We start from the raw sequence: 62,021 nt of genomic DNA on the forward strand, positions 1-62,021 counted from the left end.
ATCTGATGACCCTGTAACCTCCCCCGCGCTCAGAACAGTGCTTTGCACATAGTAAGCGCTTAATAAACGCCATCGTTACTATTAGGAGTAAGACCCGGGTCCTCTCCCGGGGCCACAGGCTCTGTCCGGCGGATCCCGGCTCTGTTCTTCGGCCACCGACCGCCCACTGTTGGGTAGGGACTGTCTCTATATGTTGCCAATTTGTACTTCCCAAGCGCTTAGTACAGTGCTCTGCACACAGTAAGCGCCCAATAAATACGATTGATGATGATGATGATGAGAGGAAGATGGACCGCGGACACGGTCGGGAGATTCCGAAATGAAGTGTCACTTTATGTAGGTCACAGGACCGGGGCCCACGTGGCAACTGCCACCACGGCCCGGGCATCATCGGGGTGCAGGGAGGGAGGGCGAAGAGATATGTATATATGTTTGTACATATTTACTGCTCTATTTATTTATTTTACTAGGACATATCTATTCTATTTATTTTATTTTGTTAGTATGTTTGGTTTTGTTCTCCGTCAACCCCTTTTAGACTGTGAGCCCACTGTTGGGTAGGGACTGTCTCTATATGTTGCCAATTTGTACTTCCCAAGCGCTTATTAGTACAGTGCTCTGCACATAGTAAGTGCTCAATAAATACGATCGATGATGATGATGATGATGATGATGAAGAGATCCGAACCATTCTCTTGGGCCGTCAGACAATGGAGGCCGCTGCCGTCCGGCTGCCTCTCCTCAGGGGCCCCGCTCGCTGTCGGGGCTGAGGAGAAGGGGCGCCGTGGGGGGACGGAGGGAGGGGAAACTGAGGCGGAAGGCGGCAACGACGGCCCGTGGTCATCAGCACGGTAGAGGGCCGCTCCGCTCCGCGCCCGCTGGACTCCTTTCCGAGCCGGAGTTTTCCGAAGGCCTTCCCGCCCCGTGTCCGGCGTCCGGCGGGGCTCCTCCTGCCCGTCGGGTCCCATCCCGGCCTCCCTTCACCCCCCACCACCCATCTAACGATCCAAGTGGGTTTAATTGATAACAGTAATAACTGTGGTATTCGTTAAGCACTTACTATGTGCCAGACACTGTACTGAGCGCTGGGTTAGGTTCGGGGACTGGCACTGTTGATTGTTGTACTTTCCCAAACGCTCAGTACAGGAGGTAAAATCAAAGCTCAATAAATACGGTTGAATGAATGAAGATAATCAGATCTTCCCAGGTCCCTGTCCCCCTACGGGGCTCACAGTCTTCATCCCCATTTTACAGTTGGGGTGATTGAGGTACAGAGAAGTCCTTTTATCATCATCAATCGTATTTATTGAGCGCTTACTATGTGCAGAGCACTGTACTAAGCACTTGGGAAGTACAAATTAGACTGTGAGTCCTTTTAGACTGTGAGCCCACTGTCGGGTAGGGACCGTCTCTATATGTTGCCAATTTGTACTTCCCAAGCACTTAGTACAGTGCTCTGCACCCAGTAAGCGCTCAATAAATACGATTGATGATCTAGGGAAGCAGCGTGGCTCAGTGGAAAGAGCCCGGGCTTTGGAATCAGAGGTCGTGGGTTCAAATCCCGGCTGCTCCGCCACTTGTCAGCTGGGTGGCCTTGGGCGATAATAATAATAATGGCATTTGTTAAGCGCTTACTATGTGCAAAGCACTGTTCGAAGCGCTGGGGGGATACAAGGTGATGAGGTGGTCCCACGTGGGGCTCACAGTCTTCATCCCCATTTTACAGATGAGGTAACTGAGGCCCAGAGAAGTGAAGTGACTTGCCCAAAGTCACACAGCTGACAATTGGCGGAGCCGGGACTTGAACCCATGACCTCTGACTCCAAAGCCCGGGCTCGTTCCATTGAGCCACGCTGCTTCTCATATAGAGACAGTCCCTACCCAACAGTGGGCTCACAGTCTAGAAGGGGGAGACAGAGAACAAAACCAAACATACTAACAAAATATAATAAATACAATAGATATGTACAAGTAAAATAAATAGAGTAATAAATATGTACCAAGCATATATCCATATATACAGGTGCTGTGGGGAAGGGAAGAAGGTAAGATGGGGGGGATGGAGAGGGGGACGAGGGGAATTGGGAAGGATTCATTCATTCAATCGTATTTATTGAGTGCTTCCTGTGTGCAGAGCACTGTACTGAGCGCTTGGGAAGTCCAAGTCGGCAACATCTAGAGACGGTCCCTACCCCACAGCGGGCTCATGGTCTAGAAGGGGGAGACAGAGAACAAAACCAAACATACTAACAAAATAAAGTAAGTAGAATAGATATGTACAAGTAAAATAGAGTAATAAATCTGTACAAACATATATCCATATGTACAGGTGCTGTGGGGAAGGGAAGGAGGTAAGATGGGGGGATGGAGAGGGGGACGAGGGGAATTGGGAAGGATTCATTCATTCAATTGTATTTACTGAGCGCTTACTGTGTGCAGAGCACTGTACTAAGCGCTTGGGAAGTCCAAGTCGGCAACATCTGGAGACGGTCCCTACCCCACAGAGGGCTCACGGTCTAGAAGGGGGAGACGGAGACCAAAACCACACGTACTAACAAAATAAAGTAAGTAGAATAGATACGTACAAGTAAAAGAGAGTAATGAATCCGTACAAACGTCTATCCCTATATCCAGGTGCTGTGGGGAAGGGAAGGAGGTGAGATGGGGGGGGGGACGGAGAGGGGGACGAGGGGGAGCGCTCCACAGAGACGCACACACACACACACACGTACGTGTGCCTCCACAAGAATCATCGTAATAACGGCATTTATTGAGCGCTCACAACGTGCCGAGCACCGTTCGAAGCGCCGGGCGCCGTTCCCAGCGCCCGCGCCCGCCCCGCCCCGCGGGAAAGGACGGGACTTCGTGGAGACCTCGGGTGACGAAGTGGAGATGCCCGAGCCGGGCCTCCGTCTCCCCCAGCGCTGCCCGCCGATGCCCTCCGTCCATCCGCCCGTGGCGGCGGCTGCTCCCCGACCGGCCGACGGGCCGAGCCCGGTCCGGGGCCCTCGGGGCCGGTGACCCCGACAGAAGGGGAAGGGTGGTGGCCGGCCGGGGCGCGGGGCTCTCCTTCGGGGCCGGAGCTGGGGGGGCGTCCCGGGGCCAGCCCGTCCGTGGGCGCTGCGCGGCGGGCCCCGCCTCACCGGAGGTCCTCGACGGCGACCGCCCGGTCCGCCACCAGCACGTGGCTGCAGCTCTGCGCGCCGCCGACGAGGGAAGGAGGGAGACGGAAGGCTGAGGCCCGCGGGACGCCACGCGCCCCGGTTCCTCCCGACCCCAGGCCGGTCTCCGCACGGCGGCGGGGACAGCGGCGGGGACAGCGGCGGGGGACCTTCGGCCCTCGCTGGGCCTCCGTTCGGCCGTCAGGACGGGCGGCCCTGCCCGGGCGGGAGAGGGCCGTGGGACCGTCTCCACCTGTTACCGACTTTTGGACTTCCCGAGCGCTCAGTCCAGTGCTCTGCACACAGTAAACGCTCAATAGATACAACTGAATGAATGAACGGTATTTTCCGAGCGCTTAGTCCGGTGCTCTGCACACGGTACGCGCTCAATCCCTACGATTGAATGAATGAATGAATGAATGGCATTTTCCAAGCGCCTAGTAGAGTGCTCTGCTCACAGTAAGCGCTCAATCCATACGATTGAATGAATGAATGAATTGTACTTTCCGAGCGCTTAGTCCAGTGCTCTGCACACAGTAAGCGCTCAATTCATAGGATTGAATGAATGAATGAACTGTACTTTCCGAGCGCTCAGTCCAGTGCTCTGCTCATGGTGCACGCTCAGTCCGTACGATTGAATGAATGAATGAATTGTACTCTCCGAGCGCTTAGTCCAGTGCTCTGCACACGGTCAGCGCTCAAGCCGTACGATTGAATGAATGAACGAATGGTATTTTCCGAGCGCTTAGTCCAGTGCTCTGCACACGGTCAGCGCTCAAGCCGTACGATTGAATGAATGAATGAATGGTATTTTCCGAGCGCTTAGTCCAGTGCTCTGCACACGGTCAGCGCTCAATCCGTACGACTGAATGAATGAATGAACTGTATTTTCGGAGCGCTTAGTCCAGTGCTCTGCACACGGTCAGCGCTCAAGCCGTACGATTGAATGAATGAATGAATGGTATTTTCCAAGCACTTAGTCCAGTGCTCTGCTCACGGTACGCACTCAATCCATTCGATTGAATGAATGAATGAACTGTACTTTCCGAGCGCTTAGTCCAGTGCTCTGCACACGGTCAGCGCTGAAGAAGCCGTACGATTGAATGAATGAATGAATTGTACTTTCCGAGCGCTTAGTCCAGTGCTCTGCACACGGTCAGCGCTCGAGCCGTACGATTGAATGAATGAATGAATTGTACTTTCCGAGCGCTTAGTCCAGTGCTCTGCACACGGTCAGCGCTCAAGCCATACAACTGAATGAATGAATTGTACTCTCCGAGCGCTTAGTCCAGTGCTCTGCACACGGTCAGCGCTCAAGCCGTACGACTGAATGAATGAATGAACTGTATTTTCGGAGCGCTTAGTCCAGTGCTCTGCACACGGTCAGCGCTCAATCCGTACGATTGAATGAATGAATGAATTGCATTTTCCGAGCGCTCAGTCCAGTGCTCTGCATACGGTCAGTGCTCAATCCGTACGACTGAATGAATGAATGAATGAATTGTATTTTCAGAGCGCTTAGTCCAGTGCTCTGCACACGGTCAGCGCTCAAGCCGTACGATTGAATGAATGAATGAACTGTACTTTCCGAGCGCTTAGTCCAGTGCTCTCCTCATGGTACGTGCTCAATCCATTCGATTGAATGAATGAATGAATTGTACTTTCCGAGCCCTTAGTCCAGTGCTCTGCACACGGTCAGCGCTCGAGCCGTACGATTGAATGAATGAATGAATTGTACTTTCCGAGTGCGTAGTCCAGTGCTCTGCACACGGTCAGCGCTCAAGCCGTACGACTGAATGAATGAATGAATTGTACTTTCCGAGCGCTTAGTCCAGTGCTCTGCACACGGTCAGCGCTCAAGCCGTACGACTGAATGAATGAATGAATTGTACTTTCCGAGCGCTTAGTCCAGTGCTCTGCACACGGTCAGCGCTCGAGCCGTACGATTGAATGAATGAATGAATTGTACTTTCCGAGCGCGTAGTCCAGTGCTCTGCACACGGTCAGCGCTCAAGCCGTACGACTGAATGAATGAATGAATTGTACTTTCCGAGCGCTTAGTCCAGTGCTCTGCACACGGTCAGCGCTCAAGCCATACAACTGAATGAATGAATTGTACTCTCCGAGCGCTTAGTCCAGTGCTCTGCACACGGTCAGCGCTCAAGCCGTACGATTGAATGAATGAATGAATTGTACTTTCCGAGCGCTTAGTCCAGTGCTCTGCACACGGTCAGCGTTCAATCCGTACGATTGAGTGAATGAATGAATTGTATTTTCCGAGCGCTTAGTCCAGTGCTCTGCACACGGTCAGCGCTCAAGCCGTACGATTGAATGAATGAATGAGTGGTATTTTGCGAGCGCTTAGTCCAGTGCTCTGCACACGGTCAGCACTCAAGCCGTACGATTGAATGAATGAATGAATTGTACTTTCCGAGCGCTTACTCCAGTGCTCTGCTCACGGTACGCGCCCAATCCATTCGATTGAATGAATGAATGAATTGTACTTTCCGAGCGCTTAGTCCAGTGCTCTGCACACGGTCAGCGGTCAAGCCGTACGATTGAATGAATGAATGAATTGTACTTTCCAAGCGCTTAGTCCAGTGCTCTGCTCACGGTACGTGCTCAATCCATTCGATTGAATGAATGAATGAATGGTATTTTCCGAGCGCTTAGTCCAGTGCTCTGCACACGGTCAGCGCTCAAGCCGTACGATTGAATGAATGAATGAATTGTACTTTCCGAGCGCTTAGTCCAGTGCTCTGCTCACGGTACGCGCTCAATCCATTCGATTGAATGAATGAATGAATTGTACTTTCCAAGCGCTTAGTCCAGTGCTCTGCACATGGTCAGCGCTCAATCCGTACGATTGAATGAATGAATGAATTGTATTTTCCAAGCGCTTAGTCCAGTGCTCTGCACACGGTCAGCGCTCAAGCCGTACGATTGAATGAATGAATGAATTGTACTCTCCAAGCGCTTAGTCCAGTGCTCTGCACACGGTCAGCGCTCAATCCGTACGATTGAATGAATGAATGAATTGTACTCTCCAAGCGCTTAGTCCAGTGCTCTGCACACGGTCAGCGCTCAAGCCATACGACTGAATGAATGAATTGTACTCTCCGAGCGCTTAGTCCAGTGCTCTGCACACGGTCAGCGCTCAAGCCGTACGATTGAATGAATGAACGAATGGTATTTTCCGAGCGCTTAGTCCAGTGCTCTGCTCACGGTACGCGCTCAATCCATTCGATTGAATGAATGAATGAATTGTACTTTTCGAGCGCTTAGTCCAGTGCTCTGCACATGGTCAGCTCTCAATCAGTATGACTGAATGAATGAATAGTATTTTCCAAGCACTTAGTCCAGTGCTCCGCCCACGGTAAGCGTTCAATAAATATGACTGAATGAATGAACTGTACTTTCCGAGCGCTCAGTCCCGTGCTCTGCACACGGTAAGCGCTCAATCCATCCGACTGAATGACTTGCATTTTCCAAGCACTTAGTCCAGTGCTCCACACCCGGTAAGCGTTCAATAAATACGACTGAATGGAAGAACTGTACTTTCCTAGTGCTCGGTCCAGTGCTCCGCACGCGGTAAGCGCTCAATCCACCCGAGCGAATGAATGACTTGTATTTTCCAAGCGCCCGGTCCAAGCACATGGTAAGCGCTCGATAAATACCACTGAATGAGTGAACGGTGAGCGCTCGGTAAATACGACCGAATGAATGAACGGTAAGCGTTCGATAAATACGATTGAATGAATGAATGAATGGTAAGCGCTCGATAAATACGATTGAGTGAATGAACGGTACTTTCCAAGCGCTCAGTCCAGTGCTCCGCACACGGTAAGCGCTCGATAAATACGACTGAACGAAGGAATGAATGAAAGCCAATGGCCCCGGGGGGGACGCCCGAGCCCCCTTCTCCGTGGTGGGGCTCCGTTCCTCCAACTGACCCTCCCCGGGTCGGACGGGGGGCCGAGAGGGGCGCGGGACTCACGCAGAAGAGCGGCGGGTCTTTGCCGTGGGGATGGAAGCCTTTCTCTCGGCAGGAAGAGATCTCGTCCAGCCCGTGGTCCGTCAGCTGAAAGAAGCCGGTTCTGAAACCAAAGGCAGGCGGTCGGTCCTACTTATTGGGCGCTCGCTGGGTGCGAAGCGCTTGGGGGAGGACGGCACGACACTAAACAGACACGTCCCCTGCCCGCGAGGTCCGGTGGCCACCCCCAGTGCCCTGATTATGCTGGTATCTGTTCAAAGCTTCCTGTGTACCTAGCACTGCTCTAAGCGCTGGGGTAGATACAAGGTTAGCCCCCGTGGGGCTCACAGTCTTAGCCCCCACTTTACAGATAATAATAATAATAATAATTGGCATTTGTTAAGCGCTTACTATGTGCAAAGCACCGTTCTAAGCGCTGGGGAGGATACAGGTGATCAGGTTGTCCCACGTGGGGCTCACAGCCTTCATCCCCATTTTCCAGATGAGGGAACTGAGGCCCAGAGAAGTGAAGGGACTTGCCCAAAGTCACCCAGCCAACAAGTGGCGGAGCCAGGGTTTGAACCCATGACCTCAGACTCCAAAGCCCGGGCTCTTTCCACTAAGCCACGCTGCTTCTCTCTCTTGCCCCAAGTCACACACCTGATAATCATAATAATAATCATGGTATTTGTTAAGCTCTTACTATGTGCAAAGCACCGTGCTAAGCGCTGGGGGGATGCAAGGTGATCAGGTTGTCCCACGGGGGGCTCACAGTCTTCACCCCCATTTTTCAGGTGAGGTCACTGAGGCCCAGAGAAGTGAAGCGGCTCGCCCCAAGTCACACAGCTGATGTGGCGGAGCCAGGATTCGAACCCACAATCTCTGACTCCCAAAACCCGGGCTCGCTCCACTTGGCCAGGCCGCTTCCCCTTAGCTCATTCGCGTCCCGGGCCTCGACCTCGCCAGTCGGGAAGACGAAGCCACGGGGCCGCTTGTCTGCCGTGTGGCCTTGGACAAGTCACTTCACTTCAATCAATCAATCAGTCGCATTTATTGAGCACTTACTGTGCGCAGAGCACTGTACTAAGCGCTTGGGAAGTACAAGTTGGCAACATATAGAGACAGTCCCTACCCAACAGTGGGCTCACAGTCTAAAAAGACTTCTCTGTACCTCAATCACCCCAACTGTAAAATGGGGATGAAGACTGTGAGCCCCGTGGGGGGACAGGGACCTGGGAAGATCTGATTATCTTCATTCATTCAACCGTATTTATTGAATTTTGATTTTACCTACTGTACTGAGCGCTTGGGAAAGTACAACAATCAACAGTGCCGGTCCCCGAACCTAACCCAGCGCCCAGTACAGTGTCTGGCACATAGTAAGTGCTTAACGAATACCACAGTTATTACTGTTATCATTAAACCCACTTGGATCGCTTGGATCGGAGAAGCAGCGTGGCTCAGTGGAAAGAGCCCGGGCTTTGGAGTCAGAGGTCATGGGTTCAAATCCCGACCCCCCCAGCTGTCAGCTGTGTGACTCTGGACAAGTCACTTCACTTCTCTGTGCCTCAGTGACCTCATTTGCAAAATGGGGATTAAGACTGTGAGCCGGCTGTGGCACAGCCCGATCACCTTGTAACCTCCCCAGCGCTTAGAACGGTGCTTTGCACATAGTAAGCGCTTAATAAATGCCATCATCGTTATTATTTTTATCATTATTATCGCTCCAAATCCCTTCCTTCCTCCCCAAGCCCCTGAGATGAGGGTCCGGAGCCTCTCTGAGCAGAAGGAGCTGGGAGGCAGGGCTGGGGAAATTCATTCATTCATTCAATCGTATTTACTGAGAGCTTACTGTGTGCAGAGCACTGGACTAAGCGCTTGGGAAGTCCAAGTTGGCAACATGTAGAGACGGTTCCTACCCAACAGCGGGCTCACAGTCTAGAAGTGTGGGAAATCTGGCCCAACAGAGGCCACGGAAGGTCCTGTGACGAGGCGGCGTCACACTCGGGGCCCTTCCCTGCCGCCCGGTTGTCAAAGCCGTTGCTTTCCGACCTCCGGAAGTGAACTCATCCCGAGGAGGATTTTTCGGGTGGATGGTTGAGGGGGGAAAAAGGAATGAAAAAGGGTCAAGAGAACGCACCCCACGTCCCATCTTATTTTACTTGTACATATCTATTCTATTTATTTTATTTTGTTAATATGTTTGGTTTTGTTCTCTGTCTCATCATCATCATCATCAATCGTATTTATTGAGCGCTTACTGTGTGCAGAGCACTGTACTAAGCGCTTGGGAAGTACAAGTCGGCAACATATAGAGACAGTCCCTACCCAACAGTGGGCTCACAGTCTAAAAGGGGGAGACAGAGAAGAAAACCAAACATACTAACAAAATAAAATAGAATAGATATGTACAAGTAAAATAGAGTAATAAATCTGTACAAACATATATACATATATACAGGTGCTGTGGGGAAGGGAAGGAGGTAAGATGGGGGGGATGGAGAGGGGGACGAGGGGGAGAGGAAGGAAGGGGCTCAGTGTGGGAAGGCCTCCTGGAGGAGGTGAGCTCTCAGTAGGGCCTTGAAGGGAGGAAGAGAGCTAGCTTGGCGGATGGGCAGAGTCTCTCCCTTCTAGACTGTGAGCCCACTGTTGGGTAGGGACTGTCTCTATATGTTGCCAACTTGTACTTCCCAAGCGCTTAGTCCAGTGCTCCGCACACAGTAAGCGCTCAATAAATACGATTGACTGATTGATTGATGGATCAATCCCTTTTTAATGATGGATCTCCCCCTTTTAGACTGTGAGCCCACTGTTGGGTAGGGGCTGTCTCTATATGTTGCCAATTTGTACTTCCCAAGTGCTTAGTACAGTGCTCTGCACATAGCACTCAATAAATACGATTGATGATGATGATGATGGATGCACGGCGGATGGGGCAGCCCAGTGGTGTTGAGGGTGGGGCCGCTGAGGCCGGTTTCCGACACTGCCTCTGAGGGTTTGGTTTTTTATTAACTGTATCTGTCGAGCGCTTACTCTGGGCCGGGCCCCGTACTGAGCGCTGGGGTGGAGACGCGCTAAGCGGGTTGGACCTAGTCCCGGGCCCCCGTGGGGCTCCCAGTCTTCATCCCCATTTTACAGAGGAGGTCACCGAGGCATAGAAGTCAAGCGGCCTGCCCGGTCACCAGGCGGACAAGTGGCGGAGCCAGGATTAGAACCCAGGTCCTTCTGTCTCCCAGGCCCGGGCTCTACCCACTAGGCCACACCGCTTCTCGTTGCCCAAGATAAGCCCCCCTGACGGGCAGGACAGGGCGAAAACCGGAACTCGCCAGTTCCGCATCTTGCGTGTGGACTTTCCAGTTTAGATTGTTTTCCTTACAGTCCTCTCCCTTGGCATTCTGTGCCTCCGAGGGGGCATGCTGGCATCAACTCTAGGAATTTTTTTTTATGGTGATATTTGTTGTTGCTGTTACGGTATTTGCTAAGCACTTGCTGGGTAACATCATCATCATCATCATCAATCGTATTTATTGAGCGCTTACTATGTGCAGAGCACTGTACTAAGCGCTTGGGAAGTACAAATTGGCAACATATAGAGACAGGCACTGTTCTAAGCGCTGGGGTAGCTGCAATTTAATCAGGTTGCTTTGACAAACCCACTTAGTTCAGCTAAACGTCTACAACATATTGCATGTGCAAAAGATTTACAGTTAAAACCATATAAAAAAGTACAAGCTACCTCAATTCGTTACCTGATTGCTTATGTCACTCCAACGATGGAGAAAATCAAACCCCAGATAAAAACTGTACAGTGTGCTTGGATAATATACATCTTTTTAAAAAAGATAAGGTTGGACACGGTCCCTGACCCCGCATAGGGCTCACAATCTCCGTCCCCGTTTTACAGGTGAGGGAACTGAGGCCCCATCTTTCATTCATTCAGTCATTCAGTCGTATTTATTGAGCGCTTACTGTGTGCGGAGCACTGTACTAAGCGCTTGGGAAGCACAAGTTGGCAAAACATAGAGATGGTCCCTACCCAACAGTGGGCTCACGGTCTAGGAGGGGGAGACAGAGAAGCAAACAAAACATATTAACAGAATAAAATAAATAGAATAAATATGTACAAGTAAAATAAATAAATAAACTTTCCTCATCTCCCACTCCCTTATTTTTTTAATGGCATTTATTAAGTGCTTACTATGTGCAAAGCACTGTTTTAAGCGCTGATTTGCTCCCTTTGCTCTTCCCCCTGTCCCAGCCCCAAAGCCCTCGTAAGTGCACAGCTGTAACTTTATTTATCCCTTTGCTCTTCCCCTCCCGCGGCACTTATGTTCAAATCCGTAATTTTATTTACTTGTACTGATGTCTGTCTCCCCCACGCCAGACCGTGAGCTCATTGTGGGCAGGGAATGTGACCGTTTTGTGGTAGTGTACTTTCCCAAGCGCTTAGTGCAGCGCTCTGCAAGCGGTAAGCGCTCAATAAATACGATCGAATGGATGAATGAACCAGTCTGAGATCGCACGGCGGACGAGCGGCGGAACCGGGATTCGAATCCAGGTCCTCTGACGCCCAATCCCCGGGCTCTTTCCACTAGGCCCCGCTGTTTTCCCGGAGCATGAACGTAAGTGGTTTTGGGGTCAACAAAGAGTTTGCTGGAGGTGGCTGCCAGGAGGCACCGGAGAGGGAAGCGCCGATGTCCATATCTGTCGTTGATTTATTTCCATTAATGTCTGTCTCCCCCTCTAGGCTGTCAGCTCGGTGTGGGCAGGGAATGTGACTGTCCCAAGAGCTTAGGACGGTGCTTTGTGCATGGTAAGTGCTCAATAAATCCACCCTACTCTGTCTATCATTTAGCAGGAGAGCCGGGAACAAGACTTCAGACTCCTGACTCCCAGCCGTCTCCTTCTAAGCACAAATAACAGCTTCGTCATTGTGCCCCGATCACATCTCTCTCGCCACGGATCCCTTTCCCACGCCCTCCCCTTAGCCTGGAACTCCGTGCTCCTCTACGGACACCAGACCACCACGCTCTTCGGCATCACCAGATCTACATCTCCGTCCCTGCTCTCTCTTCCCCTCCCTCCAGGCTCGTATCTCCTCCTGCCTTCAGGACATCTCCATCTGGATGTCTGCCCGCCATCTAAAACTCAATATGTCCAAGACTGAACTCCTTATCTTCCCTCCCAAACCCTGCCGTCTCCCTCATCATCATCATCATCAATCGTATTTATTGAGCGCTTACTATGTGCAGAGCACTGTACTAAGCGCTTGGGAAGTACAAATTGGCAACGTATAGAGACATTGCCCTACCCAACAGTGGGCTCACAGTCTAAAAGGGGGAGACAGAGAACAAAACCAAACATACTAACAAAATAAAATAAATAGAATAGATATGTACAAGTAAAATAAATAAATAAATAAATAGAGTAATAAATATGTACAAACATATATACATATATACAGGTGCTGTGGGGAAGGGAAGGAGGTAAGATGGGGGGATGGAGAGGGGGACGAGGGGGAGAGGAAGGAAGGGGCTCAGTGTGGGAAGGCCTCCTGGTGGAGGTGAGCTCTCAGTAGGGCCTTGAAGGGAGGAAGAGAGCTAGCTTGGCGGATGGGCAGAGGGAGGGCATTCCAGCCCCGGGGGATGACGTATCACCATACGGTGACTTTCCCATCTCTGTTGATGGCACTACCATCCTTCCCGTCTCACGAGCCCACAACCTTGGCGTCATCCTCGACTCCGCTCTCTCATTCACCCCGCACATCCGATCCGTCACCAAACCCTGCCGGTCTCACCTCCACAACATCGCCGAGATCTGCCCTTTCCTCTCCATCCAAACCGCTACCGTGCTGGTTCAATCTCTCATCCTACCCCGACTGGATGACAGCATTGGCCTCCTCTCTGATCTCCCATCTTCCTATCTCTCCCCGCTTCCATCTATACTTTACGTTGCTGCCTGGATCATCTTTGTGCAGAAACGCCCTGGGCATGTTACTCCCCTCCTCAAAAATCTCCAGTGGCTACCAATCAATCTGCGCAACAGGCAGTAACTCCTCACCCTCGGCTTCAAGGCTGCCCATCACCTCGCCCCATCCTCTCTCACGTCCTTTCTGTCCCTCTCCAGCCCAGCCCGCACCCTCCGCTCCTCGGCCGCCGCTCACCTCCTCACTGGGCCTCGTTCTCGCCCATCCCGCCGTCGACCCCTGGCCCACGTCCTTCCCCTAGCCTCGAATGCCTTCCCTCCACATATCCGCCAAGCTAGCTCTCTTCCTCCCTTCAAAAACCTACTGAAAGCTCACCTCCTCCAGAAGGCCTTCCCAGACTGAGCCCCCTTTTTCCTCTCCTCCTTCCCATCCCCCCCCCACCTCCTTCCCCTCCCCCCAGCACTTGTATATATTTGTACAGATTTAATACTCTATTGATTTTATTCATTCATTCATTCAATCGTATTTATTGAGTGCTTACTGTGTGCACAGCACTGGACTAAGCGCTTGGGAAATACAAGTTGGCAACATATAGATATAGTCCCTACCCAACAGCGGGCTCACAATCTGGAAGGGGGAGACAGACAACAAAACGAAACATGTGGACAGGTGTCAACAGAATAAACAGAAATAAAGCTAGATGCACATCATTAACAAAATTAATAGAATACTTAATATGTACAAGTAAAATAAATAGATTAATAAATCTGTACAAATATATATACAGGTGCTGTGGGAAGGGGAAGGAGGTAGGGCGGGGGGATGGGGAGGAGGAGAGGAATAAGGGGGGCTCAGTCTGGGAAGGCCTTCTGGAGGAGGTGAGCTCTCAGTAGGGCTTTGAAGGAAGGAAGCGAGCTGGTTTGGCGGATGTGTGGAGGGAGGGAATTCCAGGCCCGGGGAAGGACGTGGGCTGGGGGTCGATGGCGGGATGGGAGAGAATGAGGCCCGGTGAGGAGGTGAGTGGCGGCAGAGGAGCGGAGGGTGTGGGCTGCGCCGGAGAAGGACAGAAGGGACGTGAGGTAGGACGGGGCGAGGGGATGGATGGATGGACAGCCTGGAAGCCGAGAGTGAGGAGTTTTTGCTTGATGCGTAGGTTGACTGGTAGCCACCGGAGATTTTTGAGGAGGGGAGTAACATGCCCAGAGCGTTTCTGGACAAAGACAATCCGGGCAGCGCCGTGAAGTATGCATTGAAGTGGGGAGAGACAAGAGGATGGGAAATCTCCCCCTTCTAGACTGTGAGCCCGTTGTTGGGTAGGGACCGTCACTAGATGTCGCCGACTTGTACTTCCCAAGCGCTTAGAACAGTGCCCTGCACACAGTCAGCGCTCAATAAATACGATTGAATGAATGAATGAATCTCCTCCACGAGGCCTTCCCCGATGAAGCCCTCTTTCCCCCGGCTCGCTCTCCCTTCTGCGTCGTCGCCCTTTCGGTCAATTTAATCGTATTTATTGAGCGCTCACTGTGTGCAGAGCACTGTATTAAGCGTTTGGGAGAGTACAATACAACAGAATTAGCAGACACGTTCCCTGACCCTAACGAGCTTGCGGTCTAGAGGGGGTGACAGGCATTAGTAGGAATAAATAGGTAATTTATAATAAGTAATTTAAAGATAGGTACGTAAGTGATGTGGGTTTGCGGGTGGGGAGAATATCCAGTATCCAAAGGTCGCAGACTGAAGTGCTGCACCGGCGAGGGAAGCGCTGATGTCCAGATCTGTCATTGATTTATTTCTATTAATGTCTGTCTCCCCCTCTAGACTGTCAACTCGTTGTGGGCAGGGAATGTGTCTGCTCGTTGTTCTGTTGGACTCTCCCAAATGCTTAATAATAATTAAGTGCTCAATTAATAATAATAATGTTAACAGCTTACTACGTGTCAAGCACTGTTCTAGACCCTGGGGCAGATAAAAGTTAACCAGGTTGGACCCAATCCCCGTCCCACATGGGGCTCACGCTCTTGACACCCGTTTTCCAGATGAGGGAACTGAGGCCCAGAGAAGTGAACTGACTTGCCCAAGGTCCCACAGCAGACAAGGGGCAGCGTGGCTCGGTGGAAAGAGCCCGGGTTTGGGAGTCAGAGGTCATGGGTTCTAATCCCTCCTTCCTCTCCCCCTCCTCATCCCCCCCGCCTTACCTCCTTCCCCTCCCCACAGCACCTGTCTATATGTATATATGTTTGTACATATTTATTACTCTATTTATTTTACTTGTATATGTTTATTCTACTTATTTTATTTGGTTTATATGTTTTGTTTTGTTGTCTGTCTCCCCCTTCTAGACTGTGAGCCCGCTTTTGGGTAGGGACTGTCTCTATCTGTTGCCAACTTGTACTTCCCAAGCGCTTAGTCCAGTGCTCTGCACACGGTAAGCGCTCAATAAATACGACTGAAGGAATGAATGAATGAGTGAATAATCCCGGCTCTGCCGCCCGTCAGCCGTGTGACTCTGGGCAAGTCCCCTCACTTCTCCGTGCCTCAATCACCTCACCTGTAAAATGGGGATGAAGACCCCCGTGGGACAACCTGCTCACCTCGCTCGGCACACAGCGAGCGCTTAACAAACACCATCATTGTGAAGGGGCGGAGCCGGGATTGGAACCCAGGTCCCTCTGACGCCCAAGCCCGGGCGCGATCCACCGAGGGAGGCGGGAAGGCAGGAAGGACTCACTCGCCGAACTTGGGGGAGCAGACGATGGCGATGGATTCGGGCAGCATCATCTGGTAGGAGCAGTGAGTGTGCAGGTCGACGCTGGACAGGAAGGCCGTCTGCGTGGGGTGAGTCTGGGGAAGACGGGGGGCCCGTCAGACCCCGTGGGGAAACGGCACCCTGGGGGGCTCCCCGGCAACCACGGGGCCCTCCTGGGCCGCCCTCCCACTTCGATCCGACCCCTTAAAACCCTTGCCGTTCACCCCACCCTCAGCCCACGGCCCTTCGGAAATTTATTCTGTAATTTATTCTACTGAATAAAGAAGAATGAATGAATGAATGAATGAATACATATTTTTTACTCTATTTTATTTGTACATATCTATTCTATTTATTTTATTTTGTTAGTATGTTTGGTTTTGTTCTCTGTCTCCCCCTTTTAGACTGTGAGCCCACTGTTGGGTAGGGACTGTCTCTATTTGTTGCCAATTTGTACTTCCCAAGCGCTTAGTACAGTGCACACAGTAAGCGCTCAATAAATACGATTGATGATGATGATGATGATAAATGAATGAATAATGAATGAAGAAAGTCGAATGAATGAAGACTGGGGTCTTCTGAAAGGCTTCATGGTGCCGTCTTGGGGACTTCTAAGCGCTTAGTCCAGTGCTCTGCACACAGTAAGCGCTCAATACATACGACTGAATGAACGGATCAATGAATGTTGTTGTTGTTGTTAAGCACTTTCTAGGTGCCAAGCGCTGTACTAAAATAAATAAGCGCTGTAATTTAGTCTCCCCCTCTAGACTGCAAGCTCCCCGCGGGTAGGGAGCGCTTGATATTGGTGCGATGTATTGAATGGTTAGGACGGAGTTATGACACTGTAATACTGTGCTCTCCCAAGCGCTCGGTGGGGTTCTCTGTACACAGTAAGCACCCAGAAGCAGCGGGGCTCAGTGGGAAAGAGCCCGGGTTTTGGAGCCAGAAGTCATGGGTTCGAATCTCGGCTCCGCCACATAATAATAATAGTAATGATGATGGCATTTGTTAAGCGCTTACTATGTGCAAAGCACTGTTCTGAGCGCTGGGGGATACAATGTGATCAGGTTGTCCCGCGTGGGGCTCACAGTAATCATCCCCATTTTACAGATGAGGTAACTGAGGCTCCGAGAAGTTAAGTGACTTGCCCAACGTCACACAACAGACGTGGCGGAGCCGGGATTCAAACCCATGACCTCTCACTCCAAAGCCCAGGCTCTTTCCACTGAGCCACGCTGCTGCTTCTTCACATGTGTGCTGTGTGACCTTGGGCAAGTCACTTCTCTGGGCCTCAGTTCCCTCATCTGGAAAATGGGGATTACGACTGTGAGCCCCACGTGGGGTAACTTGATCACCTTGTATCTCCCCCCAGCGCTTAGAACAGTGCTTTGCACATAGTAAGCGCTTAACAAATGCCATCAGAAAAAAAAAAAGGCGCTCACTGATCAAACAGTCCTTAAAGGGTCTTCTGAAAGGCTTCATGGTGCCGTCTTGGGGACTTCTAAGCGCTTAGTCCAGTGTTCTGCACACAGTAAGCGCTCAATACATACGACTGAATGAACGAACCAATGAATGTTGTTGTTGTTAAGCACTTTCTAGGTGCCAAGCGCCGTACTAATCTCCGGGATGGATACAAACTAATTGGGTTGGACACGGTCCAAGTCCCCCAGTGGGCTAACCATCTTAACTCCCCTTTTACAGATGAGAAGCAGCGTGGCTCAGTGGAAAGAGCCCGGGCTTGGGAGTCAGAGGTCATGGGTTCAAATTCCCGCTCCGCCACTTGTCAGCTGTGTGACTCTGGGCAAGTCACTTCACTTCTCTGGGCCTCAGTTCCCTCATCTGGAAAATAGCGACGAAGACTGTGAGCCCGCCGTGGGACAACTTGATCACCTTGTATCCTGCCCAGCGCTTAGAACAGTGCTTTGCACATAGTAAGCGCTTAACAAATGCCATCATTATTATTCTTATGAGGTAACTGAGGCGCAGAGCAGTCAGTAGACAAGGGGCTGAGGCGGGATTAGAACCCATGACCTTCCAACGCCCAAGCCCGTCTTCTACCCACTATGCTGTGCTGCTTCTCGTCTCCTCTCGTCTCCCCCTTTTAGACTGTGAGCCCACTGTTGGGTAGGGACTGTATCTATATGTTGCCAACTTGTCCTTCCCAAGCGCTTAGTACAGTGCTCTGCACACAGTAAGCGCTCAATAAATACGATTGACTGACTGACTCAAAGGACCCCCTGAGTCTTCTAGACTGTGAGCCCGTTGCTGGGTAGGGACCGTCTCTAGATGTTGCCGACTTGGACTTCCCGAGCGCTTAGTCCAGCGCTCTGCACACAGTAGGCGCTCAATAAATACCACTGAATGAATGAATGAACTTTCTGCTGAAGGGCTCTTTGGGGAGGGAGAGGAGGGAAGGGCCCCGGGGGCGAAGCTTACGTGGATCCAGCCGAGGGTGACGAGCCCCTTCTGGTCCTGGAGGATGAAGAGCTCCTCCTCGTTCTCCGTGTTGCAGTAATCGGGCCCGGCGCTTTGCTTGGGGATGATGACGTGGGTCACCGTGAACTCGTTTCTCATCTGCGGGGAGAGGGGAAAGGGCGGCCCGCCAAAGCCAACCTCCTGGACCACCCCCTCTCGCATCCCCCGAGACGGCCCCTTATCCCCCCGGGACCTCTCCCCGGCTCCAGGGGCTAGAACCCAGGTCTGGGGTCAGGAGGTCATGGGTTCTAATCCCAACTCCTATAATACGCTATAATAATAATTATAATATAAATTATATATAGAAAATATAATATAATATAATACAGAATATATGATACATAATATATAAATAATATATAATATATAATTATATATAGTACAATATAATATAATCATCATCATCAATCGTATTTATTGAGCGCTTACTATGTGCAGAGCACTGTACTAAGCGCTTGGGAAGTACAAATTGGCAACATATAGAGACAATCCCTACCCAACATTGGGCTCACAGTCTAAAAGAGGTCCTTTACCAGGGGGATGGAGGTCCTTTACCAGTTTCCCACAGAGGATTCCACAGGTCTCCACTCCGCGGGCGGTGTTGGCGTCGGCCAGCTGGAGGAACTGTGGGCAGAGGGTCTCGGGCACCACCACATGACGCAGGCCGTCTACCAGAGGGCCTGAGGGGGAAGAACGGGACAAGAAGGAGGCAGCTCGCTCTCCCATCGGGAAATCTCCCTTCTCCCCAGCCGGAGCGGAGCCCGCTTTCTCCCCCCTTCCACCCACGGACGCCCCAACTCTGGGGGTCCCGACCCGGACGGGCCTCGGGGTGAGCCTCTCCGCACGCTGCCCTCACGGGAGCGGAGCGCGGGCAGTGCCGGCGGGATACTGCTGCAGCTCTGCCCCTTCTGCCCCCGCAAGCGGAAACTCCCACTCCCCGCTGAGGGAGAGGGAGGTGGCATGGCCTGGCGGAAACCGCACGACCCCGGGAGATGGGAGCTCCTCGCCTTCTCCTATCTCACCTCGCTGCTCTCCAACTCACAAACCCAGCCCGCGCCACTTGGCTCCTCTGATGCCATCCTTCTCCCTGTACCTCCATCTCGCCGCCGACCTTTTAGACCGTGAGCCCACTGTTGGGTAGGGACTGTCTCTATATGTTGCCAACTTGTACTTCCCAAGCGCTTAGTACAGTGCTCCGCACACAGTAAGCGCTCAATAAATACGATTGATGATGATGACCTCTCACCCACGTCCTGCCTCTGGCCTGGAATGTCCTCCCTCCTTGTATGCGACAGCCCGCCGCTCTCCCCACCTTCAAAGCCTTACTGAAGGCCCATCCTCCTCCAAGAAGCCTCCTCTGACTGCGCCCTCCTTTCCTCTTCTCCCACTCTCTTCTGCGTCGCCCTGACTCGCTCCCGTTATTCATCCCTCCTCCCATCCCCACACCCCTCATGTCTACATCTGTAATTGATTTATGGTATCCTTTCCTCTTCTCCCGCTCCCTTCTGCGTCGCCCTGACCGGCTCCCTCTCTTCATCCCCCTCTTCCAGCCCCACACCACTTCTGTCCAGATCTTGTCACTGATTTATTTCTAATCAAGTCTGTCTCCCCCACTCTAGAATGTCAGCTCGCTGTGGGCAGGGAACGTGTCCGTTCTACTGTTCCCTTCCCAGCGCTTAGTCCAGTGCTCTGCACATGGTAAGTGCTCAATAAATACTACTGACTGATGGGTCTCAGTTGGATGGGTTGCTTCGCCTAACCGGGTCTGGGTCTCGTCCCCTGCGGAACGGGGCTAAGCGTCCTCGGACGGTGTCCGGTCGGGCGGCCCCGATCCCCCCGGGAAGGGCGGGAAGGCTGTTTTCGGAAGCGGAACGAGCCGGCGGGCCAACTCACTGGTCTCCGAGCTGCTGGGCCCGCCGGGTTTCAGAGACCTGTCCACGGCGGGGGGGCTGGCCGGGCTGGGGACCGGCGCTGGGGCTGGGGAGTTGGGCCGGGCAGGGCGGGGAGGGAGCGGGCCCCTCTATCCCGGGCACCAGGGGTCCCCCGGGCGGGCCGGGGTGCGGGCCGCCGAACTCCTGCTCGACGCGCAGACGCTCCCTCTCCAGTTCCTGGCGGCGGATCAGCTCCTCGAAGGCGCGGAACTGGTCCTGTTCGGCCTGCTGCTGCCGCTGCCGGGCCACCCGCTCCCGTTCCTCTTCCAGCTGCCGCTGGGCTGCCAGGCTCCGTGCCAGCGCGAGGGCCTCTTGCTCCTGCGCGGGGACAACACGCCCGTCAGATCCCGGCCCCGGCTACGGGGCGTCCGCTCGATCAATCAATCATATTTACCGAGAGCTTACCGTGCGCGGAGCACCGGCCTAGGCGCTTGGGAGAGCACGACGTAACCGACTGGGGAGACGCGGTCCCTGTCCGCAACCAGCTTACGGTCCGGAGGACGAGCCTATGGCCAACTCGGGGAAGCCTACCCCGGGAAGCCCCCCAAACCCAGGCTCACGATATCGATCGATAATAATAATAATGATGATGGCATTTATTAAGCGCTTACTATGTGCAAAGCACTGTTCTAAGCGCTGGGGAGATCACAAGGTGATCAGGTTGTTCCACGTGGGGCTGACAGTCTTCATCCCCATTTAACAAATGAGGTCACTGAGGCCCAGAGAAGTTACGTGACTTGCCCAAAGTCACCCAGCTGACAATCGGCAGAGCCGGGATTTGAACCCATGAACTCTGACTCCAAAGCCCGGGCTCTTTCCACTGAGCCACACGGCTTCTCAGCGTGGTAAAAATCAATGGTATTTATTGAGCACTTAGTATGTGCAGAGCCTGGAAAATGACCGTTCGTCGGAGTCGGTGGACAGAACGCCTGCCCGCAAGGAGCTTACTACAAACCACGGGGGAGACGTCGTTAAAATAGATTAGGCAGAGGGGAAATAAGACAGCATAAGAATATTTACGTAAGAATATGCAGCGTGGCTTAGAGGAAAGAGCCCGAGCCTGGGGGTCAGAGGACCTGGGTTTTACTCCCGGCTCCACCATTTGTCTGCCGTGTGAACTCGGACAAGTCACTTCGCTTGTTGGTGCCTCGGTTTCCCCATACGTACAATGGGGATAGAATGCCTGTTCTCCCCCCTATTTTGACAGGGAGGCCCAAGAGCCCCAAGTCCCTGCTAGCCTGTGAGCCCGCTGTTGGGTAGGGACCGTCTCTATATGTTGCCGACTTGTACTTCCCAAGCACTTAGTCCAGTGCTTTGCACACAGTAAGCGCTCAATAAATACGATTGAATGAATGAAAGTGGGATCTGATTGTCTTGTATATGCCCCAGTACTTGGTGTAATGCTTGGCACACAGAAAGTACTTCCCGAATACTACAATTATTATATGGGCTGTGGGGCTGGGGTATCAAAGTCCTTAAGGGATGCCCAACCTAGCTCATCTTCGATGCAGAGGGGAGGGTATTCATTCAATCGTATTTACTGGGCGCTTACTGTGTGCAGAGCACTGGACTAAGCGCCTAGATAAGGGGAATCAAGGGCTTAGTCTGATTATAGGAGGGTTTTGAAGGTGGGAAAGAGTAGTGGACTATCTGAAAGGAGGGGGAGGGCGTTTCGGGCTGAGGAAGAAGGAGGGCGAGAGGCTCGGGGTGAAATAGAGGAGGACGAGGGGCGGTGAGTAGGTTGAAGTTGGAGGAGCGGAGTGTCCGGGCTGGGTTTTAGCAGGAGAGCGGTGAGGTGAGGGGAGAGGGGGATGGAGGGCTTTAAAGCCGACGGTAGGGAGTTTCTGTTCAATGCGGAGGTGGATGGGCAACCACTGGAAGTTCGTGAAGAGTCGGGAGGTGTGGGCCGAATAATTCTTCAGAAATACCATCCAGGCAGCAGAGTGAAGTACGGACTGGAGAGGGGAGAGACAGGAGGCTGGGAGGCCAGCGAGGAGGCTGATACAGGCCTCGAGGTGGGTACCCTGAGCGGTTGGATCAGTGAGGAAGCAGTTCGGATGAAGAGGAAAGGGTGCTTTTCTAGAGATGTAGTGTAGGTAGAACTGACAGGAATTCATGACACATTGAACGTGTGGGTTGAATGAGAGAGATGAGTCAAGGAAAATGCCAAGGTAACGGGCTGGTGATACAGGAAGGATGGTGGTGGTGCTGACTGACAGCGATAGGAAAGAAGGGGAGATGACAGGGTTTGGGTGGGGAGGCGAAGAGCTCTGTTTTGGACACGTTTCGTCGGAGGTGTCGGCGGGACATCCAAATAGGGATGTTCTCAAGGCAGGAGGAGACGCGAGACTGCGGAGGAGGAGAGCGATAGGGGCTCGAGAGGGAGATTTGGGAATCATCCACCTGAAGACGGAAGTTGAAGCCATGGGAGCGAATGAGTTCTCCAAGGGAGTGGGCGTAGATGGAGAATAGAAGGGGATCCGGAACGGAACGCCCACAGTTTGGGGGCGGGAGGCATTCATTCATTCGATCATCTTTATTGAGCGCTTACTGTGTGCAGAGCACTCTACTAAGCGCTTGGGAAGTCCAAGCTGGCAACATATAGAGCTGGTCCCTGCCCAACAGCGGGCTCACAGTCTAGCAGGGGGAGACAGACAACAAAACATATTAACAAAATAAAATAGACTAGTAAATATGTACAAGTAAAACAGAGTAATAAATCTGTACAAACATATATACGGGTGCGGTGGGGAGGGGAAGGAGGTAAGGCGGGATGGGATTGTATATTGTATGTTGCTGCAGGAGGAGCCCGTGGAAGAGACTGAGAATGAGCGGCCAGAGACAGAGGAGGAGAACCAGGAGAGGACGGTGTCAGTGAAGCTGAGGTTGGATAATGTTTCCCAGAGAAGGGGGTGGGCCACAGCATCGAAGGCAGCAGGAAGATTAGGATGGAGTAGTACTTGCTGGATTCGGCAAGAAGGATGTCATCGGTGACCTTAAGAAGGGCCGTTTCCGTGGAGTGAAGGGGGCAGAAGCCACATTTCAGGGGGTTAAGGAGAGAGTTGGAGGACAGCCACGGAGGCAGTGGGCGTAGACAACTCGCTCAAGGAGTTTGGAGAGGAGATGGGGTGATAATTGGGAGTCCTGGGGACAAGGGAGGGTTTCTTTGGGATAGGGGAGCCATGAGTATGGTTGAAAACAGTGGGGAAGGAGCCACTGGAAATTGAGCGGTTGAAGATGGCTGACAGGGAGGAAGGGTGGGAGGCGAGGGCCAATTCTCTGATGAGATGAGAAGGGACAGGGTCGAAAGATTCATCAGCATCATCATCATCAATCATATTTATTGAGCGCTTACTGTGTGCACAGCACTGTACTAAGCGCTTGGGAAGTACAAATTGGCAACATATAGAGACAGTCCCTACCCAACAGTGGGCTCACAGTCTAAAAGGGGGAGACAGAGAACAAAACCAAACCTACTAACAAAATAAAATAAATAGAATAGATATGTACAAGTAAAATAAATAGAGTAATAAAAATGTACAAACATATATACAGAGCCTGTGGAATCTGAAAGGAGGAGGAGGAGGGAGAGCTCCTCTTCAGATCCTGCTGGGAAGGAGGGGAGAGTCAAAGAGGGGGCTGGAGGAGGGAGCCAAAGAGGAGCGGGGGAGAGAGATTTTAGGGAGACCAAACATACCGGTTTCCATTTTAATTGAACTACGTGGCCAAGTCGTTCGGGGAGGGAGTGTGAGGAGGAATTAAAACTCTGAAACGGCTGTTGTGGGAAATAAGCGTGGGAGTTAAGGATGGGCTTCCCCCAGCACTTACGTGCACATCCGTCATTTATTTATGTTAACATCCGTCCACCCCCTACACTGTAAACTCGTAGTGGGCAGGGCAAGTGGCCACCGACCAACTCTGTTATACTGTCCTCTCCCAAGCGCTCGGTGCGGTGCTCTGCACACAGTAAGCGCTTGATAAATACGGCTTATAGATTGATGGATTCTAAAACTTGGAATCCTACAAGGTTTCCCGATCAACTGAACGCCTAGCGTGTGCAGAACACTGTACTGAGCACTTGGATGGGTGGAGTGGAGGTAAAGACCCGAGGGCCTAGGGGCAAGAGCCTGGGCCTGGGAAGCAGAGGACGTACGGTCTAATCCCGGATCCGCCACCTGTCTGCTGTGTGACCTTGGACAAGTCAGCAGCGTGGCTCAGTGGAAAGAGCCCGGGCTTTGGAGTCAGAGGTCATGGGTTCAAATCCCAGCTCCGCCAATTGTCAGCTGGGTGACTTTGGGCACGTCACTTAACTTCTCTGTGCTTCAGTTACCTCATCTGGAAAATGGGGATTAAGACTGTGACAACCTGATCACCTTGAAACCTCCCCAGAGCTTAGAACGGTGCTTTGCACATAGTAAGCGCTTAATAAATGCCATCATCATCATCATCACCATCATTCTCTGGGCCTCGGTTTCCTCATCTGGAAAATGGGCATTAAGGCTATGAGCCCCATGTGGGACGGGTACTGTGTACAGACTGATTTGCTTGTATCCGCCCCAGCATTTAGTATATGCCTGGCACATACTAAGCGCTTAACAAATACCAGAATTATTATTGCCTGGCACGTGGCTCAGTGGAAAGGGCACGGGCTTTGGCGTCAGAGGTTATGGGTTCAAATCCCAGCTCCTCTCATTGTCAGCTGTGTGACTTTGGGCAAGTCACTTAACTTCTCTGTACCTCAGTTACCTCATCTGTAAAATGGGATTAAGACTGTGAGCCCCCAGGGGGACAACCTGATCTCCCTTCAAGGCCCTACTGAGAGCTCACCTCCTCCAGGAGGCCTTCCCAGACTGAGTCCCCTTCTTCCTCTCCCCCTCCCCATCCCCCCTGCCTTACCTCCTTCCCCTCCCCACAGCACCTGTATATACATATATATGTTTGTATGGATTTATTATTCTATTTATTTATTTTATTTGTACATATTTATTCTAATTATTTTATTTTGTTAATATGTTTTGTTTTCTGTCTCCCCCTTCTAGACTGTGAGCCCACTGTTGGGTAGGGACCATCTCTACATGTTGCCAACTTGTACTTCCCAGGCGCTCAGTACAGTGCTCTGCACACAGTAAGCGCTCAATAAATACGATTGAATGAATGAATGAATGTAACCTCCCCAGCGCTTAAAACAGTGCTTCGCACATAGTAAGCGCTTATCAAATACCATCATTATTATTATCAGCGCTTAGAACAGTGCTTCGCACATAGTAAGTGCTTAACAAATGCCGTCATCATCATCATCATCATTATTATTGTCATGTGGGGCAGGGACTGTGTCCAACCTGATTACCTTTAATCTACCCTAGTGCTTAGCTCGGGGCTTGGCACACAGTATCATCATCATCATCATCATCAATCGTATTTATTGAGCGCTTACTGTGTGCAGAGCACTGTACTAAGCGCTTGGGAAGTCCAAGTTGGCAACATCTAGAGACGGTCCCTACCCAACAGTGGGCTCGCAGTCTAAAAGGGGGAGACAGAGAAAGTAAGCAGTTAAATACCATTACTGTTATTATTATTATTATTATTAATCCCTACCCATGAGGAGATTCTCGGCACACAGTAAGCGCTCAATAAATACGACTGAATGAATTCCACTGGGGAGACAGTCTGCCCCAAGCCTAACTTGCTGGCTATTTTTTCCCCGAACGCTTTGCGTCACCGGGCCTCACGCCATCAATCCCGCTGGCGATCAAGGCAGGTGGGGTGTGCCCAAAGCCCGGCCACTGATGGGCAAGCTTCCCACTGCCTCCGGCTCAGGCCGCCGTATAGACTGGCTACTCTCTTAGCACATGAGCAGCGGTGCGGCCTAGTGGGTAGAGCCCGGGCCTCGGAGTCAGAAAGCCCTGGGTTCTAATCAATCAATCAATCAATCAATCAATCATATTTATTGAGCGCTTACTGTGTGCCGAGCACTGCACTAAGCAATTGGGAAGTCCAAGTTGGCAACATCTAGAGATGGTCCCTACCCGACAGTGGGCTCACAGTCTAGAAGGGGGAGACCGAGAACAAAACCAAACATATTAATAAAATAAAATAAATAGATATCATCATCATCATCATCATCATCATCATCAATCGTATTTATTGAGCGCTTACTATGTGCAGAGCACTGTACTATGCGCTTGGGAAGTACAAATTGGCAACACATAGAGACAGTCCCTACCCAACAGTGGGCTCACAGTCTAAAAGGGGGAGACAGAGAACAAAACCAAACATACCAACAAAATAAAATAAATAGGATAGATACGTACAAGTAAAATAAATAAATAAATAAATGAGTAATAAATATGTACAACCATATATACATATATACAGGTGCTGTGGGGAAGGGAAGGAGGTAAGATGGGGGGATGGAGAGGGGGACGAGGGGGAGAGGAAGGAAGGGGCAAGTACAAGTAAAATAAATAAATAGATAATAGATAGATAAATAATCCTGGCTCTGCCACTTGTCTGCTGTGGGACCTTGGGCGAGTCACTTCCCTGGGCCTCCGTTCCCTCATCTGTAAAATGGGGGTGAAGACTGGGAGCCCCATGAGGGACGGGGACTGTGTCCAACCTGCTGAGCTCGTGGCTACCCCGGCGCTTAGAACGGTGCTTGACACATAGTAAGCGCTTAATAAATACCGCCATCATTCTTCTTCTTCCTGCGTCTCCGGATGTGGGACCCGGCTCCGATGGACGTGTGCCTATCTGGGAATTACGGGCCCGTGCCGGAGTCAAGCCACACATAAAGCAAGGCAGAGCCCCATGACTCCGTGAAGACTGGAAAATTGCCCCACTAACCCTTGAGGGGTTGGGGGAGGAGAGGGGACGGGGGTCTCGTCCTGACTTGGGTTAGGTGCCCTAATTGGGCTTCCCGTTAAGTGCTCACTATGTGCCAAGCACTGGCACTTGGTACCTACTCAATAGGAAGCAGGGTGGCCTAATGGCTAGAGCCCGGGCCTCAGAGCCAGAGGACCTGGGTTCTAACCCCAGCTCCACCACTGTCTGCTGTGGGACCTTGGGCAAATCATCATCATCATCAATCGTATTTATTGAGCGCTTCCTGTGTGCAGAGCACTGTACTAAGCGCTTGGGAAGTACAAGTTGGCAACATCTAGAGACGGTCCCTACCCAACAGTGGGCTGCAAATCACTTTACTATTCTAGGCCTCGGTTCCCTCACCTGCAAAACGGGGATTCATTATCCGTTCTCCCTCCCTTGTAGGCTGTGAGCCCCAAGTAGGCCTGATTATAATAATAATAATAGTAATGAGGATGGCATTTATTAAGCACCTACTATGTACAAATCAATGGTATTTATTGAGCGCTTACTGTGTGCACAGCACTGTACTAAGTGCTTGGGAAGTACAAGTCGGCAACACATAGAGACGGTCCCTACCCAACAGTGGGCTCGCAGTCTAGAAGGGGGAGACAGAGAACAAAACCAAACATACTAACAAAATAAAATAAATAGAATAGATATGTACAAGGAAGATAAATAAATAAATAGAGTAAATAGAGTAATAAATATGTACAAAGCACTGTTCTAAGCGCTGGGGAGGTTACAAGGTGATCAGGTTGTCCCACGGGGGGCTCACAATCTTCATCCCCATTTTACAGATAAGGTAACAGGCACAGAAGTTAAGTGGACTGTGAGCCCACTGTTGGATAGGGACTGTCTCTATATGTTGCCAACTTGTACTTCCCAAGCGCTTAGTACAGTGCTCTGCACACAGTAAGTGCTCAATAAATACGATCGATGATGATGATGATGAAGTGGCTGGCCCAAAGACACACAGCTGACAGGTGGCGGAGCCAGGATTTGAACCCACAATCTCTGAGTCCAAAGCCCGGGCTCTTGCCACTGAGCCACGCTTATCTTGAAGCTCCCCCAGCACTTAGTACAGTGCTTAGCATTGGGCGCTCAGAACAGTGCTTGGCATACAGTAAGGACTTAAATACCATTATTATTATTATATAGCAGCGTCTATATAATATTATATAGCAGCATCTTGAGAAGCAGCGTGGCTCAGTGGAAAGAGCGCGGGCTTGGGAGTCGGAGGTCATGGGTTCGAATGCCGCCTCCCCCACCTGTCTGCTGTGTGACCTTGGGCAAGTCACTTCACTTCTCTGTGCCTCAGTTCCCTCATCTGTAAAACGTGGATTAAGACTGTGAGCCCCACATGGGACAACCTCATCTCCTTGTGTTCCCCCCAGCGCTTAGAACAGTGCTTTGCACATAGTAAGCGCTTAACAAATACCAACATTATTATTATTATTACTTCTTCTCTAGCCAAGCCTAACCCAGAGGAAGCGCTTAACAAATGCTTCTATTATTATTATTATTACTACTACTGCTACTGACCTTCCTCCCATTATATTCGGCAAACTCTTTGGTGTAGCGGGTCAACAGCTCCTTCTTCAGCTCCTCGGCTTTGGGAAATGCAATCTCTTTCAATTTCTGAGACACAAAATGCAAACAGAGTGTGAGGGAGAAGCAGCACGGCCCACTGGCTACAGCCTGGGCCTGGGAATCAGAAGGTCATGGGTTCTAATCCTGACTCTGCTCCATTCATTCATTCCTTCAATCGTATTTATTGAGCGCTTACGGTGTGCAGAGCACTGGACTAAGCGCTTGGGAAGTACAAGTTGGGAACACATAGAGACGGTCCCCCCATGTCAGCTGTGTGACCTTGGGCAAGTCACTTCACTTCTCTGGGCCTCGGTTCCCTCATCTGTAAAATGGGGACAGGGACCCAACCCAATTTGCTTGTATCCAGCTCAGTGCTTGGCACACAGTAAGTACTTAGCAAATACCGCAATTTTCCATTATTATCATTATCAGAGGTCATGGATTCAAATCCTGGCTGCGCCAACTGTCAGCTGTGTGACTTTGGGGCAAGTCACTTAACTTCTCTGTGCCTCAGTGACCTCATCTGGAAAATGGGGATTAAAACTGTGAGCCCACCGTGGGACAACCCGATCACCCTGTAACCTTCCCAGTGCTTAGAACAGTGCTTGGCACATAGTAAGCGCTTAACAAATACCATCATTATTATTATTATTATTATCATTATTATTATTAAGGAGATGGGCCCATTTGGAAAATCCAACCCAGATGAGCAATGCCTAGAGTCCATTTTTAAAAACAATGGACCTGACGAATCCTTCACGGCCTTGGAGGCTGACAGGATGCCCGAGTTAGGGAGTTGGAGGTTGTAAGACCACGGTATATAAGCTGAGAGGGGGATTACAAAGGGTGGAATAGGAATAATAATAATGGCATTAAGCGTTTACTATGTGCAAAGCACTGTTCTAAGCGCTGGGGAGTTACAAGGAGATCAGGCTGTTCCACGGGGGACTCACAGTCTTAATCCCCATTTTCCAGATGAGGGAACTGAGGCCCAGAGAAGTGAAGTGACTTGCCCAAAGTCACCCAGCTGACAGGTGGCAGAGCTGGGATTCGAACCCATGACCTCAGGCTCCAAAGCCCGGGCTCTTTCCACTGAGCCACGCTGCTTCTCTAATCTGATGCCGGTGTGATGGTGGTGGCCCCTCGAAGTTCTCTGATGAGGGAGATTGCCGGGAAAATCTAGGCGGCCCGAGTGCTCACCTTTATGGTCTCTCTCTTCTCCGGGATGTTCACCGTTTTGTAATCCCGATGTTTGGGCAGTTTCTCAATGAACAACCTAAGGAGAAGAAACCGAGGATGAGGGCATTTATTTGGGGAAAGGCCACCAAAGGGCCTGGGGACCCGCCAACTCCCGTTTGTCGGGCTGGGCTGTGGGCGGCAATCAATAATAATAATAATAATAATAATAATGGCATTTATTAAGTGCTTACTATGTGCAAAACACTGTTCTAAGCGCTGGGGAGGTTACAAGGAGATCAGGTTGTCCCACGAGGGGGGGCTCACAGTCTTAATCCCCATTTTGCAGATGAGGGAACTGAGGTCCAGAGAAGTGAAGTGACTTGCCCAAAGTCACACAGCTGACAATTGGCAGAGCCGGGATTGGAACCCATGACCCCTGACTCCAAAGCCCAGGCTCTTTCCACTGAGCCACGCTGCTTCTCAATGGAAAGAGCACGGGCTTTGGAGTCAATCAATCCATTGGAGCTATTTATTTGAGCACTTATTATGAGCATCACGTCACCTTGACTTGCTCCCTTCTTTTTTTTTTATAATGGCATTTATTAAGTGCTTACTATGTGCAAAGCACTGTTCTAAGCGCTGGGGAGGTTACAAGGTGATTGGATTGTCCCATGGTGGGGCTCACAGTCTTCATCCCCATTTTCCAGATGGGGTCACTGAGGCCCAGAGAAGTGAAGTGACTTGCCCCGGCTGACAAGTGGTGCAGCCTGGATTTGAACCCACTACCTCTGACTCCAAAGCCCGGGCTCTTTCCACTGAGCCACGCTGCTTCTCTAATTATTATTATAATTAGAGGATGGAGTGTGGCCGAGCGGATGGTGCCCGGGCCTGTGAGTTAAAAGGACCTGGATTCTCACCCTGGCTCTGCCACTTGGCTGCTGTGTGACCTGGGGCAACTCATTTCACTTCTCTGTGCCTCGGTTCCCTCATAATAATAATAATGATGGCATTTGTTAAGCGCTTACTATGTGCAAAGCACTGTTCTAAGCCCTCATCTGCAAAAGGGAGATTTCACTTCTCTGTGCCTCGGTTCCCTCACCTGTAAAAGGGAGATTATGACTGTGAGCACCATGTGGGACATGGACTGTGTCCAACCTGATTAGCCAACGCTTAGTACAGCACCCGGCACATGGTAAGCGCTTAGCAAATACCATAGTACAGCTTTCTGCACCCTGTAGGAGAAGCAGCATGGCGTAGTGGCAACAGCCCGGGCTTGGGAGTCAGAGGATGTGGATTCTAATCCCGGCTCTGCCACTTGTCTGCTGTGTGACCTTAAGCAAAAGCAGCGTGGCTCAGTGGAAAGAGCCCGGGCTTTGGAGTCAGAGGTCACGGGTTCAAGTCCCAGCTCCGCCAACTGTCAGCTGTGTGACTCTGGGCAAGTCACTTCACTTCTCTGGGCCTCAGTTCCCTCATCTGTCAAATGGGGATTAAGACTGTGAGCCCCCCGTGGGACAACCTGATCACCTTGTAACCTCCCCAGAGATTAGAACAGTGCTTGGCACATAGTAAGCGCTTAACAAATACCAACATTATTATTATTATTATCATTCTTTGGGCCTCAGTTCCCTCATCTGTAAAATGGGGATGAAGACTGTGAGCCCCCCTGTGGGACAACCTGATCACCGTGTAACCTTCTCAGCACTTAGAACAGTGCTTTGCACAGAGTAAGCGCTTAATAAATGCCATTACTATTATTATTCTCTGCACCTCAGTGTCCTCATACGTAAAACGGGGATGAAGACTGGGAGCCCCATGTGGGACGGGGGCTGTGTCCAACCTGATTAGACTGTGAGTCTTTTAGACTGTGAGCCCACTGTTGGGTAGGGACTGTCTCTATATGTTGCCAACCTGTACTTCCCAAGCGCTTAGTGCAGTGCTCTGCACACAGTAAGCGCTCAATAAATACGATTGATTGATTAGCTAGTGTCTACCCCGGCGCTTAGAACATAAGCGCTGAACAAATAGTATAGTTATTATTATTAAGGGCTCATGACTAAGAAAAAAAATGGGGGGGTGGGGAGGACCTGGGGCTGGGCCCTGCCAAGCAGGGGGCATTGGGGGTCGGGGGGGATGGAGGGCCTCTTACGTGATGTATTTGTTGTACAAGATGAAGGCCCACTCCGTGTTTCCCTCTTCCATGTAAACGGTGGCCATCCTTATGATCTCCACGCCGGAGCGGAAATAGCGACGCGGGGGGATGTGGTCGTTGACCTCCACGTCGCTGCCCACCTGGGTGAGGGCCCGCACCCTCTCCTCCGGAGGGAGGCTCACGTCCCCGTGGTCGGGCATCGGGGCCTCCGGACGGACGCGCGCTGGGGAGGGAAGCAGAGGGACCGGACCGACTCCGTTCATTCAATCGTCTCTTCGGAGCGCTTGCCGGGTGCACGGCACCGGACTAAAGCGCTGGGGAGAGGACGACAGAACGATAAACAGACACCTCCCCTGCCCACAACGAGCTCACAGTCTGGGGGGGGGGAGACGCACGTTAATAGAAATCAAGGAAGCAGCGTGGCTCAGTGGAAAGAGCCTGGGCTTTGGAGTCAGTGGTCATGGGTTCCAATCCCAGCTCTGCCAATTGTCAACTGTGTGACTTTGGGCAAGTCACTTCACTTCTCTGTGCCTCAGTTACCTCATCTGTAAAATGGGGATTGACTGTGAGCCCCCTGTGGGACACCCTGATAACCTTGTATCCCCCCAGCGCTTAGAACAGTGCTTTGCACATAGTAAGCGCTTAATAAATGCCATTATTATTATTATTGATAGGTGTGGACGTGAGCGGGGTGGGGCTGGGAAGGGGGATGAAGAAAGGGAGCGAGTCAGGGCGGCGCAGAAAGGAGGAAAGTCGGAAAGTTGGGAAAGGCCGCGCAGAAAGGAGTGGGAGAAGAGGAAAGGAGGAAAGTCGGAAAGTTGGGAAAGGCCTCTTGGACGAGATGGGCCTCCGGGAAGGCTTTGAAGGGGGGGAGAGTCATTGTCTGTCGGATTTGAGGAGGAAGGGTGTTCCGGGTCAGAGGTAGGGTGTGGACGAGAGGTTGGCGGCAAGCCAGATGAGAGGGAGGCCCAGTGAGGAGGTTGGCGTTAGAGGAGCCGGGTGTGCGGGCCGGGTTGGAGTCGGAGAGTGGTGAAGGGAGGTAGGAGGGAGCAAGGGGAATGAAGGTTTTGAAGCCGATTTTGAGGAGTCGGAAGTCGGATGCAGAGGCGGATGGGCAATCACTGGCGCTTCTCGAGGAGCGGGGCAACGTGCGCTGAACTATTTTGTTGAAAAATGACACGGGCAGCAGAATGAAGTACGGGCTGGAGTGGGGAGAGAAAGGAGGCTGGGAGGTCGGCAAGGAGGCAGATACAGTCATCACGGCGGGACGGGATACATGCCTGGATTAACGTGGTAGCCGTTTGGAAGCAAGTCCGGGAAGGGAAGCAGAAGGGATCGGAGGAGGGTCACGGGCCTAGTGGCCAACTCCAGCGGGGGCCAAAGAGGCACCAGGTAGTGATTGATCGGGTGGCTCCCCGGCTGCCCCTCGTCCCTTGTCCGAACCCCAGAGTCGGGAGCCCCGAGGGTCCGGGACATACCGTGGGGCTGAGGGCCGAGGCCCGGCCCTCCGCCCCTTGTCTATTAAGTGACCATGGGCAAGTCTCTCAGCTTCTCTGTGCCTCAGTTCCCTCGTCTGTAAAATGGAGATTAAGACTGTGAGCCCCACAAGAGGCAACCTTATTACCTTATATCCATCCCAGCTCTTAAACAGTGCTTGGCACATAGTTAGCACTTAACAAATACCATTGTTATTATTATTATAAGCAAATCGGGTTGGGCATAGTCCCTGTCCAACATAGCGTTCGCTATCTTAATCCCCATTTTACAGATGGGGGAACTGAGGCCAAGAGAAGTGAAGTGACTTGCCCCAAGTCACACAGCAGGCAAGTGGCAGAGCAGGGATTAGAACCCGTGACCTTAAGACTCCCAGGCCCGGGATCTAGCCACAAAAGTGTTTTGCACACAGTAAGTGCTTAACAAAGACCATTAATAATAGTAATAATAATAATAATGGCATTTTATTAAGCGCTTATTATGTGCAAAGCACTGTTCTAAGCGCTGGGGAGATTACAAGGCGATCAGGTTGTTCCACGTGGGGCTCACAGTCTTCATCCCCATTTTACAGATAAGGCAACAGGCACAGAGAAGTTAAGTGACGTGCCCAAAGTCACACAGCTGACAAGTGGCGGAGCCGGGATTTGAACCCATGACCTCTGACTCCAAAGCCCGTGTTCCTTCCACTGAGCCACGCTGCTTCCCCATTACTACAGTAAGGCCTCAATGAGCACCACTGATTAATTGATCGATTGCTCTACGGGAGTTGGGGGTTCCTAGGCTGCCTCAGGATTGAATTAAAGGGCACAGATATTCAATCATACTTATTGAGTGCCTACTGTGTGCAAGGCACTGTACTAAGCGCTTTTGTCAGGTGGACCTGGAAAAGAAGGATCCGTGACGGAAGAAAATCGGGGAAGGTTGGCCCGAGGATCTGGGTTGTCAGGGAGGCTGACTGAGCTAATGGGGGCAGAGATTGGCACAGATGAGAAATCAATCAATCAATCGTATTTATTGAGCGCTTACTGTGTGCAGAGCACTGTACTAAGCGCTTGGGAAGTACAAGTCGGCAACACATAGAGACAGTCCCTACCCAACAGTGGGCTCAAGGGAACTCTCAATTCTGCCTCTCGGACAAACTGCTCTCCTTTCCCTTCCGCCAAAAGGAGAGCAGGGGATGACGGGGCACTCCCTGCGACCCTTAATCAATCGACCGTATTTATTGAGCGCTTACTGTGTGCAGAGCACTGTACTGAGCACTTGGGAGAGGACAATACAGCAGTAGAACAGACATATTTCCTGCCCACAATGAGCCCATGGCCTAGAGGAAATAAGGGGGAAAAGGAGGATAGGAAGCAGGGGCTGAATGAGAAGGGAGAAAGGGAAGGTGGAATAAATTATGAATAGTTACGTAAGCAGAGAAGCAGCGTGGCTCAGTGGAAAGAGTGCGGGCTTGGGAGCCGGAGGTTGTGGGTTCTAATCCCACCTCCGCCACTTATCTGTGTGACTGGGCAAATCACTTCACTTCTCTGGGCCTCAGTACCCTCATCTGTAAAATGGAGATTAAGACGGTGAGCTCCACCTGGTTACCTTGTATCTCTCCCAGCGCTTAGAACAGTGTTCGGCACATAGTAAGCACTTAATACCAAAATTATTATTATTATTATTATTATTAAGCACCGAGGGATGAATAAAAGGGACAAATCCCAGCGCAAAGGCAATGCGGAAGGGAGTGGGAGAAAACGAAATGAGGGCTTAGTCAGGGAAGGCCTCCTGGAGGAGATGGGCCTTCAATAAGGCTTTAAAGGGCTGGGGGAGAGTCGAAAGTGCTCAGTACAGTGCCCTGCACACAGTAATAGTTAATATGAACAACTAAAATAGAGTAATAAATCTGTACAAACATATATACAGGTGCTGTGGGGAGGGGAAGGAGGTAGGGCCGGGGGGGATGGGGATGAGGAAAGGAAAGCGCCGGGGAGGTTACAAGGAGGTTGTCCCACGGGGGGCTCACAGTCTTCATCCCTATTTTACAGATGAGAGAACTGAGGCCCAGAGAAGTGAAGTGACTTGCCCAAAGTCACACAGCTGACAGTTGGTGGAGTCGGGATTTAAACCCATGACCTCTGACTCCAAAGTCCGGGCTCCTTCCACAGAGCCATGCAAGGTCACACTGCAGACATCTTAAGCCCCTTTGACACCTTGAGGAGTTGTGTCTACCTGCTTTGTTGTTGTACCAATTAATCCGTCAATCACATTTTTTATGTATTTGTTAATCTTGTTAACAATAATTATGGTATTTAATACTAATACTCCCCCCTCTAGACTGTGAGCCTGTTGTTGGGTAGGGACCGTCTCTATATGTTGCCCACTTGTACTTCCCAAGCGCTCAGTACAGTGCTCTGCACACAGTAAACGCTCAATAAATATGATTGAATGAATGAATGAATGAAGTGCTCAATAAGTATGACTGACTGACAGTGCTGTTCTAAGCGCTGGGGAGGTTACAAGGTGATCAGGTTGTTCCACGTGGGGCTCACAGTCTTCATCCCCATTTAACAGATGAGTTGAAGGTAACACTGAGGCTACGGGCTTGTGGCATGGAGGTGGGGCTGTCTACAGTGGCGGGAAAGTCAGGGAGAGGAGAGTTTAAGCCACGTGGGGCAGGAACTGTACTTAATAATGAAGACATTTGTTAAGCACTTACTATGTGCCAAGCACTGTTCTAAGCGCAGGGGTAGCTACAAGGTAATCAGGTCATCCCACGTGGGGCTCCCAGTCTTCATCCCCATTTTCCAGATTCATTCAATCGTATTTACTGAGCGCTTACAGTGTGCAGAGCACTGTACTAAGCGCTTGGGAAGTCCAAGTTGGCAACATATAGAGACGGTCCCTACCCAGCTGATGAGTGGTATAGGCGGGATTAGGACCCACGACCTCTGACTCCCAAGCCTGGGCTCTTTCCACTGAGCCGCGCTACGTGCCCCAGTCAATCAATCGTATTTATTGAGCGCTTACTGTGTGCAGAGCACTGTACTAAGCGCTTGGGAAGTACATGTCGGCAACACATAGAGACAGTCTCTACCCAACAGCGGGCTCAGCGCTTGCCATGGGGTAAGGGCCCGACAGACACCCCCATTATTATAACTCTTCATACAGGTGCGTGGGAGGAGATGGCGGGGGCCTATAAAGGCCGCCAGCTGATCCGAGAAAATAATAATAATAATAATAATAATAATAATGGCATTTATTAAGTGCTTACTATGTGCAAAGCACTGTTCTAAGCGCTGGGGAGGGTACAAGGTGATAAGGCTGTCCCACGGGGGACTCACAGTCTTCACCCCCATTTTACAGATGAGGAAACTGGGGCCCGGAGAAGTGAAGTGACTTGCCCAAAGTCACACAGCTGACAAGTGGCAGAGCCGGGATTTGAACCCATGACCTCTGACTCCAAAGCCCGGTCTCTTTCCACTGAGCCACGCTGCTTCTAAGAGAAAACACTCCGGATGACTGTCACCTTGGGCGGCCTGACAGTCTCACATTCATTCATTCACTCAATCGTATTTATTGAGCGCTTACTGTGTGCACAGCACTGTACTAAGCGCTTGGGAAGTCCAAGCTGGCACTTGCAATTAACTCCGTGTCGGGAGGCGTGTGGGGGCATTGGAGGCGAGGGCGAGCCCTGCTTACACATCCAGGCTCCTGGTGGGGCTGAAGAAGCAGTGTGGCTCAGTGGAAAGAGCCCGGGCTTTGGAGTCAGAGGTCATGGGTTCAAATCCCGACTCCACCACATGTCTGCTGTGTGATCTTGGGCAAGTCGCTTAACTTCTCTGGGCCTCAGTTACCTCATCTGTAAAATGGGGATGAAGACTGTGAGCCCCACGTGAGACAACCTGATCTAGCCTGTATCCTCCCCAGCGCTTAGAACAGTGCTTTGCACATAGTAAGCGCTTAACAAATGCCAATTATTATTATTATTACTTATTCATTCATTCATTCAATCGTATGTATTGAGTGCTTACTGTGTGCAGAGCACTGTGGTTAGCGCTTGGGAAGTCCAAGTTGGCAACATCTAAAGACGGTCCCTACCCGACAACGGGCTCACAGTCTAGAAGGGGGAGACAGACGACAAAACCAAACATGTGGACAGGCGTCAAGTCGTCAGAACAAAAAGAGTTAGAGCAAAATGCGCATCATTAACAATCAATCAATCGTATTTATTGAGCACTTACTGTGTGCAGAGCACTGTACTAAGCGCTTGGGAAGTACAAGCTGGCAACATATAGAGACAGTCCCTACCCAACAGTGGGCTCACAGTCTAAACGGGGGAGACAGAGAACAAAACCAAACATACTAACAAAATAAAATAAATAGAATAGATACGTACAATTAAAATAAATAGAGTAATAAATCTGTACAAACATATATACATATATACAGGTGCTGTGGGGAAGGGAAGGAGGTAAGGTGGGGGGATAGAATAGTAAGTAATAGTATAGTAAGTATGTACAAGTAGAATAAATAGAGTGATAAATCTGTACAAACATCTATACAGGTGCTGTGGGGAGGGGAAGGAGGTAGGGCGGGGGGGGGATGGAGAGGAGGTGAGCTCTCAGTAGGGCTTTTTTGTTATTTTATAGCATTTATTAAGCGCTTACTATGTGCAAAGCACTGTTCTAAGCGCTATGAAGGGAGGAAGAGAGCTAGCTTGGCGGATGTGCGGAGGGAGGGCGTTCCGGGCCAGGGGTCCACGGTGGGACGGGCGAGAGCGAGGTGCAGTGAAGAGGTTAGCGGCAGAGGAGAGAAACGCTCAGCACAGTCCCGCTTTAAAAGAGTAATGTCAGCGCTCCCGTTTGTTCAGTCCCCTGGCTCTGAAGTGACAAGGTGAAGTGCCCGCCTAACCACACCCTTCCCCTGGCCTCATCCATCAATCAGGGCTACTTGTTGAGTGCTTACTGTGTGCTGGGCACTGGCGCTTAGTGCAGTGCTCTGCACACAGTAAGCGCTCAATAAATACGATTGATTGATTCCTCTCCCCCTCGTCCCCCTCTCCATCCCCCCATCTTACCTCCTTCCCTTCCCCACAGCACCTGTATATACGGATAGATGTTTGTACAGATTTATTACTCTATTTTACTTGTACAGATCTATTCTATTTATTTTATTTTGTTAGTAGGTTTGGTTTTGTTCTCTGTCTCCCCCTTTTAGACTGTGAGCCCACTGTTGGGTAGGGACTGTCTCTATATGTTGCCAACTTGTACTTCCCAAGCGCTTAGTCCAGTGCTCTGCACACAGTAAGCGCTCAATAAATACGATTGATTGATTGATTCCTCTCCCCCTCGTCCCCCTCTCCATCCCCCCATCTTACCATCTTCTCTTCCCCACAGCACCTGTATATATGTATATATGTTTGTACATATTTATTATTCTATTTTACTTGTACAGATCTATTCTATTTATTTTATTTTGTTAGTAGGTTTGGTTTTGTTCTCTGTCTCCCCCTTTTAGACTGTGAGCCCACTGTTGGGTAGGGACTGTCTCTAAATGTTGCCAACTTGGACTTCCCAAGCACTTAGTACAGTGCTCTGCACACAGTAAGCGCTCAATAAATACGATTGATTAATTGATTGATTCCTCTCCCCCTCGGCATCCCCCCATCTTACCTCCTTCCCTTCCCCACAGCACCTGCATATATGTATATATGTTTGTACATATTTATTATTCCATTTATTTTACTTGTACAGATCTATTCTATTTATTTTATTTTGTTAGTAGGTTTGGTTTTGTTCTCTGTCTCCCCCTTTTAGACTGTGAGCCCACTGTTGGGCAGGGACTGTCTCTATATGTTGCCAACTTGTACTTCCCAAGCGCTTAGTACAGTGCTCTGCACACAGTAAACGCTCAATAAATGCGATTGATTGATTGGACTGAGCGCTTGGGAGAGGACCGTATAACAGAGGTCACTCAGCCAGTCGTAGAGCGGCAGCATGGCGAGTGGCTAGAGCCCGGGGCCTGGGATTCATCATCATCATCATCATCAATCGTATTTATTGAGCGCTTACTATGTGCAGAGCACTGTACTAAGCGCTTGGGAAGTACAAATTGGCAACATATAGATAAGGTCATGTGTTCTAATCCCGGCTCTGCCTCTTGTCTGCTGTGTGACCTTGGGCAAGTCACTTCACTTCTCTTAGAACAGTGCTTTGCCCGTAGTAAGCGCTTGACAAATACCAGCATTATTATTATTATTATTCTCTGTGCCTCAGTTTCCTCATCTGTCAAATGGGGATTGAGAACTGTGAGTCCCACGTGGGACAGGGACTGTGTCCAACCAGATCTGCTTGTATCCACCACAGCGTTTAATACAGTGCCTGACACACAGTTAAGCGCTTACCAAATACCATAATAATAATAATAATAATGGTATTTGTTAAGTGCTTACTATGTGCCAAGCACTGTTCTAAGTACTGTGGCTTAGAAGCAGCGTGGCTCAGTGGAAAAAGCCTGGGCTTTGGAGTCAGAGGTCATGGGTTCGAATCCCGACCGCCACATGTCTGCTGTGTGACCTTGGGCAAGTCACTTAACTTCTCTGAGCCTCAGTTACCCCATCTGTAAAATGGGGATTAAGACTGTGAACCCCACATGGGACAACCTGATCACTTTGTATCCCCCCCAGCGCTTAGAACAGTGCTTTGCACATAGTAAGTGCTTAACAAATGCCAACATTAAGTACTGGGGGGAGATACACAGTAATCAAGTTGTCCCTCGTGGGGCTCACGGTCTTAATCCCCATTTTACAGATGGGGTAACTGAGGCCCAGAGAAGTGAAGTGACTTGCCCAAGGTCAATCAATCAATCAATCGTATTTATTGAGCTCTTACCGTGTGCAGAGCACTGTACTAAGCGCTTGGGAAGTCCAAGTTGGCAACATCTAGAGACAGTCCCTACCCAACAGTGGGCTCACAGTCTAGAAGGGGGAGGTCACCCAGCTGACGAGCGGCAGGGCCGGAATTAGAATTCATGACCTCTGACTCTCAAGCCCATGCTCTTTCCACTGGGCCACACTGCTTCTATTGCTGACTATTATTATAGTCAGTCGCATTTACTGAGCACTTATTGTGTGCAGAGCACTGTACTAAGCGCTTGGGAGAGTGCCATTCAACAGACATGTCCCCTGTCCAGTCTAGAGGGCCACTATCCCTCGTCCCCCTCTCCATCCCCCCGCCTTACCTCCTTCCCTTCCCCACAGCACCTGTACATATGTATATATGTTTGTACATATTTATTACTCAATTTATTTTACTTGTACATATCTATTCTACTTATTTTATTTTGTTAGTATGTTTGGTTTTGTTCTCCGTCTCCCCCTTTTAGACTGTGAGCCCACTGTTGGGTAGGGACCGTCTCTATATGTTGCCAACTTGGACTTCCCAAGCGCTTAGTACAGTGCTCTGCACACAGTAAGTGCTCAATAAATACGATTGATTGATTGATTAAACCGGACAGTCCCTATCCCGGTCCCAACCCCAGGAGGTCCTTCCCATCTGCCGGCCGTGGCCGAGGTCTGGCCGCTTCGGTCCTGTCACTCAGTCAATCCAATTTATTCCGGGTGAACTGCGTGCAGAGCGCTGTACTAAGCGCTGGGGAGAGGACACTCGAACACTAGGAGAGACAGCACGGCATAATGGATACAGCCCGGGCCTGGGAGTTGGAAGGTCATGGGTTCTTATCCCGGCTCTGCCACTTGCCTGCTGGGTGACCTTGGGTATGTCACTTCACTTCTCTGGGCCTCAGTTCCCTCATCTGGAAAATGGGGATGAAAACTGTGAGCCCCACATGGGACAACCTGACCACCTTGTATCTCCCCCAGTGCTTAGAACAGTGCTTGGCACATAGTAAGCGCTTAATAATAATAATAATAATGTTGATATTTGTTAAGCGCTTACTATGTGCCAAGCACTGCTCTAAGCGCTGGGGGGATACAAGGTAATCAAGGTTGTCCCAGGTGGGGCTCACAGTCAATCTCCCTTTTACAGATGAGGGCACTGAGGCCCAGAGAATAATAATAATAATCAATCAATCGTATTTACTGAGCGCTTACTGTGTGCAGAGCACTGTACTAAGCGCTTCAGAAGTACAAGTTGGCAACATAATGACAATGATGGCATTTATTAAGCGCTTACTATGTGCAAAGCACTGTTCTAAGCGCTGGGGAAGTTATAAGGTGATCAGGTTGTCCCCTGGGGGGCTCACAGTCTTAAAACCCATTTTACGGATGAGGTAACTGAGGCCCAGAGAAGTGAAGTGACTTGCCCAAAGTCACACAGCTGACAAGTGTGACTCCCCCTTCTAGACTGTGAGCCCACTGTTGGGTAGGGACCGTCTCTCTATGTTGCCAACTTGGACTTCCCAAGCGTTTAGTACAGTGCTCTGCACACAGTAAGCGCTCAATCAATACGATTGAATGAATGAATGGACGAAAGTGCCCGCTATTGGGTGTGGACCATCTCTATATGTTGCCAACTTGTACTTCCCAAGCACTTAGTCCAGCACTCTGCACACAGTAAGTGCTCAATAAATACAATTGAATGAATGAATGAGTGAATGAATGAAAGGCCCACCTCCTCCAAGAAGCCTTCCCTGACTAAGCCCCCCTTTCCTCGCCTCCCGCTCCCTTCTGCATCGCCCCGACTTGCTCCCTTTCTTCATCCCCCTCCCAGCCCCACACCACTTCGGTCCACATCTGTCATTGATTTATTTCTATTAAAGTCCGTCTCCCCAACTCTAGTCCGTCAGCCGGTTGTGGGCAGGGGACGTGGCTGTTCTAATTTTGTTTATCGTCCTCTCCCCCGCGCTTAGTGCACGTATTAAACGCTCGATTAATATAACCGAATGAATAAATGCCACCGGCGGTCAGAGCGGCTCAAGGGGCGAGTGGTCGGCAGGACGGCCGAGCCTGCGGTGAGGCAGGGTGGCCTGGTGCTCTGCACGCAGTAAGCGCTCAATAAATACGATTGATTGATTGATTGATTGGTGGAGTCGGGAATGGGAGGCAAAGGACCTGGGTTCTAATCCTCCATCTACCTTGGTGCTTAGGACACCGTAAGCGCTCAATAAACACGACTGACTAAACGAGGGGGAGACAGACATCAATTGAGAAGCACCATGTCATAGTGGCTACAGCCCGGGCCTCGGAGGCAGAAAGTTGTGGGTTCTAATCCAGAAGCTGCATGGTTTAGTGAAAATCAATCAATCAATCAATCAATCGTATTTATTGAGCGCTTATTGTGTGCAGAGCACTGTACTAAGCGCTTGGGAAGTACAAGTTGGCAACATATAGAGACAGTCCCTCCCCAACAGTGGGCTCACAGTCTAAAAGGGGGAGACAGAGAACAAAACCAAACATACTAACAAAATAAAATAAATAGAATAGATATGTACAAGTAAAATAAATAAATAGAGTAATAAATATGTACAAACATATATACATATATACAGGTGCTGTGGGGAAGGGAAGGAGGTAAGATCGGGGGGATGGAGAGGGGAAAAGAGCCCGGGCTTGAGAGTCAGAGGTCGTGAGTCCTAATCCCGGCTCCGCCACTTGTCAGCTGTGTGACTGTGGGCAAATAGCTTCTCTGTGCCTCAGTTATCTCATCTGTAAAATGGGGATGTGGGACAATCTGATCACCTTGTATCCTCCCCAGCGCTTAGAACAGTGCTTTGCACATAGTAAGCACTTAACAAATGCCATTATTGTTATTATTATTATTATTATTATTCTCTGGGCCTCAGTGACCTCATCTGGAAAATGGGGGTTAAGACTGTGAGCCCCATGGGGGACAGCCTGATGACCCCGTATCCCCCCAGGTGCTTAGAATAGTGCTTGGCACATAGCAAGTGCTTAACAAATACCGTCATTCATTCATTCAATCGTATTTATGGAGCGCTTACTGTGTGCAGAGCACTGTACTAAGTGCTTGGATAGTACAATTCAGCAATAAAGAGACAGTCCCTGCCCATACCAATCAATCAATCGTATTTATTGAGGGCTTACTGTGTGCAGAGCACTGTACTAAGTGCTTGGGAAGTACAAGTTGGCAACATATAGAGACATTCAATCAATCAATTGTATTTATTGAGCGCTTACTGCATGCAGAGCACTGTACTAAGCGCTTGGGAAGTACAAGTTGGCAACATATAGAGACAGTCCCTACCCAACCGTGGGCTCACAGTCTAGAAATAGCATTTATTCAGCGCTTACTATGTGCAAAGCACTGTTCTAAGGCACTGGGGAGGTTACAAGGTGATCAGGTTGTCCCACGGGGGGCTCACAGTCCTCATCCCCATTTTACAGATGAGGGAACTGAGGCTCAGAGAAGTGAAGTGACTCGTCCAAAGTCACACAGCTGACAGGTGGCGGGGCCGGGATTCGAGCCCATGACCTCTGACTCCAAAGCCCGGGCTCTTTCCACTGCTTCTCATACCAGGCTAACAGTATGGAAGGGGGGGAGATGGATGCCAATACAAGTCAATAGGCATCAATACAAATAAATAGAATTATAGATATGCGCATATATGGGGGAGAGAGCAAAGGGAGCCAGTCGAGGCAACGTGGATGGGAGGGGGAGCTGAGGAAAAGGGGGGCTTAGTCTGGGAAGGCTTTCTGGAGGAGGTGAGCCTTCAGTAGGGCTTGGAAGAGGGGAAGAGTGATTATTTGGCAGATTTGAGGAGGGCCAGAGGAAGGATGTGGGACAGGGGTGGACGGTGGGACGGGAGAGATGGAGGCCCAGTGAGGACATGAGCAGCTGCAGAGGAGCGGAGGGTGCGGGCTGCGCCGGAGAAGGATGGAAGGGAGGTGAGGGAGGACGGGGTGAGGGGATGGATGGACAGCCTTGAAGCCGAGAGTGAGGAGATTTTGCTTCATGCGAAGGTTGATAGGCAACCACGGGAGATTTTTGAGGATGGGAGTGACAGGCCCAGAGCGTTTCCCTACAGAGGTAATCCAGGCAGCAGAGTGAAGTATAGACTGAAGCGGGGAGAGACGGGAGGATGGGAGATCAGAGAGGAGGCCGATGCAGTCATCCAGTCGAGATAGGATGAGAGATTGAACCGGTAAAGTAGCGATTTGGATGGAGAGGAAAGGGCAGATCTTGGCGATGTTGTGACCGGTGAGACCGACAGGTTTTGGTGAGGGATTGGATGTGTGGGGTGAATGGGAGAGCGGAATTAAGGATGACACCAAGGTTGCGGGCTTGTGAGACGGGAAGGATGGTAGTGCTGTCCACAGTGACGGGAAAGCCAGGGAAAGGATGGGGTTTGGGAGCGAGGGAGAGAGAACAGGGGAGGCGATAGAGATTTGAGTATCATCCACATAGAGATGAGAGTTGAAGCCGTGGGAGCGAATGAGTTCTCCAAGGGAGTGAGTGTAGATGAAGAACAGAAGGGGACCAAGAACTGACCTTTGAGGGGGTGAGAGGGGGAAGAGGAGCCCGTGAAGGAGGTTGAGAATGAACGGCCAGAGAAATAAGCGTGGCTCAGTGGAAGGAGCCCGGGCTTTGGAGTCAGAGGTCATGGGTTCAAATCCCGGCTCCGCCAATTGTCAGCTGTGGGACTTCGGGCAAGTCACTTCACTTCTCTGTGCCTCAGTTCCCTCATCCGTAAAATGGCGATTATTGAGCCCCCTGTGGGACAACCTGATCACCTTGTAACCTCCCCAGGGCTTAGAGCAGTGCTCATAGTAAGCGCTTAATAAATGCCACCGTCATCAAATAAGAGGAGAACCAGGAGAGGACGGAGTCAGTGAAGCCGAGGTTGGATAACGTATTGAGGAGAAAGGGATGGGCCACGGTGTCGAAGGCAGCCGAGAGGTCGAGGAGGATTAGGACGGAGTAGGAGCCGTTGGATTTGGCAAGGAGGAGGTCGTTGGTGACCTTTGAGAGGGCGGTTTCGGTGGAGTGGAGGGGGCGGAAGCCAGATTGGAGGGGGGCCAGGAGAGAGTTGGAGGAGAGGAATTTGAGGCAGCGAGCGTAGATGACTCGCTCCGGGAATTTGGAAAGGAAGGGTAGGAGGGAGATGGGGAGATAACTGGACGGGGCTGCGGGGCCAAGTGGGGCTGGTTTAGGATGGGGGAGACGTGGGCATGTTTGAAGGCAGAGGGGAAGAAGCCGTGAGCGGTTGAAGATGATGATGGTGATGGCATTTGGTAAGCGCTTACTCTGTGCAAAGCACTGTTCTAAGCGCTGGGGGGGGATACAAGGTGATTAAGTTGTCCCACATGGGGCTCACAGTCTTAATCCCCATTTTACAGATGAGGGAACTGAAGTTAAGTGACTTGCCCAAGGTCACACAACAGACATGTGGCAGAGCCGGGAGTCAAACCCATGACCTCTGACTCCAAAGCCCGCGTTCTTTCCACTGAGCCATGCTGCTTCTCTTATGGTAACTAAGATGATAACTAAGGAGGGAAGGGGCGAAGGAATGGGGTCCGGTGTGAACCGGGAGGGGATGGAACTTGAGAGGAGGGAGGAGGAGATTCCTCTGAAGATACTGCTGGGAAGGATGGCAGAGGTCCTGGGTTCGAATGCCGGCTCTGCCACCCGTCTGCTGCGTGACCTTGGCCAAGTCCCTCCCCCTCTCTGGGCCTCAGCTCCCTCATCTGTAACATGTGAGCCCCATGAGAAGCAGCGTGGCTCAGTGGAAAGAGTGCGGGCTTGGGAGTCAGAGGTCATGGGTTCGAATCCCACCTCCCCCACATGCCTGCTGTGTGACCTTGGGCAAGTCACTTCACTTCTCTGTGCCTCAGTTCCCTCATCTGTAAAGTGGGGATTAAGACTGTGAGCCCCACATGGGACAACCTCATCTCCTTGTGTTCCCCCCCGTGCTTAGAACAGTGCTTTGCACATAGTAAGCACTTAACAAATACCAACATTATTATCATGGGGGATAGGGACTATGTCCCGCCTGATTACCTAGTATCTACACCAGTGCTTAGAATAATGCTTAGCACATAGCATTACTCTATTTTATTTGTACATATTTATTCTATTTATTTTATTTTGTTAATATGATTTGTCTTCTTGTCTGTCTCCCCCTTCTAGACTGTGAGCCCGCTGTTGGGTAGGGACCGTCTCTAGATGTTCCCAACTTGGACTTCCCAAGCACTTAGTACAGTGCTCTGCACACAGTAAGCGCTCAATAAATACAACTGAATGAATGAATGATGGGAAAGTTGAAAAGGGAGCCGAGAGGAAGGGAGATAGGTGGGGGGGGGGGGGGGGGGTATTTGGTGGTGTTAATTTTCCTAATGAAGTAGGTGGCCAATCAATCAATCAATCGTATTTATTGAGTGCTTACTGTGTGCAGAGCACTGTACTAAGCGCTTGGGAAGTACAAGTTGGCAACATATAGAGACGGTCCCTACCCAACAGTGGGCTCACAGTCTCACGCTCAGCGGCCCGAGCGTGAGAGCGAAGGAGGCGGACAGCGGTGGTGATCCAGGGCTGTGGGTTAGTGAGTGCGACAGCGACCGAAGGATAGGGGAGGGAGCGAGTTGAGCGTTTAGTACAGTGCCTGGCACACCGTATGAGCTCAACGAATACAAGAGCCCGGCCTTGGGAGTCAGAGGCCGTGGGTTCTAACCCCAGCTCTGCTACTTGTCAGCTGCAGGACTTTGGGCAAGTCACTTCACTTCTCTGGGCCTCAGTTCCCTCATCTGGAGAATGGGGATTAAGGCTGCGAGCCCCACGTGGGACGACATAATAATAATAGTGGCATTTATTAAGCGCTTACTATGTGCAAAGCACTGTTCTAAGCACTGGGGAGGTTACAAGGTGATCAGGTTGTCCCACGGGGGGCTCACAGTCTTCATCCCCATTTTACAGATGAAGTAACTGAGGCCCGGAGAAGTTAAGTTTCTAGACTGTGAGTCCGCTGTTGGGTAGGGACTGTCTCTATGTGTTGCCGACTTGTACTTCCCAAGCGCTTAGTACAGTGCTCTGCACATTGTAAGCGCTCAATAAATACGATTGATGAGGATGACTGATGATGTCGACTGGTACTTCCCAAGCGCTTAGTACAGTGCTCTGCACACAGTAAGCGCTCAATAAATACGATTGATTGATTGATTATACTTCCCAAGCGCTTAGTACAGTGCTCAGCACATAGTAAGCGCTCAATAAATACGATTGATGATGATGATTGATGATGTCGACTTGTACTTCCCAAGCGCTTAGTACAGTGCTCTGCACACAGTAAGCGCTCAATAAATACGATTGATTGATTGATTGATTGATTAGGTGACTTGCCCAGAGTCACACAGCTGACAATTGGCGGAGCCGGGCATATAACCTTGTATCTCCCCCAGCGCTTACAACAGTGCTTAGCACATAGTAAGCGCTTAACAATCGTTCTGCGAGTCAGAAGGTCATGGGTTCTAATCCCGGCTCCGCCGCTTGTCTGCTGTGTGACCTTGAGCCAATCACTTCACTTCACTTCTTCTGAGCAGCGTGGCTCAGTGGAGAAGAGCCCGGGCTTTGGAGTCAGAGGTCATGGGCTCAAACCCCGGCTCCGCCAATCGTCAGCTGGGTGACTTTGGGCAAGTCACTTCTCTGGGCCTCAGTGACCTCATCTGTAAAATGGGGATTGAGACTGTGAGCCCCCCGTGGGACAACCTGATCACCTTGTAACCTCCCCAGCGCTTAGAACGGTGCTTGGCACATAGTAAGCGCTTAATAAATGCCATTATTATTATTATTATTTTCTGGGCCTCAGTTCCCTCATTCATTCAATCGTATTTGCTGGGCGCTTACCGGGTGCAGAGCACTGTACTAAGCGCTTGGAAAGTGCAATTCGGCAACAGACAGAGACAATCCCTACCCAACAACGGGAAGGGGGATGGAGACTGTGAGCCCCACATGGGACGCACTGTACTTCCCAATTGTATTTCCCAAACTGTACTTTCCAAGTGCTTAGTACAGTCCCTCCCTACCTCCTTCCCCTCCCCACAGCACCTGTATATATTTCTACAGATTTATTACTATTTTACTTGTACATATTTACTATTCTATTTATTTTGTTAATGATGTGCCTATGGCTATAATTCTATTTATTCTGATGATTTTGACACCTCTCTCCATGTTTAGTTTTGCTGTCTGTCCCCCCGTTCTAGACTGTGAGCCCGTTGTTGGGTGGGGTCTGTCTCTGTTGCCGACTTGTACTTCCCAAGCGCTTAGTACAGTGCTCTGCACATGGTGAGCACTCAATAAATACGACTGAATGAATGAATGCTCTGCACACAGTCAGCGCTCAATAAATGCCCGCTGTTGGGTAGGGACCGTCTCTATATGTTGCCAACTTGTACTTCCCAAGCGCTTAGTACAGTGCTCTGCACACAGTAAGCGCTCAATATGATTGAATGAATAAATACGATTGAATGAATGAATGACAGGCCCTGGGTCCAACCCGATTTGCTTGCCCCACCCCAGCGCTTAGTACATTCATTCATTCATTCAATCGTATTTATTGAGCACTTACTGTGTGCAGAGCACTGTACTAAGCGCTTGGGAAGTACAAGTTGGCAACATATAGAGATGGTCCCTACCCAACAATGGGCTCAGTGCCTGACCCACAGGAAGCGCTTAACAAATAGCACAATGATTGACAGAGGGGAATACAGCCATTACGGAGAAGCAGCATGGCTCAATGGGAAGAGCCCGGGTTTGGGAGTCAGAGGTCATGGGTTCAAATCCCATTTCTGCCACTTATCAGCTGGGTGACTTTGGGCAAGTCACTTCACTTCTCCGGGCCTCAGTTCCCTCATCTGGAAAATGGGGATGAAGACTGTGAGCCCCCAATGGGGCAATCTGATCACCTTGTAACCTCCCCAACACTTAGAACAGTGCTTTGCACATAGTAAGCGCTTAATAAATGCCATTATTATTATTATCATCAGCTGGGTGACTTTGGGCAAGTCACTTCACTTCTCTGGGCTTCAGTTCCCTCATCTGGAAAATGGGGATGAAGACTGTGCGCCCCACGTGGGACAACCTGATCACCTTGTAACCTCCCCAGTGCTTAGAACAGTGCTTTGCACATAGTAGGCACTTAATAAATGCCATTATTATTATTATCAGTTGGGTGACAGAACAGTGCTTTGCACATAGTAAGCGCTTAATAAATGCCATTATTATTATTATTATTATCAGCTGGGTGACTTTGGGCTAGTCACTTCACTTCTCTGGGCCTCAGTGACCTCATCTGGAAAATGGGGATGAAGGCTGTGGGCCCCATGTGGGACAACCTGATCATCTTGTAACCTCCCCAGCGCTTAGAACAGTGCTTGGCACATAGTAGGCACTTAACAAATGCCATTATTATTATTATTATTATCAGCTGGGTGACTTTGGGCAAGTCACTTCACTTCTCTGGGCCTCAGTTCCCTCATCTGGAAAATGGGGATGAAGACTGAGCGCCCCACGTGGGACAACCTGATCACCTTGTAACCTCCCCGGCGCTTAGAACAGGGCTTTGCACATTGTAGGTGCTTAATTAATGCCATCGTTATCATTATTTATCATCATCATCAATCGTATTTATTGAGCGCTTACTATGTGCAGAGCACTGTACTAAGCGCTTGGGAAGTACAAATTGGCAACATATAGAGACAGTCCCTACCCAACAGTGGGCTCACAGTGTAAAAGTTTACATAGTAAACTTACTATGTGCAGAGCACTGTACTAAGCGCTTGGGAAGTACAAATTGGCAACATATAGAGACAGTCCCTACCCAACAGTGGGCTCACGGTGTAAAAGTTTACATAGTAAACTTACTACGTGCAGAGCACTGTACTAAGCGCTTGGGAAGTACAAACTGGCAACATATATTCTTAGAGCCCAACAGTGGGCTCACGGTGTAAAAGTTCACATAGTAAGCGCTTAATAAAATGCCACTATTATTATTATTATTAAAACAAATGCCATCATGATTATTATGAACATGAACCGACCCCAAAGCACAGTACAATATTCGACCCCAAGGGCCTCCCAACCCCCCTATTAAGTGTTGGTCTTCATAGTTGGGGGGGGGGGTCGGTTGGGGTCCAGTAAGATCAATCAATTAATCAATCGTATTTATTCATCATCATCATCAATCGTATTTATTGAGCGCGTACTGTGTGCAGAGCACTGTACTAAGCGCTTGGGAAGTCCAAATTGGCAACATCTAGAGACGGTCCCTACCCAACAGTGGGCTCACAGTCTAAAAGGGGGAGACAGAGAACAAAACCAAACATCCTCACAAAATAAAATAAATAGAATAGATATGTACAAATAAATTAAATAAATAAATGAGTAAAAAAATATGTACAAACATATATACATATATATATTGAGCGCTTACTATGTGCAGAGCACTGTACTAAGCGCTTGGGAAGTACAAAAGACAGAGGGCCGGAGGCAGGGGACTCACCAGCAAGACAGGCCCCACTTCCGGCCTCAGGCTCGGCCTGGTCCTCGGCCACGCCCCTTTCCCCCCCACCGCTCCGAGCCGCCCTCAGCTGGACGTGCGTCACTTCCGGCCCCGCCCCACGCCCTTCTGCCAGTAATGGCGGCTCGGCGCCCTAGGGGACCGGAAACGGAAGCGCCCGTCCCTATGGAAACCAACCGCCGGGCCAATGGGAAGAGGCGGGGGCGGCGGCCATCTTGGTAAAGGATGAAGAACCAGGAAGTGCCGCCTCGGGGAGAAGGAGGAGTCAGAAGGGAGCCGTGAGCCCTTCCCGTACCCTTTTATTCATTCATTCATTCATTCATCCACCCATTAAGCGCTTAGTGCAGTGCTCTGCACACAGTAAGTGCTCAATAAATACGATTGAATGAATGAATGAATCCATTCATTCATCCATCCATCTATTAAGCGCTTACTACAGTGCTCTGTACACAGTAAGCGCTCAATAAATACGATTGAATGAATGAATGAATCCAGTCATTCATCCACCCATTTTTAAGCGCTTAGTGCAGTGCTCTGCACACAGTAAGCGCTCAATAAATACGATTGAATGAATGAATCCATTCATTCATCTATCCATTAAGCGCTTAGTACAGTGCTCTGCACACAGTAAGTGCTCAATAAATACGATTGAATGAATGAATGAATCCATTCATTCATCCATCCATCCATTAAGCGCGTAGTCCAGTGCTCTGCACACAGTAAGCGCTCAATAAATACGATTGAATGAATGAATGAATCCATTCATTCATCCATCCATCCATTAAGTGCTTAGTCCAGTGCTCTGAACACAGTAAGTGCTCAATAAATACGATTGAATGAATGAATCCATTCATTCATCCATCCATTAAGCGCTTAGTACAGTGCTCTGCACACAGTAAGCGCTCAATAAATACGATTGAATGAATGAATGAATCCATTCATTCATCCATCCATCCATTAATCAATCAATCAATCAATCAATCGTATTTATTGAGCGCTTACTATGTGCAGAGCACTGTACTAAGCGCTTGGGAAGTACAAATTGGCATCACATAGAGACAGTCCCTACCCAACAGTGGGCTCACAGTCTAAAAGGGGGAGACAGAGAACAGAACCAAACATACCAACAAAATAAAATAAGTAGGATAGAAATGTACAAGTAAAATAAATAAATAAATAAATAAATAGAGTAATAAATATGTACAACCATATAAGCGCTTAGTACAGTGCTCTGAACACAGTGAGTGCTCAGTAAATACGATTGAATGAATTCATTCATCCATCCATCCATTAAGCACTTAGTACAGTGCTCTGCACACAGTAAGCTCTCAATAAATACGATTGAATGAATGAATGAATCCATTTATTCATCCAATCACCCATTAAGCGCGTAGTCCAGTGCTCCGCACACAGTAAGCGCTCAATAAATACGATTGAATGAATGAATGAATCCATTCATTCATCCATCCATCTATTAAGCGCTTAGTCCAGTGCTCTGTACACAGTAAGTGCTCAATAAATACGATTGAATGAATGAATCCATTCATTCATCCATCCATTAAGGGCTTAGTACAGTGCTCTGCACACAGTGAGCGCTCAATAAATACGATTGAATGAATGAATGAATCCATTCATTCATCCATCCATCTATTAAGCGCTTAGTCCAGTGCTCTGTACACAGTAAGTGCTCAATAAATACGATTGAATGAATGAATCCATTCATTCATCCATCCATTAAGCACGTAGTCCAGTGCTCTGCACACAGTAAGCGCTCAATAAATACGATTGAATGAATGAATGAATCCATTCATTCATCCATCCATCCATTAAGCGCTTAGTACAGTGCTCCGCACACAGTAAGCGCTCAATAAATACGATTGAATGAATTCATTCATTCATCCATCCATTAAGCGCTTAGTCCAGTGCTCCGCACACAGTAAGCTCTCAATAAATACGATCGAATGAATGAATGAATCCATTTATTCATCCATCCACCCATTAAGCGCGTAGTCCAGTGCTCCGCACACAGTAAGCGCTCAATAAATCCGATTGAATGAATGAATGAATCTGTGTGGGATAGCGGCTCCCTCTACCCACCAAATCAGAGTCCGGGTCGGGATCAGAAAGAGTCTTTATTCTTTCTCATGAGAAAGGGCACTACCCCCGTCGCTCGAACAGCATCAGCCGGGGAGTGCGCTTGTTGATTGTACGAAGCTGATTTTTATAGCCCTAACGCATCCTCTTTTGATTGATTGATCGATTGATTGATCCTCTTCCTCCCACCGACTATCCCCTTTCTCCACTGTCTGGATACTTAGGGCGTACAATTTAATCGCGGCAGCTGGGCCCCAACACGCGCTCACGTACAAGGCTGACAGTGGCCTTGTGGTTTAACCTGCGTCCTGTTTTTTTGTTTTTTTTGTCAACAGGTCCTGCAATGTGGCTGTTTTATTTTCCCTTTATCTCCTCCCGCTTTGTCGTATCTGGTGTAACCCGGCCTGGCCCGGGGAGGTAGCTTCTGCCTTCCCTCCTGGGGTCTCATGAGGAAACCTCACTGGGTTCCATCCCTCACAAATCCATTCATTCATCCATCCGTTAAGCGCTTAGTCCAGTGCTCTGCACACAGTAAGCGCTCAATAAATACGATTGAATGAATGAATGAATCCATTCATTCAGTCAGTCGTATTTATTGAGCGCTTACTGTGTGCAGAGCACTGGACTAAGCGCTTGGGAAGTACAAGTTGGTAACATATAGAGACGAACCCTACCCAACACCGGGCTCACAGTCTAGATGGGGGAGACAGACAACAAAATAACACATATTAACAAAATAAAATAAATAGAATAGTAAATATTCATTCATTCATTCAATCGTATTTATTGAGCACTTACTGTGTTCAGAGCACTGGACTAAGCGCCTGGGAAGTACAAGTTGGCAACATATAGAGACGGTCCCTACCCGACTGCGGGCTCACGGTCTAGAAGGGGACTATGTGACTTTGGGCATGTCACTTCACTGGGCCTCAGTTGCCTCAGCTGTAGAATGGAGATTCAGACTGCGAGCCCCATGTGGGACACGGACTGCATCCAATAATAATAATAATAATAATAATAATAATAATAATAGCATTTATTAAGCGCGTACTATGTGCAAAGCACTGTTCTAAGCGCTGGGGAGGGTACAAGGTGATCAGGTTGTCCCACGTGGGGCTCACAGTCTTCATCCCCATTTTACAGATGAGGCAACTGAGGCGCAGAGAAGTGAAGTGACTTGCCCAAAGTCACACAGCTGACAAGTGGCGGAGCCGGGATTTGAACCCATGACCTCTGACTCCAAAGCCCGGGCTCTTTCCGCTGAGCCACGCCGATTAGCTTGGACCCCAGCACTTAGTCCAACGTGCGGCACACGGTAACAAGTATCATTAAACACACAAAAAAGGAGCAAAGCAGGTGGGCTGAGTTGAAATAGAAAATCAGAGAGGTAAATAAGGAGGGGGCGAGCTGATCAGCGCATTAAAGCCGAAGGTGAGGAGTTGCTGCTGGATGTGGAGTTGGATGGGCGAGCACAGGAGGGTTTTGAGGAATGGGGAGACACGGCCTGAACGGTGTTTTCGAAAAACTTGTCTACTTGTTTTGTTTTGTTGTCTGTCTCCCCCTTCTAGACCGTGAGCCCGTCGATGGGGAGGGACCATCACCGTTTTTTTTTTTTTATAATGGCATTTATTAAGCGTTTACCACGTGCAAAACACTGTTCTAAGCGCTGGGGGAGATACAAGGCGATCAGGTTGTCCCACGGGGGGCTCACAGTCAATCCCCATTTTACAGATGAGGGAACTGAGGCACAGAGAAGTTAAGTGACTTGCCCAAAGTCACACAGCTGACAAGTGGTGGAGCCGGGATTTGAACCCATGACCTCTGACTCCAAAGCCCAGGCTTTTTCCACTGAGCCAAGCTGCTTCTCTAATTATCTAATTACGGTTATCTAATTACCATTTACTCTAATTATCTAATCTAATCTAATTAATCTAATCTAATTATTTAATCTAATTATCTAATTACTCTAATTACCGTTGCCGAATTGCACTTTCCAAGCGCTTAGTCCAGTGCTCCGTGCACAGTAAGCACTCAATAATAATAATAATAATAATGGCATTTATTAAGCACTTACTATGTGCAAAGCACTGTTCTAAGCGCTGGGGAGGGTACAAGGTGATCAGGTTGTCCCACGCGGGCTCACAGTCTTCATCCCCATTTTACATTTGAGGGAACTGAGGCCTAGAGAAGTGAAGTGACTTGCCCAAAGTCACCCAGCTGACAGTTGGCAGAGCCGGGATTTGAACCTATGACCTCTGACTCCAAAGCCCGGGCTCTTTCCACTGAGCCACGCTGCTTCTCAATTAAATATGATTGAATGAATGAATGAATGAATGAAAAAATGATCCAGGCAAGGGAGTGAAGTATGGACAGGAGAGGTGTGATACCAATGAGGAATAATCCCTATTTCACGGGGATATTGCCTAATAGCCTTAAGTAACATGAGAGTGCTGTGGAAAAATAAAAAGTCCAATCCAAATTCAAGGCGTTATCCAGATCCTATTCTTCTCTATTAGTTTTCCCCACCTTATTAAGGAGCTAATTTGGGGGGGGGGGGGGGTACTTTTTTCAAGGGCACCAATAGGTAGAGGATGCTTGGATACATACAATAAGAGAAGGCATTATCTCTGCCCTCAAGGAGTTTACAATCTACAATCTATGATTACTACGAGTTCCATAGTGAATCCATTGGATTGGATATATTTCATATGCCCTCCACTCCGGTGGAATCCATACAAACATAGCGCCACGGAAGGCACGTTTTGGAGAAATGGTTTATTTCCTCAATCAATCGTATTTACTGAGCACTTACTGCGTGCAGAGCACTGTACGAAGCTCTTGGGAGAGGACAATGTCAGAGAGTTGGTGGATCCGTTCTCTGCCCACAATGATTTCATTCATTGATGTTTATCGTGTAATTGGAGGCAGTTATCTCCTCCGTTAGCCCAATTCTTACCGTTACGTGGTCCAATAAAGCTACTAGGGGTCTTAGAAACGGCGATTGTCATCAAGGGTATTCACTGAGTGCTTACCATCAATCAATCGTATTTACTGAGCGCTTACCGTGGGCAAAGCACTGTACTCAGTAAGTTGTTGGGAGAGTCTTACATAAACAGCTGCATCAGATGAAAGCCCTCAATCCCCTTCCCGGCTCCTACCTCTCCTTGCTACTGTCCTTCTCCAGCCCAGCCCGCACACTTCAGTCCTCTCATTCACTCATTTATCCAATTGTATTTATTGAGCGCTTACTGTGTGCAGAGCGCTGGACTAGACGCTTGGAAAGTACGATTCGGCAGCAGAGACAATCCCTAGAGATTGTCAACGGAGATGGACAGCAACACAAGTTGACAGGTGTCAATAAATAGAATTAGAGATATACACACATCATGAATAAAATAAGTAGAACAATTAGTAGGTACAAATATACACAAGTGCTGTGGGGAGGGGAAGGGGGTAGAGCGGAGGGAATCAGGGCGATGGGGAGGGGAAGAGGAGAGAGGAAAAGGGGGGTTCAGTCTGGGAAGGCCTCCTGGAGGAGGTGAGCGCTCAGTAGGGCTTTAAAGGGGGGAAGAGAACTAGTTTGGCGGATATGTGGAGGGAGGGCATTCCCGGCCAGAGGTAGGATGTGGGCCGGGGGTCGACGGCGGGACGGGCGAGAACGAGGCCCAGTGAGGAGGTGAGTGGCGGCAGAGGAGTGGAGTGTGAGGGCTGGGATGGAGAAGGATAAAAGGGACGTGAGGTAGTAGGGGGCGAGGGGATGAAGAGCCTTGAAGCCAGTAGTGAGGCGTTTTTGCCACCCTTCTCATTGTCTTCTAGACTGTGAGCCCACTGTTGCGTAGGGACCGTCTCTATATGTTGCCAACTTGGACTTCCCAAGCGCTTAGTACAGTGCTCTGCACACGGTAAGCGCTCAATAAATACGACTGAATGAATCCCCCCCTTACCTCCTTCCCCTCCCCATAGCACCTGTATATATATTTGTACGTATTTCTTACTCTATTTTATTTGTACATATTTTATTTTGTTAATATGTTTTGTTTTGTTCTCTGTCTCCCCCTTCTAGACTGTGAGCCCGCTGTTGGGTAGGGACCATCTCTATATGTTGCCAACTTGGACTTCCCAAGCGCTTAGTACAGTGCTCTGCACACAGTAAGCACTCAATGAATACGATTGAATGAATCCCCCGCCTTACCTCCTTCCCCTCCCCTGGCACCTGTATATATGTATATATGTTTGTACGTATTTATTACTCTATTTTGTTTGTACATATTTATTCTATTTATTTGGTTAGTATGTTTTGTTTTGTTGTCTGTCTCCCCCTTCTAGACTGTGAGCCCGCTGTTGGGTAGGGACCGTCTCTATATGTTGCCAACTTGGACTTCCCAAGCGCTTAGTGCAGTGCTCTGCACACAGTAAGCGCTCAATAAATACGATTGATGATGATGATGCACACAGTAAGCGCTCAATAAATACGATTGAATGAATGAATACGATTGAATGAATGAATGAATGTACTTCACTTACCTCATCTGTAAAGTGAGGATTAAATCCGCCTCCTTCCAATGTTGACTGTCAGCCCCATGTGGACAGGGCCTCTGTCCAAGTCATCATCATCAATCGTATTTATTGAGCGCTTACTATGTGCAGAGCACTGTACTAAGCGCTTGGGAAGTACAAATTGGCAACATATAGAGACAGTCCCTACCCAACAGTGGGCTCACAGTCTAAAAGGGGGAGATAGACAACAAAACCAAACATACTAACAAAATAAAATAAATAGAATAGATATGTACAAATATAATAAATAGAGTAATAAATCTGTACAAACATATATACATATATACAGGTGCTGTGGGGAAGGGAAGGAGGTAAGATGGGGGGGATGGAGAGGGGGACGAGGGGGAGAGGAAGGAAGGGGCTCAGTCTGGGAAGGCCTCCTGGAGGAGGTGAGCTCTCAGCAGGGCCTTGAAGGGAGGAAGAGAGCGAGCTTGGCGGGTGGGGAGAGGGATTGGGGGCATTCCAGGCCCGGGGGTGACGTGGGCCGGGGGTCAATGGCGGGACAGGTGAGAGCAAGGTACGGTGAGGAGATTAGCGGCGGAGGAGCGGAGGGTGAAGTTGTGTCCACCGCAGCGCTCAGAATTGTGTTTGATACAGAGCAAGTGCCTAACTACAATTTTTTAGAAGCCCCATTACCACCGGATTTTTTCAGAGCCCACGCTTTGATGTTGACTTGGATTTCTGTGTCCTTCCTAAGTAGCTTATGCAGTCGAGAACGTCCAGTGGTTGCCCAGCCACCTCCACGTCAAACAGAAACTCCTCGCAATGTGATTTAAAGCAGGCACTCACCTTGTCCCCTCCCACCTCACCTCGCTGCTCTTCTACTCCAACCCAGCCCGCAACTTTACTCCTCTAATGCCAACCCACTCACTGTGCCCCCGACCCCCATCCGTCCCCCCGGCCCGGAATGGCCTCCCTCTGCCCATCCGCCCAGCTCGCTCTCTTCCTCCCTTCAAGGCCCTGCTGAGAGCTCACCTACTCCAGGAGGCCTTCCCAGACTGAGTCCCTTCCTTCCTCTCCCCCTTATCCCCCTCTCCATCCCCCCCATCTTACCTCCTTCCCTTCCCCATAGCACCTGTACATATGTATATATGTTTGTACATATTTATTACTCTATTTATTTATTTATTTATTTTATTTGTACGTATCTATTCTATTTATTTTATTTTGTTAGTATGTTTGGTTTTGTTCTCTGTCTCCCCCTTTTAGACTGTGAGCCCACTGGTGGGTAGGGACTGTCTCTATATGTTGCCAATTTGTACTTCCCAAGCGCTTAGTACAGTGCTCTGCACATAGTAAGTGCTCAATAAATACGATTGATTGATTGATTGATTGATTGACACCCGTCCACATGTGTTGTTCTGTTGTCTGTCTCCCCCTTCTAGACTGTGAGCCTGCTGTTGGGTAGGGACCGTCTATGTTGCCAACTTGTACTTCCCAAGCGCTTAGTCCAATCAATCAATCAATCGTATTTATTGAGCGCTTACTGTGTGCAGAGCACTGGACTAAGTGCTTGGGAAGTACAAGTCGGCAACACATAGAGACAGTCCCTACTCAACAGCGGGCTCACAGTCTAGAAGGGGTCCAGTGCTCTGCACACAGCAAGCGCTCAATAAATACGATTGAATGAATGAAATACCTCCATCTCGTCTATCTCGCCGCCGGCCTCTTGCCCACGTCCTGCCTCTGGACTGGAATGTCCGCCCTCTTTTAATTGATTAATTAATGATGGCATTTATTAAGCGCTTACTATGTGCAAAGCACTGTTCTAAGTGCTGGGTAGGTTACAAGGTGATCAGGGTATCCCACAGGGGGCTCACAGTCTTCATCCCGATTTTAATGAATTAATGACTTTGCAACTGACGATGACTCGCCCCACCTTCAAGGCTTTATTGACGGCCCATCTCCTCCAAGAAGCCTTCCCTGACTAAACCCTCATTTCCTTTTCTCCCTCTTCCTTCTGCACTGCTCTGAATCGCCCTCTTTATTCACCACCCCCGACCAGCCCCGCAGCGCTTATGTCATCATCATCATCATCAATCGTATTTATTGAGCGCTTACCACACTGTCTCTCTGTAGAGGAAACAGCCCTGGCTTGGGAATCAGGAGACCTGTGTTTTTTTTTAATGGCATTTATTAAGTGCTTACTACATGCAAAGCACTGTTCTAAGCGCTGTGTTCTAATCCAGCCTCTGCCACGTGCCTGTGTGATCTTGGGCGAGTCACTTGGCTGGCCTGTGCCTCTGTTTCCTCACCTGCCCAATGGAGACTCGACCCTTCTCCTCCTCCTTCCTTAGACCGTCAGCCCCAGGAGGGACCTGATGTATAATAATGATAATTTATTAAGCGCTTACTATGTGCAAAGCACTGTTCTAAGCTCTGGGGAGGTTACAAGGTGATCAGGTGGTCCCACGGGGGGCTCACAGTCTTCATCCCCATTTTACAGATGAGGTCACTGAGGCACAGAGAAGTGACTTGCCCAAAGTCACACAGCTGACAATTGGCGGAGCCGGGATTTGAACCCGTGACCTCTGACTCCAAAGCCCGGGCTCTTTCCACTGAGCCACGCTGCTTCTCCCCAGCGCTTAGCAGAATGGGAAACGAACCAGTACCACAGTGATTATTTTCAGACGGTAGGACGCTGGCCCTTTGGCGTGGGCAGAGCAGGCCCACCCTGTGGTCAAGCCATAACCCTGCTCATGTATAGGAGTGCTTAGCAAATACCACTATTGTTATTATTATTATTATTATTACTGTCACTGAATATGCATACTGATTAGCTCTTGTATATGCATTACTGTCACTGAATATGTATATTTTTTAGTTGTGCTGAGTTCCACCCAGGAAATCGGTGACTGGCAAGGCCACGATCTACCCATCAATCAATCGTATTTATTGAGTGCTTACTGTGTGCAGAGCACTGTACTAAGCGCTTGGGAAGTACAAGTTGGCAACAGATAGAGACAGTCCCTACCCAACAGTGGGCTCACAGTCACCGACCACCACACCAGTAGTCCTGGGGCCCCAAATTATCAGCAGACCCCAACAAGCAAGAAGTTGCTGGCTGTAGCCCTCAGCCTTGAGGCCCCAAATTATCAGCGTGGCTCAGTGGGAAAGAGCCTGGGCTTTGGAGTCAGAAGCCAAGGGTTCAAATCCCGGCTTTGCCGATTGTCGGCTGTGTGACTTTGGGTAAGTCACTTCACTTCCCTGTGCCTCAGTTCTCTCATCTGTAAAATGGGGATGAAGGCTGTGAGCCCCACGTGGGTCAACCTGATCACCTTGTATCCCCCCGGCTCTTGGAACGGTGCTTTGCACATAGTAAGTGCTTAACGAATACCATCACTATTATTATTATCAGCAAACCCCAACAGCAATGAATTGCCGGCTGCGGCCCATCCTCTTGAACCCAACACCTATTCTTGCTGAAGACCTCTTCAGCCCCCGAGTGTCCGATGGATGACCCAAAGCCGATAATGAAGGAGTTTGGTGTGTAATGTGTCCACTGTTGGGTAGGGACTGTCTCTATATGTTGCCAATTTGTACTTCCCAAGTGCTTAGTACAGTGCTCTGCACATAGTAAGCGCTCAATAAATACGATTGATTGATTGATTGATAATGCGAGGCTAAGGAAGACAACAACAGGGGCGGAGCGGCACGTGATGCGCCAATCCGGCGCACGGACGAACAGGACTTGAGGGACTTGGCGCTGCGTCACTCAGGGAAGGGGGACCGACGGGAAACAGAAGGATGGGCTCAACCTCAGGTCCTGATCCTTCCATAGAGGAAGAATCATTATCGGGTAGTCTAAGGGACCTGGATTCTAATTCCAGCTCTACCCCCTGACTGAGAGGCCAAGCTGCTTCCCCGTAGTCACCGTTCCCAACTGAACCCACTCACCTGATCTCCATGGAATCGCTATGGGGCCGTAGAGTCCAGAGACCGGACCCTCGGTGGAGTCTTCTAAACTGTGTCGCACCCTCATTTATGCAACTCTGCGAGCTCTCTGTCGTTGTGAGAGAAAATTGTGTCACACTGTAGCCCCTTCTCGGAAATTAATAATTATAAACCTTTAAGGTCTAAGTTCATTAAGATCTTTGAAGAGGAAACACCCTTTTCTTTTCCATGTAGAAATTAGCCTTTGGAGAGAGTGATTGATTTCACCAGAAAAATTATGTTTTCAGTCCCTTTCCCATACTGAACAGAGGACTGTCTTAAGATGTGCTTAGTTCACTGGGCAGGTGTGAATATAAATGTCTATTCGTAACTAAGAATTCTCTAGCTCTCTTCCTCCCTTCAAAGCCCTACTGAGAGCTCACCTCCTCCAGGAGGCCTTTCCAGACTGACCCCCCTCCTTCCTCTCCCTCTCCCCCTCCGCCCTACCTCCTTCCCCTCCTCACAGCA

The 62,021-nt window shown here is 49.8% G+C and overlaps 1 protein-coding gene across 1 annotated transcript; it reads right to left on the minus strand.

Annotated features, from left to right (window-relative positions):
• Positions 1-3,047: 3,047 nt before the first annotated feature.
• On the minus strand, positions 3,048-51,028 carry LOC119928365 (STAM binding protein). The gene is given in 11 exon segments (XM_038746553.1): positions 3,048-3,196; positions 7,159-7,258; positions 15,792-15,904; positions 18,246-18,383; positions 18,840-18,964; positions 20,178-20,254; positions 20,256-20,533; positions 28,622-28,717; positions 29,870-29,945; positions 31,995-32,220; positions 50,952-51,028. Coding segments are annotated over 10 exon segments (1,263 nt in total). The 5' UTR covers positions 32,198-32,220; positions 50,952-51,028; the 3' UTR covers positions 3,048-3,139.
• Positions 51,029-62,021: the final 10,993 nt, after the last annotated feature.

Source organism: Tachyglossus aculeatus, chromosome 5 (assembly GCF_015852505.1).
Source record: "Tachyglossus aculeatus isolate mTacAcu1 chromosome 5, mTacAcu1.pri, whole genome shotgun sequence".
Classification (NCBI taxonomy): Eukaryota; Metazoa; Chordata; class Mammalia; order Monotremata; family Tachyglossidae; genus Tachyglossus; species Tachyglossus aculeatus.